At 39.3% G+C, this 72089-nt stretch overlaps 1 protein-coding gene and 1 pseudogene across 1 annotated transcript; both read left to right on the forward strand.

Moving 5' to 3' along the window:
• The first annotated feature begins 27509 nt into the window (after nt 1–27509).
• Nucleotides 27510–27665, forward strand: LOC145135169 (5.8S ribosomal RNA; annotated as a pseudogene).
• A 7752-nt stretch (nt 27666–35417) lies between these two features.
• Nucleotides 35418–38262, forward strand: LOC145134573 (protein NRT1/ PTR FAMILY 1.1-like). The gene is made up of 5 exons (XM_079069409.1): nt 35418–35722; nt 35812–35908; nt 36006–36223; nt 36308–36858; nt 37220–38262. The coding sequence occupies exons 2-5, from the start codon at nt 35821–35823 to the stop codon at nt 38142–38144; spliced, it is 1782 nt and encodes a 593-aa protein (XP_078925535.1). The 5' UTR covers nt 35418–35722; nt 35812–35820; the 3' UTR covers nt 38145–38262.
• The last annotated feature ends 33827 nt before the right edge of the window (nt 38263–72089 follow it).

Genomic DNA, 72089 nt, shown 5'->3' on the forward strand with positions numbered 1-72089 from the left:
CATCCTCCATTCAATCACAATTACACTGTCATCCCTATGACCCAGGAAGAATATAACAGAGAACCATATCTTGTGTATGGCAAACCTGATGTACCAGTGACGGAGAGTAGTGCTAGGGAAAAGGATAATAACATTTCTACTTCCTATGAAGATCTACCTTTAAGTCAAGGTAAGCAAGCTTCAGACGAGAATGTGTCTGATAATAAAATTGTTTCAGAATCCGGTGTTTTTGTTTCAAACGATGCTTCTTTTTTTTTCTGACTCTAAAAATAATGTTTTGTCTTGTGCTGATCCTATGTCAAAGTCTGATGACTCAAATTTTTTTGATATGTTTGATGATATCCTTGATAATTCTGTCGTGGTTGTGCTAGAAAGTGTTGAGCTGAACGATTTTAATGTTTCTACTTCTTGTGCAAGTAAAGTAGTGGAAGATGAGAACAAGGAGAACACTATTTAACAATCAAATGACTCCTTGAACTCTGAATTGGTTGCTTCTAACTCAGTTGCTACAAATCAACCTGTTGTTGGTAAATACAGGCCACCAAATCAAGCAAATCAGATTGTCTGCTGCAAGTGTGCTTGTGGAAATAATCAGGGACGAGGCAAGGGCGTGTTTCCAGGGACAAGCAGAAACAAATTCCAAGTGAAGAATAAGACATGTTTCCACTATAGAACACTTGGACATGTAACGCCCGTAGATCCGGGCTAGCCAATTTAGAGATAATAGGAGTCGAAAATTACTTTTCGACAAAAGATTATTTAGAATAAAAATCTTCACCAAGTTGTAGAATATGTCTCAAGGGTTTCGTACATATAAAGAACGCCGAAATCCGAGTTATAACGAAGAAGTTATGGCACGTCGAAGTTTTACGGCAAAACCGGCACGGCACAGGGAGACGTAAATAGTGAATTTACGATAGAGGGCTTTTTAGCCTTAGCAATCTAAACAAAAGTTGTATTATATGTTAAACCGAGAGCGTCCATAAAAAGAACGCGCAAATCTGAATTCGTATGAGGAAGTTATGAATTTTCTAAGATTTGGCATAGCTGTGCACGGCCCGAAACTCGAATTTTAGTTCGAGTGGTTTTTGGCTTACGCGACCTAAATGAGAGTTGAATATCTCATTAATAGGAACTCAACGGTAAAAATACAGACGAAAACAGAGTCCGTATGAAGGAGTTACGAATTCTTCGCGGTCATTTAACAGTCTAATCTCCTCCTACTGTTAAATTTAAGATCGGTCGATAATTAGCCGACAGAGTCTAACTAACAGTTGTAGATCTTGTTTTTACCTATGCGTGAAAAAAAAGAACGTCGAAAACGGAGCTCGTATGCGAAAGTTACGCGGTTTAGAAGTCGTCAGGGTGCTGTTGCAAAAGGGGTGACGTGGCTGAATATGGGCCAAGGCTTTCTCCCGAAGAAAACCCATCAGGTGATGACACATGGCACTGACTCGGTGAGTCAGTGACCCGACTCGGCGAGTCCATCCGGATTTCACCCTATAAATAGAAGAGTCGGGTCATGCCATTTCCTCACACCTTCAAACCCTTCTTTCTCCCTCTAGAACTTCTCTCTAGCCCCCCTTAAGCCCCCTAAAGTCTAGGTAAACCCCCTAGCACCTGATGGAAGACCCGAGGCTCCCAAAGCCCCGAGAAAAGAGCCTTTCGGCTCAGAAACTCTGCTCCGGTGGAGCCCGGTTTTTGAGAAAACCCGCTGTAAGTGAGCTACGCCTACGCTATTTTTAATATAGCTTCTAATTAATTATAGTAACATTAATAGGACCTTAAAATAATTATTTGGGCTATTATTATGAGTTATATAAGAGTGTTTCTTAACGCTTATATAATAGTAATAATAGCTAGACTATTAATTAGTCGCGGTTAACGTTAGAGTAAACCCTAGTGGTATTGATACTAGGTTTTGTCAAGAGAAAATTGTTTTGAGATAACGAAGTGCTGTCCGAGTACCGAGTCACCACCTAATCAAGTGAGTGCTTAGTTACTTTCATCTTACACATAGATATATGTATTTTATATAAATTACGTGCTATGTGTGCATATTATCTGAATACTTGTTGTCTATGTTGGATGAATGATTTTATACATGTTTTAAATGATTCAAACTGTATATTTATTTTATATCTACAAATATGTTGGGATAAAACATGGGTAGATGAAATAGTTGGTGTGTGTTGAAATAAAATGATGAGAGATGGGTGATGATAGGAAGGTGATGATAATTAGGTGAGAATAGATATGTGATGATGAATCGGTGATGTAGGATGAAAGATACCATAACCTTGTCCGGCAATGTGGAGATGTAGTCATCTAGCAGAGTATAGATGGCGACCATGGACTATATTAGACAACCCCGTGGAAACACCAACAGGCTCATAACCTGTAGGTGATGAATTACAAGTTCAGGTGATATTCTAACTATGTATTCATGTGATGATACTCTGACCCTTACTATGAATTATGAGTTCAGGCGATGTTGTAACTACGTATTCATGCTATGATACTCTAACCCTTACTAAGCGCGTATTGAGGGGGTAATCCCCGAATCATTACTGTCTATGCGTTGTAGGTAATGATCCTTAGGAAAATTCCTCAGGAACGAACATATAAGGAAATGTGATGTAAAGAGATGAGAGGTAAATACGATATAGGAGATGACCCTTAAGATAATTCTCTAGGGAATATTAAATGAAGAAAATGGGGATGGGCAATCGGGTTAATTGTTTGACATGTATTATGTGAAGAAACAAATTAACTATATTATTATGGGTTAAAAACCCTATGTACTCACAAGGTTTCCCAACCTGACCCACTCAAGCTTATTTGTGTCACAGGTGTCGATACGAAGCCACTTTACACTGAGAGATTTAAAAGAGATGTGGATCACTAGAGTAAATGAATGTAAGTTCTGTTTATGCTTATGTTTCTGTATTGACAATGACATCCCAAGGTTTTAAAAGGAATAGAAATATATTTTTTCGGAAATGCTTTGATAACACATTTATCATGTTTTTTTTCTGGGAACAAATTCCGCAACATTTTTATTAAAAGAAGTACTCCGGTTTTTATAAAGCATAAACAAAATCGGTCTTTTCTGGCCGTGAAAATGCGGATGTCACAGTTGGTATCAGAGCATTAGTTTAAGCGAACTAGGAATAAGGATTTATTTCTAGACTTAAACTTAGAATGCTAAGCGATGATTGTGAGGAGTGTGTCTAATATATTTTAGGTAGTACACCTAAATAGACACAAGCTCTAGCTAATTTAGGGAAAATGCCTAACATTCTTTTATGTGCCAAATGATTTATGATGCTTTATGATGCCAAATGTATGATCGGATCTATGGCCTGTTGCCGACCGGATCTGGAACTTTTATGTGTTCAGATTTCTAAACGTTTAAATACGGTATGAGAACTGGCATGTAACTTTTCGGAGTAATAAGGAGGATTACGTGTCTAAACCCTCTCTATCTATATTCTTGTCTCGATGCACTAAACGCATGTTTCTGTGAACAAAGCATCATGGTGAAGGCTCGTAGAGAATTGAGTAAATGGAGGAAATTCAATGGCTTATGACAGTGAATGACACCTATCAGGAGGTATCATAAGAGTGGTATCTTGCCTTTAGAATGTGTCTGATAAAATAACAGTATGTTTAGAGGAGTACGACACGTCTAAAGTACACCTTCGATTGGTGGGATGATGGAACAATTGGTGTAATTTATGAAGTTGTCCCATCATGTGGCGTTTCCACCACCAACCGAGTTGAAATAGAATTGATGATTGAAGATACACATGGAACAAGTCCTAGTAGAGTCTAGGGAACATTTTATGATTATTTGGACACATTTGTATGTGTTAAAATTGTTTTTGTGATAGTAACTTGGAAAACTGTGAGACAATACTTGGGACGAGTATGAGTAGGTGTGAATGGTAGTAGAGGCGTATACTACCGGAAGCACATGACTCACACTTGGATCAGGGAAAGTCACAAGGTTACCAAGAAGCTAGTAATTGATTCCATTTTGTTCAAGTAAGTCGTTACCATCGTTTCGGTAATGACTAAAAAGATGATTGTTATTCCGACCCTAGTGGTCATATCAAATTGAGTCCGATTACGATGAGTATATTACGTGGTTCAGAGAACCAAGTTTGATGTGGCATCTGACTTAAGCTAAAAGATTGAAATAAAAGATAATCAAAGCGATCAGTAGAGGTATCACGATAGTTGCTTGTAGCTAGAAATGCTACTCTTTAAGTCATGATTATATTACATTAGAGCATGAAGGAAGGTATAGTTTGTTCTGGAATTTAACTCTAAAAGACCTGAATCCAAGCAATGCATCATACGATGAGAGGTCATTAGAACATGACCCATCGGTCTATTATGATAATCGAAGGAAGAAACTTATCTCAAGTTTGTTAAAGAAGGAGTCTCCAATAACGATCGAGGTCGTGACATGAAGATCATGATTGGAAGTCTAACATGAGATAGAGAGCGGGTCCAAGATCGGGCACCGCCTGCAGTCAGGAAGTCTTAGAGTTAGATACTCGTTCGAAGAAACATAAAAGTTACGGTCACTACTTAGGATGAAGAGATAACGTATGGAGTCATCATGTGAGCCCTGTTTCGTTGATGATTCCGGGAAGTAATCATCCTAAGGGGGAGATAATTGTAACGCCCGTAGATCCGGCCAAGTCAATTTAGAAATAATAGGGGTCGAAAACGACTTTTCGACAAAAGATTATTTAGAATAAATAATCTTAACCAAGTTGTAGAATATGTCTCAAGGGTTTCGTACATATAAAGAACGCCGAAATCCGAGTTATAACGAAGAAGTTATGGCTCGTCGAAGTTTTACGGCAAAACCGGCACAGCACCGGGAGACGTAAATAGTGAATTTACGATAGAGAGCTTTTTAGCCTTAGCAAACTAAACAAAATTTGTAGAATATGTTAAACCGAGAGCGTCCATAAAAAGAACACCCAAATCTGACTTCGTATGAGGAAGTTATGAATTTTCTAAGATTTGGCATAGCAGTGCACGACCCGAAACTCGAATTTTAGTTCGAGCGGGTTTTGGCTTATGCGTCCTAAATGAGAGTTGAAGATCTCATTAATAGGAACTCAACGGTAAAAAGACAGACGAAAACGGAGTCCGTATGAAGGAGTTACGAATTCTTCGCGGTCATTTAACAGTCTAATCTCCTCCTACTGTTAAATTTAAGATCAGTCAAGAATTAACCGACAGAGTCTAAATTAAAGCTGTAGATCTTATTTTTACCTACGCGTGAAAAAAATAACGTCGAAAACGGAGCTCGTATGCGAAAGTTACGCGTTTTAGAAGTCGGCAGGGTGCTGCTGCAAAAGGGGTGATGTGGCTGAATATGGGCCAAGGTTTTCTCCCCAAGAAAAGCCATCAGGTGATGACACATGGCACTGACTCAGCGAGTCAGTGACCCGACTCGGCATGTCCATCCGGATTTCACCCTATAAATAGAAGTGTCGGGTCATGCCATTTCCTCACACCTTCAAACCCTTCTTTCTCTCTCTAGAACTTCTCTCTAGCCCCCCATAAGCCCCCTAAAGTCTAGGTAAACCCCCTATCACCTGATGGAAGCCCCAAGGCTCTGGAAGCCCCGAGAAAAGAGCCTTTCGGCTCAAAAACTCTGCTCCGGCGGAGCCCGGTTTTCGAGAAAACCCGCTGTAAGTGAGCTACGCCTACGCTATTTTTAATATAGCTTCTAATTAATTATAGTAACATTAATAGGACCTTAAAATAATTATTTGGGCTGTTATTATGAGTTATATAAGAGTGTTTCTTAACGCTTATATAATAGTAATAATAGCTAGACTATTAATTAGTCGCGGTTAACGTTAGACTAAACCCTAGTGGTATTGATACTAGGTTTTGTCAAGAGAAAATTGTTTTGAGAAAACGAAGTGTTGTCCGAGTACCGAGTCACCACCTAATCAAGTGAGTGCATAGTTACTTTCATCTTACACATAGATATGAAGTATTTTATATAAATTACGTGCTATGTGTGCATATTATCTGAATACTTGTTGTCTATGTTGGATGAATGATTTTATACATGTTTTAAATGATTCAAATTGTATATTTATTTTATATCTACAAATATGTTGGGATAAAACATGGGTAGATGAAATAGTTGGTGTGTGATGAAATAAAATGATGAGAGATAGGTGATGATAGGAAGGTGATGATAATTAGGTGAGGATAGATATGTGATGATGAATCGGTGATGTAGGATGAAAGATACCATAACCTTGTCCGGCAATGTGGAGATGTAGTCATCTACCAAAGTATAGATGGCGACCACAGACTATTCTAGACAACCCCGTGGAAACACCAACAGGCTCATAACCTGTAGGTGATGAATTACGAGTTCAGGTGATGTTGTAACTATGTATTCATGTGATGATACTCTAACCCTTACTATGAATTATGAGTTCAGGTGATGTTGTAACTACGTATTCATGCTATGATACTCCAACCCTTACTAAGCGCGTATTGAGGGGGTAATCCCCGAATCATTATTTTCTATGCGTTGTAGGTAATGATCCTTAGGAAAATTCCTTAGGAACGACCATATAAGGAAATGTGATGTAAAGAGATGAGAGGTAAATACGATATAGGAGATGACCCTTAAGATAATTCTCTAGGGAATATTAAATGAAGAAAATGGGGATGGGCAATCGGGTTAATTGTTTGACATGTATTATGTGAAGAAACAAATTAACTATATTATTGTGGGTTGAAAACCCTATGTACTCACCAGGTTTCCCAACCTGACCCACTCAAGCTTATTTGTGTCACATGTGTCGATACGAAGCCACTTTACACTGAGAGATTTAAAAGATATGTAGATCACTAGAGTAAATGAATGTAAGTTTTGTTTATGCTTATGTTTCTGTATTGACAATGACATCCCAAGGTTTTAAAAGGAATAAAAATACATTTCTTCGGAAATGCTTTGATAACACATTTATCATGTTTTTTTTTCTGGGAACAAATTTCGCAACATTTTTGTTAAAAGAAGTACTCCGGTTTTTATAAAGCATAAACAAAATCGGTCTTTTCTGGCCGTGAAAATGCGGATGTCACAGTTGGTATGAGAGCATTAGTTTAAGCGAACTAGGAATAAGGATTTATTTCTAAACTTAAACTTAGAATGCTAAGCAATGATTGTGAGGAGTGTGTCTAATATATTTTAGGTAGTACACCTAAATAGACACAAGCACTAGCTACTTTAGGGAAAATGCCTAACATGCTTTTATGTACTAAATGATTTATGATGCTTTATGATGCTAAATGTATGATCGGATCTATGGTCTGTTGCCGACCGGATCTGGAAATTTTATGTGTTCAGATTTCTAAACGTTTAAATATGGTATTAGAACTGGCATGTAACTTTTCGAAGTAATAAAGAGGATTACGTGTCCAAACTTTCTCTATCTATATTCTTGTCTCGATGCACTAAACGCATGTTTCCGTGAACAAAGCATCATGGTGAAGGCTCGTAGAGAATTGAGTAAATGGAGGAAATTAAATGGCTTATGACAGTGAAGGACACCTATCAGGAGGTATCATAAGAGTGGTATCTTGCCTTTAGAATGTGTCTGATAAAATAACAGTATGTTTAGAGGAGTACGGTACCTCTAAAGTACACCTTCGATTGGTGGGATGATGGAACAATTGGTGTAATTTATGAAGTTGTCCCATCGTGTGGCGTTTCCACCACCAACCGAGTTGAAATAGAATTGATGATTGAAGATACACATGGAACAAGTCCTAGTAGAGTCTAGGGGAAATTTTATGATTATTTGGACACATTTGTATGTGTTAAAATTGTTTTGTGATAGTAACTTGGAAAACTGTGAGACAATACTTGGGACGAGTATGAGTAGGTGTGAATGGTGGTAGAGGCGTATACAATCGGAAGCACATGACTCACACTTGGATCAGGGAAAGTCACAAGGTTACCAAGAAGCTAGTAATTGATTTCATTTTGTTCAAGTAAGTCGTTACCATCGTTTCGGTAATGACTAAAAAGATGATTGTTATTCTGACCCTAGTGGTCATATAAAATTGAGTCGACTACGATGAGTATGTTACGTGGTTCAGAGAACCAAGTTTGATGTGACATCTGACTTAAGCCGAAAGATTGAAATAAAAGATAATCAAAGCGATCAGTAGAGTTATTGCGATAGTTGCTTGTACCTAGAAATGCTACCTTTTAAGACATGATTATATCACATTAGAACATGAAGGAAGGTATAGTTTGTTCTGGAATTTAACTCTAAAAGACCTTAATCCAAGCAATGCATCATACGATGAGAGGTCATTAGAACATGACCCATCGGTCTATTATGATAATCGAAGGAAGAAACTTATCTCAAGTTTGTTAAAGAAGGAGTCTCCAATAAAGATCGAGGTCGTGACATGAAGATCATGATTGGAAGTCTAACATGAGATAGAGAGCGGGCCAAAGATCGGGCACCGCCTGCAGTCAGGAAGTCTTAGAGTTAGATACTCGTTCGAAGAAACATAAAAGTTACGGTCACTACTTAGGATGAAGAGATAACGTATGGAGTCATCATGTGAGCCTTGTTTCATTGATGATTCCAGGAAGTAATCATCCTAAGGGGGAGATAATTGTAATGCCCGTAGATCCGGCCTAGTCAATTTAGAAATAATAGGGGTCGAAAACGACTTTTCGACGAAAGATTATTTAGAATAATAATCTTAATCAAGTTGTAGAATATGTCTCAAGGGTTTCGTACATATAAAGAACGCCGAAATCCGAGTTATAACGAAGAAGTTATGGCTCGTCGAAGTTTTACGGCAAAACCGGCACAGCACCGGGAGACATAAATAGTGCATTTACGATAGAGGGCTTTTTAGCCTTAGCAATCTAAACAAAAGTTGTAGAATATGTTAAACCGAGAGCGTCCATAAAAAGAACGCATAAATCTGACTTCGTATGAGGAAGTTATGAATTTTCTAAGATTTGGCATAGCAGTGCACGACCCGAAACTCGAATTTTAATTCGAGCGGGTTTTGGCTTACGCGACCTAAATGAGAGTTGAAGATCTTATTAATAGGAACTCAACGGTAAAAAGACCGACGAAAACGGAGTCCGTATGAAGGAGTTACGAATTCTTCGCGGTCATTTAACAGTCTAATCTCCTCCTACTGTTAAATTTAAGATCAGTCAAGAATTAGCCGACAGAGTCTAAATTAAAGCTGTAGATCTTATTTTTACCTACGCGTGGAAAAAAATAATGTCGAAAACGGAGCTCGTATGCGAAAGTTACGCGGTTTAGAAGTCGGCAGGGTGCTGCTGCAAAAGGGGTGATGTGGCTGAATATGGGCCAAGGCTTTCTCCCCAAGAAAAGCCATCAGGTGATGAAACATGGCACTGACTCGGCGAGTCAGTGACCCGACTCGGCAAGTCCATCCGGATTTCACCCTATAAATAGAAGTGTCGGGTCATGCCATTTCCTCACACCTTCAAACCCTTCTTGCTCTCTCTAGAACTTCTCTCTAGCCCCCGTTAAGCCCCCTAAAGTCTAGGTAAACCCCCTAGCACCTGATGGAAGCCCCGAGGCTCCCGAAGCCCCGAGAAAACAGCCTTTCGGCTCAGAAACTCTGCTCCGGCGGAGCCCGGTTTTCGAGAAAACCCGCTGTAAGTGAGCTACGCCTACGCTATTTTTAATATAGCTTCTAATTAATTATAGTAACATTAATAGGACCTTAAAATAATTATTTGGGCTATTATTATGAGTTATATAAGAGTGTTTCTTAACGCTTATATAATAGTAATAATACCTAGACTATTAATTAGTCGCGGTTAACGTTAGACTAAACCCTAGTGGTATTGGTACTAGGTTTTGTCAAGAGAAAATTGTTTTGAGATAACGAAGTGTTGTCCGAGTACCGAGTCACCACCTAATCAAGTGAGTGCATAGTTACTTTCATCTTACACATAGATATGAAGTATTTTATATAAATTACGTGCTATGTGTGCATATTATCTGAATACTTGTTGTCTATGTTGGATGAATGATTTTATACATGTTTTAAATGATTCAAACTGTATATTTATTTTATATCTACAAATATGTTGGGATAAAACATGGGTAGATGAAATAATTGGTGTGTGATGAAATAAAATGATGAGAGATAGGTGATGATAGGAAGGTGATGATAATTAGGTGAGGATAGATATGTGATGATGAATCGGTGTAGGATGAAAGATACCATAACCTTGTCCTGCAATGTGGAGATGTAGTCATCTACCAGAGTATAGATGGCGACCACGGACTATTCTAGACAACCCCGTGGAAACACCAGCAGGCTCATAACCTGTAGGTGATGAATTACGAGTTCAGGTGATGTTGGAACTATGTATTAATGTGATGATACTCTAACCCTTACTATGAATTACGAGTTCAGGCGATGTTGTAACTACGTATTCATACTATGATACTCTAGCCCTTACTAAGCGTGTATTGAGGGGGTAATCCCCGAATCATTACTGTCTATGCGTTGTAGGTAATGATCCTTAGGAAAATTCCTTAGGAATGAACATATAAGGAAATGTGATGTAAAGAGATGAGAGGTAAATACGATATAGGAGATGACCCTTAAGATAATTCTCTAGGGAATATTAAATGAAGAAAATGGGGATGGGCAATCGGGTTAATTGTTTGACATGTATTATGTGAAGAAACAAATTAACTATATTATTGTGGGTTGAAAACCCTATGTACTCACCAGGTTTCCCAACCTGACCCACTCAAGCTTATTTGTCTCACAGGTGTCGATACGAAGCCACTTTACACTGAGAGATTTAAAAGATATGTAGATCACTAGAGTAAATGAATGTAAGTTCTGTTTATGCTTATGTTTCTGTATTGACAATGACATCCCAAGGTTTTAAAAGGAATAAAAATACATTTCTTCAGAAATGCTTTGATAACACATTTATCATTTTTTTTTCTGGGAATAAATTCCGCAACATTTTTATTAAAAGAAGTACTTCGGTTTTTATAAAGCATAAACAAAATCGGTTTTTTCTGGCCGTGAAAAAAGGGATGTCACGGGACACATTGCCAGAAACTGTCCAAGTCACGCATATGTTCCCTACTACGCACAAGGATGGCAGAATGCGCCAAGAGGGTGATACCCCAAAAGAAACCCTTCGAGGCCACGTTCAAACAATGGTGACTGAAACGCCCAGAAGGCCAAGAATCAAAATTGCAAGAACAAGAAAGGAATGCACAAGAGATGCTCCAATGAAACCAAGATCAGTTAAATCAAAGTCATCACGAAGAACGGCTTCAAGTTCAAAATCAAGTGCCGAGGCACCCATCCGATCGAACAAGAAATGGGTTAAAGCCAACTACAGATGTGTACCAAAGGTTCAATCTCCCAAATCTTCTAATGATTCTAATATTTCTTCATCTTCTGTTTGTGATAAGTAGGATATGTCTTGGGAGAGAGTATCGTGTGTAGATGACAAAGGTCAAACCAGTTTCAAAATGGACTGGCTTCGAAAGACTAACTGATCCCGCACTCTGTGCTGGAGCAGCTATGGAGGAATATTATCAGACTTCGGTTTGTTGATAGTGGTTGTTCCAAGCACATGATAGAGGACATCTCTCAACTGTACAACACTCAGAACTTTAAGTGAGAGTATGTGTCCTCTGCGGGAAAGGAAAGAAAGGAAGAAAGGAGAGGATCACACATGGGGTTTGTGCTTAACGATGTGAAGAATTTTTCGGATATGTTCTGAGATCGAAATATGTGTGCTGTTCTCAGACCTTCTGGATACAAATTCAATCGATGACTTACGGTTTGAGTTTTCTTCTCGATACTCCTGAGTTTTCTCTTACATTGATTTGTTTCAAAGATAAACTTTTATTTTCTTATAGTCTTTCGTTAGTAGGTATTGTTTGGGAAGTGATATGAAGTATAGTGCTAAAGGGCAATTTATGATGCGTGTAATGCACTAAAGCCGAATTGTCTAGACTCTGTGTTCAATGTGCTGGTTGGCACAAAGGATTTAAATGGACTAGACTAGGCATAGATTGAATGTGAAAAGACTTGACAAATATTGACTTAGATAGTTCTGTTTAGTCTGACAATACGACGCTTGGGTAGATTGAGCAGTGAGATAAACATGGGAACCTGCGAGATACACTAAAAGTTAATTATCTAGAATTGTGGTTTAACATTTCCTCGATGTACAAACTCATGTCCTTAATTCCGGTACTGATAGGGCGACTCGGGGGTTCTGATAAAATAGGTATGTAGGAAATTATTTTCTTGCTTTCTATCTGTTAGTCATATGTTGCCTCCTCTGCGTGATTGGAACATATCTGACCTGGAATGCAACATATGCAACTTTATTTCTATGCATCTCCTTATCTATGCAATTCTTTCTATCTGTTAGTCATATGTTGTCTCCTCTACGTGATTGGAAGAGATCCGACCTGGAACACAGCATATGCAACATTCTACTTCTCAGTCCCTCTATATCAGTTAGCCATATGTTGTCCCCTCTGTGTGATTGTAAGACATCCGACCTGGGACACAACATATGCACCTATCTCTAAATCTGACTTCCCTCTTAATGATTGTCTACTCACCTAAAGTAAAGGGTTATTTGGAAGTTCTTGATTACCAGGGTATATGGGGAAGTGGGGAACACGTTCTAGTATATCTAAAATTGAACTATTTTATAGGTTGTCTGTAGATCTCGCTGCTGAATTTAATTGGACAACAATATCCTTGGTCGTCGTTAGCTAAATGTCTATTTAAGTATATAGGTACAACTGTCTTGTCACTTATAAGCTGACCAATTTGTCAACATACTTTGTGTTTAAGTGGACCACAATACCGATGATTGACCAGATCTAAACATGCAAGTGTGTGCAGATAAACGATATTGAATTGTTTGACAACTTTGATCCCAAATTAGTTTTGGAATTTAGTTATTATTTTTGTTTTTATTAAATATGTCCATAGTTTTCCTCTATGCACAAGTTTAGGGGGAGAATTAAAAATTCAAAAATCAAACAAAAATCAGAAAATTCAAAAATCGAACAAAAATTCAAAAATCAAACAAAAATCTGAAAATTAAAAAAAATCAAACAAAAATCAGAAAATTCAAAAATCAAACAAAAATCAGAAATTCAAAAATCCAAAAATATTTTTGTTTCTGTTTTTATTTCTTTTTCAAAAAAATATGAAAAATCCAAAAAAAAAATACTTTGAGTATTTTACTTTTTATTTCTTAGTTCCTTTTATCCTATGCTAAGTTTGGTTTTAGTTTTGTTTCTATTTTTAGCTTTGTTTGTCTTGAAAAGTGAATTCAGATGTAGATGAGACTCATGGAGACTGTATCGAGATTTTCGAGCCAAGGACTCATCTGTGATCATCGAAGAATATTCATTCGAAGAAACAAGAAATGAAGATTATTCTTTCAACATTAAATCTTTCAACCCCAGAAGCAAGGTGAAACTGTTTTTGAAGATTATGTGACAGATTGCATTGAAGCCTCCTCAATCAATTTGCTGCTATTTGTGAACCTGCTAAAGTGATGCAAAAGATTCGTTCTCTCTGATTTTCTCTCTGGAGATTCTCAAGCTAAAAGCGCTAATTTTCAAGAATCTCTACAAGATGCCTCCACACCCAACGTGCGTTCAAAGTCAAATCTTGAAGAAATGCCCAACTGCTCAAGATTAAGTCGTTTATTGAAGATTCATCAAGTTCATCTTGAAGCTGTGAAGAAATCGAAGATTAATGTTGAAGCCAAGCTCCAAATGAAGATTGACAAGAATAGCCAGCTGCATTTTTAGGGGGAGTTTGTTGGGTCAAAGAAAAGAAAGCTATAAACCAAGGGGGAGATTGTTGGGTCAAAAATATAGTTTATACTTTACTTTTCTAAGCTTTAATATTTTTCGGTCCATGTGGTGTGTGTGGTTAGGAGGGTTCACGGACCAAGTGGGTGTTTACGGCCGTGAACTGGTTCACGGCCGTGAACCTGTTCATGGCCCATGTTCCCTATAAATAGATGCTAAGTGAGTAAGAGAATGTAAACGGTCAGAGTGTCAGGTGGGTGTGTTTATAGAGAGAAAGTAGAGAGAATAAGAGTGTGTGTGTGTGTGTGTGTGTATGTATGTGAATCTTGTGTAAGGAACATCATTCTAATCATCAATACATCATAGATTCTTCTTCTTCTTCTACTCCTTCTTCCATATTTGATCTTGCATCATCCAATTGATTGGGATTCCACACCATTAATTGGATCTGATTGATATATCAAGCAAATTTGGGACTTACACATTCCTTAGATCTCTTCTTATGTTAGTTTATGGGCTTTTTGGTGCAAAATGAGGGCCATTCTCGAGTTAAGCTTGCCCAGAGGGTATGAGTTTTAGATCTGGACTTGTCTAGGTCCCGTGTACATAAAGCTTCAAGCTTTACGAAGCTTTGACCCGTCTTCATGTCCTAAACCCCTTCTTGATCTTAGTTTTGGGTGATTTAGCCTTGTGAGGCCTTGCATGATCGTAAAGTTATAAACTTTACATGGTAACTTCATCTTAGGAGGTTGGATCTGGATTTTGGAGCATTGGAATCGACTGGAATGAGTTTAATGAGAAAGGGCTGAAGAACTCGACGAGTTGGGCATCCAAATCGACGAGTTGGGCATCCAACTCGACGAGTTGGGCATCCAACTCGACGAGTTGGGTTGGGTTTTCCATGTTTCTAGATTCAGAGTGAACTCGACGAGTTGATGGGACAACTCGACGAGTGGTTAGGGTTTTTTCCCGGTCTTCTAGACTCTGCATGGACTTGACGAGTTGGCTAGCAACTCGGCGAGTTGAATCGGGTTTTCGTGATTTCTGAGTACTAAGGACTCGACGAGTTCATGAGCTGCACTCGACGAGTTGAGTCAACATGGAATATTAACTTGAGTGTTGACTTCCGTTGACTTTTAGGGTTGGGTCAAGTTGTAGACTTTGGAGAACATGGAGGGGTAAAATGGTCTTTCACCCTTTTTGGAGATTTAATAGAGGAGTTAGCTTAACATTTTTTATAATTGTTAAGTAAAGATGATTGTGATATGCGTAGGTGGAGTCTAGACCAGCAACTCGAGTGTGGGATACATTGCTTTACTCTGCGAGGTAAGTCTTCTCACTATACCTACCTGAGTCGTAATATTGTGTGACCGAAGGGTCTTATATGCTTATACTGAGTTATTTGTTATCCTGCATTTGTCTTTGTGATATATGTTGTATATTATTCTGTGCCTTGATGAGTTAGGACCGGACGGTCCAAACATAGTTGTGAGACTGGAGGGTCTTCACTGAGACACATTGACCGGAGGGTCCTTATCGAGATATAGCCATGAGAGGCTAATTATTTGTGTGCGGTATCTTGGGGAACTCACTAAGCTTCGTGCTTACAGTGTTGTGTGAAATGTGTTTCAGGTACCTCTTAGGATCGCGGGAAGGCGTCGGCTTGATTGTATACACCAGTTTGAGATTTTGCTTTTGAGGATTCTGGGATATTATCAAACATTTTGTGGTCTTGTGTTTTGAACAATTTATACATTGTGTTTTCAGAAATATGATATTGGGTTTTATGTGGTTTTAAAAAAAATGAAAAAAAAATTGTTTGAAAATTTAGAGTGTTACACGCTAAGCGTACCAAATTTATGCCCAGTGTACGGAAAGGTCCTTTTTGCCAAAAAAAGAAAATACAAGAAGGTGGACAATGGAATACCTGGATTGGGGTGTTACAACTCTCCCCCACTTGAACTATACTTCGTCCTCGAAGTCCGTAGTCATAAATAGATTCGGGTAATGCTCCCGTATCTCGTCCTCCGGCTCCCAAGTCCATTCGGAGCCCTTCCGGTGCTGCCACTGCACCTCACTAACTTCACCACCTTGTTACGAAGAGCGTTAGTTTTTCTATCAAAAACTTCAATGTGCTTCTCCACATAATTCAGGCTCCTATCCACCTGAATAGCATCTAGAGAAATAACAGCGGCCTCATCTGCAACACACTTCCGAAGCTGAGCACGTGGAAGATGTTATGGATCTGACTGAGCTCGTCCGAAAGATCCAACAGATAAGCAACCCTGCCAACTCTGGCAGAAATCCTGAATGGACCAATGAATCGGGGCCCCAGCTTGCACCTCTTCCGAAACCGAATGAGACCCTTCCAAGGTGACACTTTTAGCAACACAAAATCACCCACTTGGAAATCGAGATTTGATCGACGTCGGTCAGCATAGCTCTTCTGACGGCTCTACACAACCCTCAGTTTGTCACACACTTGCTGAATCAACTCAGTGGTCTTAAGCACCACTTCGGTGCTTCCCATGAATCGATTCCCAACCTCACCCCTGCAAACTGGAGTCCTACACCTCCGACCATACAACATCTCAAACGGGGGTTGGTCAATACTAGCATGATAACTATTGTTGTATGATAATTTTGCTAGTGGAAGGTAAGTATCCCAACTCCCTCTAAAATCCAATACACATAACTAAAGCATATCCTCGAGCGTCTGAATCATCCGCTCGCTTTGACCATCGGTTTGGGGGTGGTAAGCAGTGCTGAAATGCAATTGGGTACCCAACTCCTCATGAAACTTCCTCCATAATCTGGAGGTGAAACGAACATCGCGGTCTGAGACCACAGATATCGGCACCCCGTGCCTGACCACTACCTCCCCCCCCCCCCACACACACACACACACACACATATATATATATATATATATATATATATATATATATATATATATATATATATATATATATATATATATATATATGCTAATTTCTCGGCGAAGATACTCTTGGAAATCGGAATAAAATGCGCACTCTTAGTCAACCTGTCCACAATAACCCAAATGGAATCCACACCCCGCTTCGTCCTAGGTAACTTCATGATAAAATACATTTTGGTATCTTCCCATTTCCACATGGGAATAGGTAGCGGCTGAACCTTGCCTTGAGGACTCTCATGTTCGACTTTAACCTTCCTACGGGTCAAACACCGCTCAACAAACCACGCCACCTCCCGCTTCATGCAGGTCCACCAATAGCTCAATCTCAGGTCTCAATACATCTTTGTGGCCCCCGGGATGAATAGAAAACTTGGACTTTTGTGCCTCCTCTAAGATTCTTTGCCTCACTCCCTCGAATGCCGAAACCCAAACTTTGCCAAACAGAGTTAATAACCCTCGGCTATCTCGAACAAACAAAGGAATTTGCCCCCAAATCCGCCCAATCTTCCAGTTCTCCCTTTTCAAACCCTCTACCTGTGCCTCCTTGATCATATCCAATAAAGGTGAAATCACTGTCATCCTCAAGCAAACATCTCGAATCGGAGCACTTGCTGTCTTACGGCTCAAAGCATCGGCCACCACATTGGCCTTCCCGGGATGGTACAAAATCTCTCAATCATAATCTTTTACCACATCTAACCATCTCCTCTATCTCATATTCAAATTCTGCTAATCCATCAAATATTTCAAACTCTTGTGATCGGTGAAAATGGTGCATCGGACCCATATAAATAATGCCTCCAAATCTTGAGGGCAAATACCACTACCTCCATTTCCAAATCATAAGTGGGGTAATTCGCCTCATGAGGCTTCAGCTGCCTCGAAGCATAAGCAATCACATGCCCCCTCTGCATCAGAACAGCTCCCAAACCCGAATTAGAAGTGTCACAATATACCACAAAACCATCCGATCCATCGGGTAGTGCTAGAATCAGGGCCTCACATAATTTCTGCCTCAAGGTCTCGAAAGCCGATTGCTGATCTGGAACCCACCGAAAGATTAAACTTTTCTTGGTCAAACGGTTCAAAGGTATGACAATCTTGGAGAAATCTTGGATGAATCTTCGATAGTACCCTGCTAGTCCCAAGAAACTCCGGATCTTGGATGCATTCTTCGGATGCTCCCAACGCATTACCGTCTCAATCTTGGCCGGATCTACTAAAATACCCTCTTGGTTGATGATGTTCCCCAGAAACTACACCTCACGCAACCAAAACTCACATTTAGAGAATTTGGCATAAAGCCTATCCCTCCTCAAGGTCTCCATCACCTCCCTCAAATGCTGCTCGTGCTGCTCATTGGTCTTAGAATGGACCAAAATATCATCAATGAAAACGATCATAGACCGATCCAGCATCGGTCTGCAAACCCGGTTCATGAGATCCATGAACGCTGCTGGAGCATTGGTGAGCCCAAATGGCATCACCATAAACTCGTAATGACCATAACGAGTTTTGAACGCCGTCTTCGGTATGTCTTCATCCCTGATTCTCATCTGATGATACTCTGACCGAAGATCAATCTTGGAAAACCAAGATGCACCCTGAAGATGATCGAATAAATCATCAATCCTTGGAAGTGGATAACGGTTCTTCACCGTTAGCTTGTTCAACTCCCAGTAATTAATACACATCTTGTGTGACCCATCCTTCTTTTTCACGAACAAGATCGGTGCTCCCCACGGGGAACTGCTTAGATGAATGAATCCCCGGTCTAGCAGTTCCTGAAGTTATATAGACATCTCCTGCATCTCAGGCGGAGCTAGACGATACGACGACTTGGCTATCGGAGCTTCACCAGGCACCAAATCAATACGAAACTCCACTTGCCTCTCGGGAGGCACTCCAGGCAACTCCTCTGGAAATACATCCGGAAAATCCTGCGCAATAGGTAGACTGCTCATCTCTGACGTAGCCTCCACCCTCGTATCCGAGACATAAGCCAAGAACCCAGAACAACCATGCTGATGGAGTCTCCTAGCCCTCGCAGCCGAACAGAGAGTTGGCCCATGTGAGGCTCTCTCCCCATGGATAATCAGTTCTCCCCCACTTATGGTTCGAACCCTCACCAGTTAACGCTCGCAATCTATCATGGACCCATTGGGCCCCAACCAATCCATCCCGATGATCACCATCAATCCTCTCAAAGGAATCGAAACCAGATCAATAAGAAAGCTCTCCCCGAAAATATTCAGGACACTCCTCCAAAATACCCTTGCAGCGCTCACGGTACGATCATCCGCAATCTCCACCTCAAGTCGGGAATCCAAAGTCCCCGGAGCATCTCAAAACTTCTTGCTGAGTGCAAGAGATACAAATGATCGGGTAGCCCTCGAATCAAAAAGAATATGAGCCGACAAACCATTGACCAAAAAGGTCCCTATCAAGATCATAATCATATAAGCATAAACAATAAAATAAATAAAACATAAGTAGATCACATACCGGTCACGATCTCCTCATCTGCAGTGTACAGCGGAACCAAAAGTGCTCTCTCCCGAAACTTGGCGGTGATCTCTGTCACAGTCTCTCTAGTCTGTTATAGATCCTGAAACTCTCTCACCAAATGTTGCACCTCGATGGATGGTGCAAACTCCTGATCAAACCTCCTCACAAACTCCTCCCAAGTCATCTCAGCTATAGCCGCTGATCCCACCTTGCGGGTAACCTCCTCCCACCAGTCTCATGATCGATCCCTCAACCTACAAGTTGTGAACCCCACCTTTTCCGCCTCGGGGAAAAAGCTCGTGCGTTGGGCATTCTCCATGACTGCCACCCAACGTCGACTAGTGATGGGATCCCTGATCCCAAAGAACTTAGGTGCTCCACACGCCTTAAATTCCCTGAACGAGGGAGCTCGGGCCCCAATCTGGCCTACAGCAATCTCAGCTCGGAAAGACCTAGTTCGCTCCTCCATCATCTCCATGATGCCCTCCTTGATGGTACCGAAGATCACTGGGGTAACGTCAAGTATGCAATGAGTAACCTCGGCCGTCATAGGATCACGCAGTCTCTCATCAATGGCTCTGCACCAGAGCCTGAACCTGATCATGATCCTGATCCTGAACCCGAACCTCGCATGATCATCACCATCCTCAACTGAAAAAAAATACCACATGATAAAAATGATAAGGAATTCAAAAGAGATTCCTCCTCACTGGACTCTTTAGAGCTTCCAGGTCTAACATTGTTTTGGGTACAGGTCTTGTGCTTTCAGTAGTACGAGCCCAATACTACTTTCTATACATACCTGTACCTTCCCCAAAGCCATACCTGATACCCCTAATTCATCTGACCACACATCATGACGCGCAATGTACTCTACCGTACGCCCAATGTACATTCCAACCAACTTCTTCTTCTACTAAGAGCTTAATCCCTTTATCCTTATAATATCTATAAGTTTCAGGTATTTACATTTAACCCTTGGGTTGTGTTTTCTTTGCAAAAAGAGTCCTTAATGGCATTTTTGTTATTTCCGGATGCAGCTTAGTACATTGGGCGTACACCTTTGTACGATGGGCGTACTCGGTTCCGTGCTAGTACGCTAACTGTAAACTGGTACGTAGGGCGTACGCAAACAAGGTACAAACCCTAATTTTTAGGATTTGGACCCTATTTAAGCACCTTTATAGACACATGCACCCTCTTATCTTCAACCCCCTTCCTCATTTCGAAACCCTAAAGTGTGTGAGTGCATTATGAAGCTTGAAGAGCCGTTTTTGGTGTCATTTTGGAGCCTTGGAGTAGAAGGATGAAGCCTGAGGTTGTGATGTTGCACAGAAGGCCTTGGATCCAACATCTACTTCCCGTGGTACATCCTTTGGAGGTAAAAAGCTTCAACCTTGGTGTATGTTTCTTATGGATCTAGTTTTAGCTCATAGTTGTCACCTTTTTGTCCCAAAATTCATCCTTGTTAGTAGGAGGTACTCCAAGACGTTTGAGTTTTCCTTTCATAGGTTTTAGGGTGTGCTAAGTCATAAAAATGTGTTCTTGGTCACTAGTTTCTCTCCATGTATGAGCTAGAGTGTGTAAATGGGTAAAAAGTTAGGGTTTTTGGATCTAAGGTCTTAATAGCCATGCTAAACCATAAAGTTGGAAAATTTATGGTTAAGGACATCCTTTTGAGCCCAGATCTGAATTTTGGACATAAATTCTTAAGGAATAAGCACTTAATGGCTTAAGTGGAGAGCAGTCGTGTATGCTGGGGGTACCAAGGGGTACGTTGCACATACGTGGTCAACTCCCCGATCCCTGGTCAAACACGTAGTACACCCGACATACGTAAGGCGTACGCCGCGCGTACTCACTGAGTCAACTCGGTTTACTCAGTTGACTTTGACCTAGATTTTACTACGGTTTGACCTAGGGGTATTTTAGGTATTTTGACCTATATGCTGAGATTATGTCCTTGAATTTATTAAGGTGATTAGTAGCATTGATTTCGGAGCGACGTGCTATTCAGTTTGCTTATCTGTCTGTGAGTTGAGTTTTCTCACTATATCCATGGGTCGAAGGCACCAATGTTGACCCATTACTTGTTATGTGGAATGATAGTTGTCTCTGTGATGCTTGCATGAAAGACCAGGATCTGGCCCCTAGCAATTGTATGAAATACCAGGATTTGGCCCCTCACACTTGTATGTAAGACTGTGATATGGCCCTTGGCATTGCAAGAAAAGACCATCGGGGTAGCCCATGGCACTTGTGTGTAAGACTGGGAGTTGGCCCTCGGCATTGCAAGGAAAGACCATGGGGTAGCCCATGGCACTTGTATGTTTTGTATATGTGGTATTTTGGGGAAATCACTAAGTTTTGTGCTTAAAGTTTATGTTTATGGTTTCAGGTACTTTCGATTCGAAAGGGAAGGGCCCGACGTGATGACACAACATCATCCCCTCATGATTTTCGCATTTGAAATAATTGTACTCTGATGATTTGAATATTATGACTTGATGTTTGTTTTGAACAATTAATGGATGATTTGATGGACCTTTAAATGAAAATTTTTATTACCATTTTCGAGATGTTACAAGCTCTTTCGTCCATTATCCAGATCTAGTCCCAAAATAATGTCTTAAGTCATAAAGTTTCCAAATTTATGACTTAGCGTGACTAGAAAGTGCTCAATACTAAAAAATCTAACTTCTTTACTCATTAAGACATTATAACACATGCATGGAAGAAAACTAATGACCAAGACTGCATTTTTATGACCTTAGACACTCCAAAATGTCTAGAAGGGAAATCCATTTGTGTCTAGAGCATGCCGTACACAATAACATCAATGATTAGGGACAAAAGCACATAATAACATGATACAAGCTAGATCTAACCAAATAAGGATCAAGGTATAAACTTTATACCTTATGGAGATGTAGGAGGGTGCAAAACTTCTAAATCCAAGGTTGCTCCAAGCTTCCAATATATTCTCCTTTCTTTCTCCTTCCTCTATGAACACCAAAACACACACTAATGGCTCAAGGATGCTCAAAAATGGATTAGGGTTAGCTAGGGTCGAATATGGAAGTCGAGGCTAAAGAATGTAGAGGTTTCAAAGAGTTAAGGATGTTTATATAGGGTCAAAACCCTAAAAATTAGGGTTTGACCATAGTCCACGTACTCCCAGTGTACCCAACATACTCCCAGTGTACATATGTAGCCTCCATTTTTTATTTAAATACCAATTGGGACCAAATTTGCAAACCATACTCATACCAAGGGTCAAAATATAAAATACCTGGAAATCGAAATGTTACATATATATATATATATATATATATATATATATATATATATATATATATATATATATATATATATATATATATATATATATATATATATATATATATATATATATATATATATATATATACACATACGCACACATGTATTCACATAAGGTATGGTGTTTACACCTTTCATCTTTAAATTGTTGCTGTGAATCCTCAAGATAGTGTATTTGGACGTGATAATTTGTTTGCAAAAAGTCAATTATCCTTGTTACTCTTTTGGGTAAAGAGTACTCCACTATTTACTCTCTCAAAAAGACAACAACCATGTGACATTGTCCTTTCCCATCACCTTTTGTCCCTTAAAACCCACCTGCACACTCTTTTTTTTGCCTTCCCAAGACCAACTTTTGACTTAAAATGCGTTATAAAAGATTCACTTATTAAAATATGAATAAATGGCCTTTGCGGTACCATTTTTCATGGAAAAATAGCATTTTTCGTCATATATTCAGCCCTTCTCAGAGCCCCGAACCGCAGCCAAAAACTGCCTACCGGAGCCTCCTAAGAAGCCTCCCCGCAGCCCTTCTTAGCCTTGATCCGAAGTCCTCTCAGGCCCCTACCCACTGCCAAGACCCCACCGCAACTTACCCTTCCCTTCCTGCTAATCTGCTGACCGAAACCTCCCTCTTGTGGACTCCTCTCGGACCGCAGCCTTGGACCGAAGTCCTCATCCGCAAGCTCTCGCTCTCTATCTCGCCACTACCGCAGGCTTCATCACTTCGGTTCTACCGCAGCTCGCATCCGCAGCTGCCTAGCCTTCGCATATGCAGGCTTCGCCCATCAGCAGTCGACCAACCCGCAGCCACACCTCCGCACCCACCATCCGCACCCTCCTCTCGACCGCAACCATCCCCCCTTCAGATCTTCCCTTCTCAGCTCCGCCTCCACCCTTCTTTAGCCTTTCTCCTGCTCCTCCTTCAGCCCCTCCCTCCTCCTCCCTTCTCCTTCCTTTCCTTCCTTCTTTCTTCCTCCTCCCCTCCCCTCCTTTTTCCTTCCTTTTTTTTTAAAAACCCTCTTATTTTTTTAAACTTCATTTTTTTTACTCAACCATTTTTTTGTATTATTTTTTTTCTCAATTATTTTTTTTTAACGCCAATTTTTTTTTCAGCCAATATTTTTTTTAACACCAAATTTTTATTTTAGCCAATTTTTTTTTATTAAAACCAATTATTTTTTTTAACACCAATTTTTGCCACAACCGAACCTTGGATTGTCACATTGGTTCATTTCATGCCGGTTATTTTTGGAAGATTACTCCATACCGCAGTCGGACTTTCTATTATTCCTTGTGATGCTTGCACCGCAACGGCGATTGATCAACAAAGTTGTTTCGCATTCTTCACTTTATGGGATATTATGACTTGGCGCTCTTGATCTTTGGGTGACGAATCATGTATCTTGAGCATGTGGACTTTATTTTCTATTGAAGACCACTACGAGAGTTCCGGCACCGCAGTTTGGATATTTTTGGTATTTTCGGCACAACAAAGATATTTCTTCATGAAGTGATTCTTCGTACTTTGGTATTTGTTCGAGCGCTCTTCAGCAACTATATCACCCATCCTCTCATGACCGCAGAGTATCTCTTTTACTCTATTTCTCGTGTCTTATCGAGACCCTTCATACATCTAGGGAGAGCTCTTTTAGCTCTTGGTATCCGACACTCTCCATCCGATGATTTGTTGATTTTTGATATCCGGTCATTGGTTATCAAAAACAGGGAGAGAATATCATCCGTATTTGGTTATTATGATTGTTTGAGTTTGGATTTTGAAGACTTCTGAAGACGATTATTTATTTAGTGATGCGATGTGGCACTTATTTTTGGTTTTCACAGATCAAATTTTTGGCATTACTCGATGTTTTCCGATTCAGATTATTTATTATTCGGACTCTACCACAAGATGATTTTGTGTTCGCATCCGGTTCAGATCTTATGGTTTCACGAGTTTGGATTTGTGACATGTTGAAGACGAAGATTATTTTGGCGATGTGACGTGACACTTATTTTTGGTCCTTGGATCAAATTTTTGGCATTGCTGGACCATGTCTTTGGACTCACATTATTTTTATCCAGACTTCATTTTATGGATGCTTCACATTTTTAGCAGGTTATTCTTTGAAGAATTTCGGTATATTATGATTCGAGAACTCGAGATGTTTTTCAGACTTTTTGAAGCCGAAGTGTTTCTTTTATTGGATCTTCTACTTGTTCATGGTGATCTTCTTCTTCCGATGATTATGACTAGTTTGAAGAATTGGATCTTATTTTTCTGCTTCATTAGTGGTGCTTTGAAGCCGAAGACCTTCATTGTTTAGAGATTCATGGCCAGTTTCAGACTTCACAGACACTTCAGAGTTTCAGAGACATTCCAACACTTGGTTCTCATTATGTTTCATTTTATTACCACACTTGCTAGTCGGATTACTGTATTATAGCCTTGTATCACTTATTGTATCTCTCATCAGTTGTAAGCATTTAGGGAGAGATTGTTGGAGCATGGAAATGCTCTACAAATAATGAGTGATAGTTAGGTTGTATTTTTCCATTTATTGTATTGTTGGTGTATTTTATCTCTCCCTCGTATATAAAAGGAGAGGTGGTCACTTTCTTAAGTGTACACTTTTCTTACCATGTAATCCTAGAGAGAGAGAATTGATGGGATCTCTCCCACCAAGGGAGAGTTTCTCTCTCCCACCATGATCTTCATGAATAATATTTTTATCTCTCTTTCTTTTCTTATCTTTTCTTATCTAAGAATTACTCATCATGTTCTTCATATTTTCATATATTCCTACACGATAAATCTCGAGATATTATTTCTTCCGCATCCACCGTTCATTCAAAATGGGTTCTCAACAAGTTGTAAACACAAATATGCAGAAGCCTGGCTTGTTGGTTAAGGCGTTGGGGGATTATGCAATACGTCCTAGGTTCAGAAATTGTGTACTCCACTTTGTTCCTTTTCTTTTGCTAACTATGTCAAACTTCCCTATTTTTTTACATGTATCTAAACTCATCCAATCTCCTTCCCATCCGCCTTTATTTAGCTCTCAGCTTGGAGTCCCACATCGTTTGAGAGACCAAAAAAGCAGCCATCTTCTACTTTATATAAGTGGTCACTTTAGGTGTTTTGAGAAATTGTGTGATGTTTGGTTTAAATAATAAAACCAAACCGAACCTTGAAACCCATGTGAAAAAACCAAAAATTGATCAATCGGATCCATCGGTTTGGGTTTCAGTTTTGGTTCAAACTCTTAGAAACCAATTTTCTTCGATTTAAGTTTAGTTTTAAGTAAAAGACGACCCAAACCGACCCATACACAACCCTAATACTTAGGTTCGTGTTAATAATAAGAGAAATGAAAGAATGATTGCAACATTTAGTAATTTCCATTTTATGTTGAAAATGAATCACCAACACCATTATTTCATTCTTAAGCAACCTCCAATACTTTTTTACGAACTTAAAAGTAAATCCACCGGGACTTGGAGCTTTATCTAACTTGTAATCCCACCAGCTTTTTTCACTTCCTTCCTAGAAAAAGGTGTGTTTGAATAGTCAAGATGATCAAAAGATAGCTCTAAACTCATAGAAGGTTGTAAACAGGTTGGATTTAGACAAATATAATCAAAAAAATAAGTTTTGCCCCCAAAAACCTTGTCAATCATAACAACACAAATATCCACTTGACGCATTCTCGTGTTCAAGATACCATGGAAATACTTATAACTATCGTCCCTTTGATACTTGAGTGGATATTAGGTTTTTCAGATAAATCCATCTTTTCAACATACTCAATGTCACCTAAGTGGTTGATGTTGAACATTTCTCGATCGAACATATGCAAAAACATGTCGAACTAGACCTATTTTAGAGGCAGAAACTGTGAATCCATGTGGATTTGGCCCTATTTTGGAAGTTACAAGTCTAAAACTAGATGGATAAAACGGATTTGGTTGTATTTTTTCAAGATATTTGATGTTAGATTGTTCTTGTTCAACTATTATGGTGTCATCAAATTTATCACCTACATAAAATTTCACTAATTCTTGTAGAACCGGAAAACTGACATCATTTCACTAATTCATGAACCACATTATTGGTGGAGAGATTTTTCTGGTTAATTTTGTTAACAAATGAGACCTCAGCCTGCTAACTAGCAATGTAGAGGTATACCTGAATGTCCAACTTCTTAGAAGGAATATGGCCTTTCAGGTCATGGAAGTTTGAGGCAATAATAGGTATGTGATGCCGTTAGATGTTCTGGACCACATGTGATTGGGATAGACCATTGTAATTGTTGGTCTTCAACAAGGAATTCCTGGTAAATGTGAGCCATTAACTTGCGTTGACTATGTTCTTGTCATTTATATACATCACCCTATAGATTGAATGGTCTGCCGAAGTGTCAGGATCATTGCAAAGTAGGCATTTCGCTGTCGGTAGTCGTGAGAATTCCACTAACCTTAACATCTAGAGGAAGGAGAATTCATAACTAGGTTTTCGTAAGTGAACCTACGGAAGGATCATTATCAAAACCTGCAAGGAAGAACAACCTATGAACATGTAACCACAATGGGGGTGACAGAGAAATAGGACTTGATCCTGATCCCCCAACCCCTCCTAACATGCATTTGTGGTGCCTTCTTTTGGGGAAACATGGATGTCCTGTTGGACCATAACAAACCTTAACATGACATGTGCTAAGGAAAACAAAAAATGAGAAGGATACCCCCTGTATTGCCTCATTCACATTGTGCGTGTGGAGCGTTTCCTCCTTAGAATCACAAATGACACTCACAAACAAATATCTCGTTTTACACATCGATAAATAACGTAGCAAAATGAGATACTTGGTGTGAACTGCAAAATCTCGTGTACCGTCGAGTTTTTTAGTGCAAGTTGCACCCAAACCCATTTGGTTGAGGGCACGCTTGCATGGGTGTCACACGTCCTGTTGCTCCTTACCATACTTCCCCCCACGAGTATTGATGGTATTTGGGGCAGATAACACCCTCTCGTTCTTGTGTTTCAATTGGCCTAAATAGGAGTTCTGATATACAATAAATATAGCCATCAACTTTTAAAATTGTAAACCTAACTACGTATCTACTAATGCACCGATATGTAGTGTACCTAGTCAGTTTATAGTATAGTAAATTAAGTTGAGTATCGAAAACAAGGAACATGATTTAGTTAATAATATAATTACTAAAAGTTAACCTGAAAAAAATAACTAGAATTGGGGTTTTATCTGATATTGCAAGTTCAGATTAACTTAAACTAATTACTTAGCTAAAAAGTAATCAAACACTTAATTAAGAATGACTGTAATCAAGATTATGAGAACACTTCCTTTTAGCTTTGAATCCCCATTTTTCCTATGGATAGTTTCTAAACATGAATTTATTCAGTTGGTTATCAAATTTTATATAATTAGCAGCCTTAATCCAATCTCCTAATATTTTCACCAATTCATGAACTGCTACGTAATGATCATACACAAGCAAACACATAATTGATTATTAAGGATAAATAGGCTATGTAAGATATATCTAAGATAATTATCTATGATCAAGACAAATTACCAAACACAATTATGATCAAATTATGTTCTCTAACACAGCTATAGTTGTTACCTTTATTACTTAATCTAAGATTTAGTCAATTCTAGCTCTAGCAATTTAATGATCATACACTACTAGGTAAAAAAGTTCATGCAATTCAAATGGTCATTAAACTAAACTTAACTTGAATCAAAGCAACACAGATTGAAACTTTAGCATGCTAGGTAATGATAATCGAACACAAGCTTAAACCAACTTCATAAATCCAATTAAAAGTAAGAAATTAACACATATTATAAGGGTTCATCTACACTAAACAAAAACCTAACGACTAGCTAATCATGGCAGAGAATAAACACAAAAAGTCATAAGATTTACAAATGTTTAAGCTAATGCAAACCGAATGGAATGTCTAATCTTCAAAACTCTTAATCTTTAGTCGAGTTCTTCTTTTAATTGGTCGATGATTTTCGTAGGTTTCTGGCTTCTGAAATCGACTATAACTTCCAGACTATCAATCCAACCTCCTTAAAGTCAATATGTTAAGGAGATTTATAGTTTCCATAAAACGTATCACACGTCGTGAGAGTTAGGGTCTCACGTAGTGAGATCAGTATAATTCGTGTCTGACAAGGAAACTTGCATTCCGCATAATTATCTTTTGGAACTTCTATGCTCACGATGAGAGATTATAATGCTCACATCGTTAGCATATATGTTGTGTATTTAATCGAGATTTTTCCACTCTCCATGCCATGGTACTCGTATTTTCATGATTTTTCTTCCTTTTAAGCTCCATTAAGCTCCCAACTTCAGCTCAAGTCCTTCCAGGTTCCAACTTTTTTCGGTTTTGGTCTTCTTTCCTCAAGAATCTCCTATTTGGCTGCAAAATGTAATTTAACTCAATAAGTAACAAATATCTTTGCAATTAACCAAATATTAGTTTAAAATGTATTAAAATAATGCATAAATATATGTATAAATATAGAAATATCAAGTTCCCTTCAGCGGATAAATGACTATTGGTGGTTGAATAGACCCTATTCATGTATTGTGTCATGATATGTAAGGGAAGCCCGTAGCTAGTATACCCCATTGTATCATATTTGGATGGTGCTTCGACCACGTCCCCAGATTAGGCAGGACTACCTAATATGTTTAAGAATATCAATACGTGATGTAAAGGAAACTTAGAACGATTTCCCTAGTAATGGTGAGCAAAGTGGGATCATCCCAGCTTGAAAATTGGACGGCCTCGTTGTCTGAAATTGTCGTTTGGAGAAGCATCATCAGCAGCAGACTGGGCCTAAGTCCTCTGCAGGGGCGCCATAGAGGGTCAGAACCCTATCATGACCGGACCTTGTCACACCACATGGTGCTATCTGGAAGCTAGTTTGTTTAGGAATGCAACCCCAATAAGGCGGTAAATTCTGTCTAATGCTAAATAACTTTGTGAGACTAGTAGTACACAAGTACTGCAATGTAAAAATGAAAAGGACTTTGAAAAGAGATTCAAAGAGTGCTTAAATTTTCAGGAGGGAAGAAAATGAGGATCAATGATGCGTCCCGGTCAGATGTGGAATGACGTAATTCGGTCTGTTGTCGACTTGGGGCATGGACCGATACAGATTGGTGCAGAGATCAAAACTTGGACAGTTGATAGGCTTGTTGGCCATCACGACTTATCTCGGCACCTATATGTTCCCGGTACTATCCTACCGGCACCCCGTTTGGCCTTTCTTGAAACACGAACCAAGAATTCTAACATACATGTGAATCAAAGGGTGAGAAAACCTACAAGGCGTAAGGAAGCTAATTGGAAGGATCCCCTTAGTGGGGTGCATCACCAACTGGCCTTAATATTCTAAAAAGGGTTCGAGTGTGAGCATGCATTTTTGGACCTGAAAGATGGTGAACTATGCCTGAGCGGGGCGAATCCAGAGGAAACTCTGGTGTGGGCCCATAGCGATACTGGCATGTAAATTGTTTGTCTGACTTGGGTACATGGTGAAAGACTAATTGAACTATCTATTTGGTGGTTCCCTTTGAATTTTTCCTCATGACAGATGGAGCATGGGTGCAAGTTCTATCGAGTAAAGTGAATGATTAGAGGCATCGTGGGCGTAACACCCTGCACTTATTCTCAAACTTTAGATGGTTAGGATTGTACATATTCTATGTTGAGTCGTACTACAAGCATCGTCATCAGATCAAAATATCCATCCAACAATTCAGTAGCACCATCTCGTGAAGGATCTTCAAATAAACCCAATGATATGGTTCATCTTCATTCTCAGATTTCTCTTCATCACCATATTCAAAATATGGCATACACCTTTTTACCTCTTTAATGTAACATCATAAAATTTAAGACTGAATTTTTATAATAATAAAGTAACTAAATCAAATATGATCTATATAGCTAAATAATTAAGGAATAATTATATCATTAGTGATATGAAGTTTAGAAGGTTAGAAGTGAAAATAATAACATTTTAAAAGTTAAAGGGCCAAAAGTGTTGGCAAAGTGAGTTGACCAAAGGGTTGACTCAATTAATGGAAGGGACTACCAAAGTTATAAAATGGATGAGGAAGGACTTATTATGTCAAAACTTTAGTTAAAATCACAACTATTGAGGTTTAGTGGGTTTTGGCCAAAACATGTAAACTTGGGGGACCAAATGGTAAACTATTGGGAAATAAGGATGCATCTACTTCCCCCAGGTGGAAAAGAATGTGAATTGAGGCATACCACCTCCTCTAATGGCAATTGTGTTGTCAATATCTTCTAGGGTTTGATTCAAGTGGACATTGGAACGCCCAAGCAAAGAAAGGAAGGAACAAAGGATTACAAGGTATAATTTCTTCCCCTCTTAGCCTAGAAATCGATTTCATGATGTGGGGAAAACCCAAATGGTGATTCTCATTTGATTATTTTATTAGGTTTTAGTTTTCTAATCACCCTAGAGTGGTTTACATGGTTCTAATTTCAGTGTAATCATCTCATTAACAGATTGAATGATTTGGGTAAAATCTCCATGGACCCTAGAAATCTAATTTGGGATATTGTAATATAAGCTTTTATGGAATGAATTCAATGACCTAGATGATCTTTGATGTCAATGAATCCAATTATTATGCTCAAACGCATCCATGATGGTAGAATATTGCATAAACATGGATTTTAGGTGGTTTTGGGGAAATTAAGATGAAAACAATGGAATCCTTTGTATGTGAGAATTTGATGAGTATATGATACTCATAATTTGATACTAATAATATGATTTAAATGCAAAAACATGAAGACTTGAATGACTTTTAGTTGAATTTATGAAATGTTTGGCCATAAGGGCATTTTGGAGATTTGCTATAAAATTGGACAGTCCCTTTATTGTTAAGAGCTTGATATTGGATTGGATTGAGTACAACATGTTTTATACACTTAACCACACCCAATGATATATTAAATGATTTGTGAATAAGTCATATCGGTTGAAGAATGTTATTGAGCAACTTGAGCTCTTAACCCTTTCAATTAAGTGTTTATAAGAATTTAGAGTGTAATAGGGAAATTAAGGATTCCATAGTTAAATTAAACACCTAAAATGGGTTTGGTTATGGTTTTACGTACTCACAAACATTCATATGAGTGTTCAATAAGTTGGGAAAAACTATGTGAGTTTTAGAATGTAAAATTGCAAAATAGACTAGTTAACCCCCTTCTTATAAAACTTGAAGATAATCATGTTCTTAATGGTTTCAATGAGAATTTAATGGATTAAGTGGAGTGTTTTTGGATGATAAAACACATCCTAATCATGTGTAAGAACCTATAAAAATGGTGTAAAGTGAATTGGAAAAGGCCTTCAACAACTATGCAAAGTAGAGTGCCATTTTGAGAAAACGAGATGTGTGTTTGCAAACATGAAAACACGGTCGTGTTTTCTCAAGAAAATGAAAAACACGACCGTGTTTCCTTCTCAGATAATTTATATTTTCTACACACTTTTCTAATTTGTTATTGGTTCATCCGTTTGACCCTATTCCAATTGCAATGGTTATTAATGGTTGAAAAATGATGTTTATAAGAGTTTACAAGTTTTATAACCCTCAAGGGTAATTTAATAATTTTTTTGACTTTCACCTATATGTTATATAAGTGGTGTTTAAGAATGTTACTCTAAGGAAAGGAACTAGAAGAAGCGTATCTAATCTTCTTGTGATTGAGGTGGGTACATGTTGAGATTTTATGACTTTGGAGTAGATGGCTAAATGATTTCATGATAATGAAATACCAATATTTTTATATATGAAACATTTTGAAATGAAAGTGTTAAATACTTTTGAAAGGAATGTTTTGAAAGAAAGAACGTTTTGAAAGCAAATAATGTTTTGGAAGAGAGAATGTTTTGATAACGTGTTTTAAATGTTTTGAGATATAGATGTTTTACTCTTGAAATTAGTATTTTGATACTAATCTATGGAATGTGTAAATCATGGAAAGTAATGAAAAGAGTATATTGCTCGACCCAGATATCCCCCCAATGGGATATAGAGGAATCTATTGGTGTGACGCTACCAATTCGCGAGATAGATTACGTAACGAATATGATTCTACGGTGAACTGATTATGTTCTTTTCACTATGGTATAGACTTGGGTGTATTGCTAGATCCTAAGTATAAAAATGGCAACAGTTTAATACCGGAACTAACCCTTAATGCTAGAAGGGAATGAAACGTGGAAAATGTCTATTTTAAATATGTTTTGCATAATGAAATGTTTTTGATAAAAGTGTGATACATTTTTTGGGCCACAAACTCGCGTATCTCATGAGACATTATTGTCTTACGTATATCTTTTTAATGTCATGTATCTCAGGATGTACTTCATGAGAAATGATGATTGATATAAGTTAGAAGTTAAGAGATAGTTGATGGAGTGGAGATTGTCAAGTTCCTTGTTAATGGTATTGATGTAATTTGTATTTAATTGCTATGATTTGTATGATGTTTATTGGTAACATCCAATATTTTAGTTGCGAATATTTTTATGGGACCGAGTTTTAACTAAATGCGGGTTAATTCCCGAAATAATTTTATAACCATAACATTTAAAACTCTGAAAAATTTGGGGTGTTACATTTACCCGAATGTTATATCTTCGTTCTTCGACAACAACAATGGAATTTTCATAAATTATGTATGAGATACCTATTATTATATTGATATGTTTTCAAAAAAAATTATCTTCATCATCATCGTCCAACTAGATTTTCGATCCTCGTTTACTTGCAATTTTAGAAAAATATTATGGGCACCAAGATTTAGGTTGTTCACTATTTGGATAAAACTAAATTATTCAATTGGATAATTTGGATTAGACTATTTGGTTTGGATACTCGGATTTTCGGATTGGTATTCAACAAAACCAAATAATTATTTTGGATTTCAGATTGATTTTGGTTTATAAAATAAAAACCAAATAGTCCAAAAAACAAATAACAATTTATTATTTATTTATTTTTAATATATCTATAATTATTTATTAATTTTGTAATTTATTTTTTTCAAATAGGTTTAAAATGTTTCACCTAATAAAAAACATTAATATGTATTTTCTCTCGAAAAAATTTATCTATAAAATATTAAACTATAATATACATTCTTAGTAGTTATTTATAAATTTTAAATTGCAACTAAATAATTTGTTTTTGCTTCTTCTATAAAATTGAATAATATTATAATTATTTATCGTTTTAAAATGTTTTGATTTTTTAAAATCGAATTATAAAAACCGATCCAACCGAATTGTAATTGAATCAGATCTAATTGGATTTGAATTTAATTTGGACTATTTGAATCCATGTTTTAAAAACCAAAATTAATTTGGATTCACTTGATTGGATCGGATCAAACCGATCCATCTAAACGAACACCTCTAGTAAGCTTTAATCGGGAAAACCCTTAGAATGTTTTTAAAATTGTTTTACAATCGACAAAAGAAATAGATCGAACCCATAGACCCAACTTTATTATTTAATATATTTTCAAACTTAATATGGAAAGAGAAATTACATAGATTGAATAACAAAATTAGTTTTATGAATTTCGTTTTATTTTTTGTTTTGATTGTAAAACAATTTTCAAAATGCTCTAAAAAAAGTTTGAAAAGGTTCTAAAATAGTAGAAAAAGTTAAAAATATTGCAATTTTTTTATAAATGCAAAAGAAATATTTAAAACGTTTGTACAAAAGGTTTTAAAAAAGTCTTACAAATGTTAATTTGTTAAGAAAAACTAATTTTAGAATGATTTTATAAAAAAATGTTTGGAAACAAAATCGTAAAAAATTTATGATTTAGGTCAAAAATATAAATTATAAAATAATAGATGAAAAAAATTGACAACTTAACAATATTACTACAAACAAAAGGTTTTGTAAAAATAGTTTTAACCCTTTAATTTAATTTCTAACACCCACAAACAAGACTATGTAGATATTGCTTCAAAACAGTATTACGTACCCACAAAAAGGAATCCCACAATCATAAAAGAGAATCCTCCAAAGATATTCTCTTTTGTTGCATCTTAGAGGATGCGGTATGGGCCAAAAACGAAAAGCAACCGGGTGATGTGGCAACCTCAATGACGTCATGACGGGGGAACACCGCCCCCACTACTTGTTTTTGCTCGTTATGTTGCATCTTGTGGTAATGAGGACGAGATAAAACAAGAAAGATGATTGGCTATCTTCTTTATCAACCAATCAAATAATTTTCTTTATTTTCTCTCTCTACCTCTTAACATGATATAACATGTGGAACACAGTTTCCCCCTTGGTGTCATGGTGGTGTTATGGATGAGGTGGCACCAATTTGGTGTTACATCCAGTTGCCCACACCCAATGCTGTTATGCATAGTACATGTATAGATGGACAAGGTACAAGCAGCAAAACATAAACATTGTGATTTTATATACAAAGTGTTCATGCATGAGGTACAAGTAACAAAGCACACATGCATGATGTCATTTGAACGTAAATAGCAACAAAATATTCTGTCAGACGTTATTTACCATATACTATATAGTACCTGTAAATCCCTAACACATGTGACGTCTTTTTTAATGTCATTTGGCTAGTAGCTCTTGTAGTTGTATACAGAGTAACATCAATATATAGACACTTCCGAATATAAATATCGAAATATATAATCTTACAGGCACTACAGCGGCAATGGCTTTGATCAATTCATGGCGTTTTGTTAATTAAGCTGTCAAAGTAACATCATCAAGGATGTTTATTTACGCTAGATAATAGAAGACCTTTTCCTCACGAAACATATTTGTCTGCCAATACCATGCCTAACAAATGATCCAGAAAAAAGCACAAGTTGATAAACAGAGAGAGATATATCTGCGGTTTTGTTAATTTGTTTTCGTTAGTTTTCAACTCGATCCTAGCTACTATTTATTTCTTGCTTTGTTGATTGTGGAAAAGTTACAAGATTTTCCCTGCGATTTTCGTAGGTGGAGAACATGGAGATGTCTTCGATTGAGTCAGAAAGCGTCTCCAAACAAGGATCAGTTCAAAAAGGCGGTCTTCGAACTATGCCGTTTATCATAGGTACATGAATCAACACCACTTGCTTCTTGTGGTAAAAAGCAAATGATCATATAACAAAACTTTAATTTGCTTAGTTTTTCTTGTTAAATGTTTGTAGTAAATGAGGGGTTTGAAAGGGTTGCGAGTGTTGGACTTCGAGCAAATATGATCTTGTACCTGAAAAACGAGTATCACTTAAGCAGCGCAACTGGAGCAAGCATCTTGTTCTTATGGGGAGCCATCTCAAATTTCATGCCTACTTTGGGAGCTTTTCTATCTGATTCATATTTGGGACGTTTTCGCGTGATTGGAATAGGATCAATCGTTTCTTTGATTGTAAGATCAAGTCTCATCCTAATATCATCATAATTTCACACTTATATTGAATATCTAATCAATGATGTAATATGTGTTCTTTAGGGAATGACTATGGTGTGGTTAACGACGTTATTTCCAGCAGCAAGACCACGTAGTTGTGATCCAACGGTTGAGAGCTGTACAAAACCAAATCATGTCCAGCTTGCCCTCCTGTTCATGTCTTTTGCAGTGATGTCGATAGGCTCAGGTGGGATTAGGCCATGTTCATTAGCCTTTGGTGCAGACCAGTTTGATCAGCCTGAAAATCCAGAAAACCCAAAAATCCTACAGCGTTTTTTTAACTGGTACTATGCTTCAGTTGGGATTTCTGTGATGATATCAGTCACAGTTATAGTTTATATTCAAACGGAGAAAGGATGGATTTTAGGTTTTGGAATTCCTGCAGCGTTGATGTTATGCTCAACTATCATGTTTTTCATCGGTTCTCCTCTTTATATCAAAGTGAAGGCAAATAAGAGCTTGTTCACTGGCTTTTTTCAAGTTGTTGCCACATCTTTCAAGAATAAAGATCTTGCTTTTCCATCAAAAAGTTCGAACCCTTGGTTTCATCACAACAAGGGTACCAAGATTATCGTACCCACGAACAAAATACGGTATTTTTCATCATCTAATGTCATCAATATTTACACTATTTGATTACCAAACTAGCTAGTATACTCCCACAAGCTCAGGATAGCTAGCTATACGTGGAATTAGGTAACGACAACATGCAAGAAGCATGACCAAGTTAGGCATAGATTCTTGATAATAGCATTTACTAAAAATTGCTTTGGAAACTCCTAAAACAATACATAAGAATATGGTTAGATTCGTAGTATATACTCTTGATTTATAAAATCTAGTCTTTTATCTTTGTTAATAACGCAAAGTGATATAAGCGATATATATTATTAAAAAAAAGACTAGCTAAATCGGATATATTCTTTCTTGTTTCTTTCTCTTATGTTTATGTAGATTCTTGAACAAAGCCTGCATACTGAAGAACCCCGAGAAGGATGTGACTCCTACAGGAGAAGCTGTAGATCCATGGAGCATGTGCACCGTGAAGCAAGTCGAAGAATTCAAAGCACTAATCAAGGTGCTCCCGATATGGTCTACAGGCATAGTGATCGCAGTCACTGTAAACCAACATTCTTTCCCTGTGCTCCAAGCCTACTCCATGGATCGACATGTGATAGGGAGTTTCAAAATTCCACCAGGATCCTTCGATGTTTTTGCATTACTAACTTTAACCATATGGGTCGCTCTTTATGACCAGCTTCTAGTACGCCAGATTGCAAAACTCACAAAAAGACCACAAGGTTTTAGCCTAAAACAAAGAATGGGAATCGGGATTTTTCTTTCATGTATAGCCATGGTTGTGTCAGCAACTGTGGAAAGAAAGAGGCGCGATGCAGCCATTACCCAAGGGCTTTCGAGGAACCCTTATGGAGTAGTAAATATGTCTGCATTCTGGCTAGTACCACAGTATTCCTTGATAGGTTTAGCTGAGGCTTTCAATGCAATAGGGCAAATAGAGTTCTACTACTCTCAGTTTCCAAAGAGTATGACTAGCATTGGAGTGGCTCTATTTGCACTTGGGAATGCTGTTGGAAACCTAGTCGGGAGTCTAATTGTTGGGGTCGTGAATGGGTACTCAAAACAAGGTGGAAGAGTGAGTTGGGTTTCAAACAATTTGAACCAAGGTCACTATGATTATTACTATTGGATTCTTGCCATTTTGAGTTTGGCAAATTTTTTCTACTTTTTAGGTTGTAGTTGGGCTTATGGTCCTTGTGATGATCCAAAACAATGGGATGATGAAGTAGAAGAAGTTGAGGAGGTTCAAGAGATGAAATTTGTGAAGGGATCTTCATCTCCCATGCATCATAGGATCTAGATGATCTCCATTGGTACGTGTATTTGGATCTGTAATTTCACTAGATCTTGCTTATCAAATAGTATGTTGTGAAATTGATTTATTTTGATCGGAGTTCGTAGTTGTTTGGTTTAAGCAATTGATGTAGCTATGAATTGTTTTATTTCGTCTTTGGAGGCATGACTATATATATATATATATATATATATATATATATATATATATATATATATATATATATATATATATATATATATATATATATATATATTAGTTTATAACCCGTAGAAATCATGGTTATAAAATTAATTAAACTTTTATAATAAAAATTTATAATTATTAATCAGTTATTTTAAATAAGTCATTTTAAATAAATTATTAATTAAGAAATATATCAAATTTTTAAAGTTATTATAACTTCAAATTTAACATATAATTAGAAAATGTAAATTTGAATTTTGAATATAGTTGTCTAGTATATCTACATGACACATGACATAATATTAATGATAAGTTGTATTAGAGTGACACTTGACAAAAGAAAATTAAAATTATTCACTTATTAAAATAGGGATATACCGTATAAAACTTAATTTTGTAATTGTTGGTTGTCTAAAATGAATATATATATATATATATATATATATATATATATATATATATATATATATATATATATATATATATAAGTATAAGAGTATCTATAATACATTGAACTTTTTACGGTTCTAATGGATTATCACATCATCATTATGCTTTTTATACAATTTCAACAAAAAATTTCTATAATGTATTGAACTCTATAAAGTTCAATAAAAGATATACTTAAAAACTAAAAAAGTTTCACTTTTCAAATGAAGAATTCAACTATTATTGAATTTCATATTAATTGAATACCAAAATAATATCCAACAATAATAAAATATAAGCTTTTAAAATCTTTTAAATGTCAATTAAACATATCATTTCATTCAAATCTCTCAACGGTCTATCTAATATAGTTTACACCAAAAAAAATCTATGATGATAATATATACACATTAATGGGTTGTATTCACTATTTATGCCTATATAGAAAAGGTTGGTAATTAAGGAAAAATTCCCAAGTTGATTTCATCTAATGATGATTGCTTCTTTTATGAATTTCATGATAATAAGCAAATATTTTAATTACTTTATCAGTAACGATATATATATATATATATATATATATATATATATATATATATATATATATATATATATATATATATATATATATATATATATATATATATATATATATATATAGTTCAATAGAGAACCATTATTAATAAATGAACCAAGGAACCAATCCAAAAGTGTCGAAATTTAAAACGATCAACGGCAAAAGAAAGAGGTGTAGACTTTTACAATGGACGCACATGTACCGGATTATAACAAAACTCACTTCATTTTTTTAGTTTAATTTTTTTTCACGCCATGTTTTTTATCAAAAAAAAACCGAATATAATATTGTTTATGATTTTTCGTCCTGTTTCCATAGAGATCCATATTTACATGATATTCTTATTAAAAATGTGAAAATCCTTTTTTTCACTTTTTGATACAAAAAGGGTAAAATTGTAATTTTTGCAGTATAATATTTTTATTCTTATATGCTCTCATATTTGAACACAGAACTCATATAAGTTACAAGTTTATACAGTCCATTTATAGTTTAATTCACAATATTCACAACTCGATACAAACCATTTTACAATAATTCGCAAACTCAAAGAAATCAAAAATTCAAACTCTACTACTACCACCACCATACATTGCCACCAACCACATGTATTAGTATCACAACCATCATTTTCTTATAAATCAGATCTGTAAATAAAGTCATGCGTTAATAACTTAAATACTACATTCACAGTCTAATAAAACCATTTATTTCACTCATTTTGAATTTAATGCAAAATTATTATTAAAACTAATGTATTCTTACATACTTATACAACACAAAAAGTAAATATATTCAGAAGAAAATTAACAAAAAAAATCTATATATAAATCATTCATATTTTAAATTGTGAATTTAATATATTAAGCCGTGAATAAAATTTACATTATTTCAAAAGCAACCAAAAAAATTATATAATAATCACAGCTTAATGTCAATTCATTCACAACTTAATAAAATCAATTCATAATTTAGTACACAAAAATCACAGCTTAATATAGTCAATTCATAGTCTAAAAAGAAATTTCACAGTTTAATGCAGTCAATTCACAGTTTAAAGCACAAAAATCACAGTTTAATACACAAAATTCAAAGTTTAATACACAAAAAGTATGCATCCACAACCATATTTTCAACTTAACACTCTTTATATAGTCAATTCAAAGTTTATACACAAAATTCATAGGTTAATACAAGTAACTTCATACTTTCATACGCATAATTCACAGTTTAATCTAGTCGATTTACAGTTCAAACAGAAAATTCACAGCTTAATGCAGTCAATTCATAATTCAAAAAGAAAATTCAAAGCTTAATGCAATCAATTCACAGTTTAAAACACAAAAATCACAGCTTAGTACACTAAATTCACATTTTAATACACAAAAAGTAGTATTAACATCCATATTATCAACTTAAAACACTTATTACAATTAATACACAATTTAATATAGAAAATTCACAAACTAGTATAATAAATTCAAAGTTTAATTCAAAAAAAACTTATACATTCATAACTTAATAGGAGTTAAAACTAAGATTAACAAAATTATACGACAAAAGAGAGATTAAAACATCAAATTCAAACTTTAACAGAAAAAACATACAAAAAAATAGTTTAGGACTCTCTTTCATAGTATTGACTACTTAAAACATATCAATTCACTCATTCACAGTTAAAACGAACTTTAACATAACTGAACAATAGTTGAAACATTAAAAATCATAATTCACAGCTTAAAAAATAAATTTACATTATTCGAGAAAACATTAACATAATAACGCATTTTCTAAGTTTTAATTCATAATATAACAATTATCAAACATAAACTATGAATAGCAATTTGATGCATATGTTATAACTAATAAGAAAAAAAAAAGCATGGATCCACAACTTAACAACAAAAAAAAACTATGATTAACAAAAATAAACAATAAATGAGATATTAAAACATTAAATTCACAGCTTAACAGAAGGAAACAAAATAAAAATAAAAAATTGACATACCTGATGTGTTTCACTGGAGGTCAGAGAGAAAGAGATGGAGAAGGTGATGGTGTTGGAACGTATCTAAGGTGGTGGAACTACCATCAGCTACCGGTACCACTATTAAATCTTCAAATATATGTATGAAATAGCACAACATAAACCAGATCTAGAAAAATTGAACCATACACACCAGATCTGACTAGATATGAACATGATGTCGACGGTAGGACGTTGTAGTGTGACATTAGTGGTGGTAGCGATGGAGGAAACGAAGTTGACGGTGATGACGGTGGTATCAGCTCTGACCAAATCGCACCAGAACTAAGATGTTTTGCGTTTTAGAGAGGGAAAGTGAAGCTGAAACAATTTCGTCACTCTAGATCTTAGACCAGGTGGTGATCGACGGTGGATACGGAAGTATTTTCATCAGATCTTGTTAGATACGTGTTTCTATTGGCAGTGACAGTGATAGACGAAGGTGGTGGTTATCACCGCTCGACGGAGCTCATAAATCTGGAGGAGAAAATGGTATATCTGAAGACGAAAATGGTAGATCTGAAGACGAAAGTCATAGATCTGAATACGAAAACCGTAGATCTGAAGATGAAAGTCGTAGATCGGAAGATGAAAATTATAGATCTGAAAACTAAAGTCGTAGATCTAAAGCTGAAAATTGCAGATCTGAAGCTGAAAATTGTAGATCTGGAGCCAACCGGAGCTTGTGGATCTGAAGGTGGCGGTTCGTCGGTGGTTGGAGGCGGCGACGGTACGCCGGCGGTAGGAGGCGGTGACAGCAGGGGGTGGTGGCTGGTGGCAATGTTTATGTGTTCTTCAAGTTTGAGATGAGAGAGAAGATAAAGTTTGTATAATGTGTAAATATGATATAATAAAAGATGAAACTGTTGTTGGGAGAGTTTGAGTGGGTTTGGAAAAGTTTTCTTGCAAAATAAGTTTGAAAGAATAGACCAAAATAAGTGGTTCCTACGGTTCTTAATCTTTTTTGGTTCTTATTTGAACTTTTACCTATCTTACTATATTATTATACAAACCTTACTATTTCTAAAAATAGATTTAAGACGTCCAAAGCTTTAAGCTGAATGTACAATATACCAATGCATATATTTGCCTCTCACTTATCCGTTTCCCTAATTATCTATTTTCTTCTCCTTGACTGACTTGTTCTCTCCCTATTCGACTTGGAGATGACCGATTCAAAGCACAAATCAAGGAACTATAGTTACCATTATTTTGAATTCCAAAATTCCCTAATATCTCGCCCCCGTCTCTTAAATGATCACCACCGCACACACTCTCTCTCATCTTTTCTCTCAAAATCGAACGCAATTTGCAAGTGAACAACACAGAAGCCTCTTTCTATGAAAACCCTAGATATCGTCAGTTTTTCATCAACTGTCGTCTCCACCACCACGAAATTCTTTGCTATTATCGGTCTTCTCTCTCATATTCTGGTTATAAATCACATATTTGCTCTTAACTTGGTTTTTATTGTATTGTTTAGGTCAAATGAATCAAAAATATTATCAAATGAGAGCTCTTAACACGGTTTTTCTGGTCCCCTCCTCTCTCTCTGTATATATTTCTCTTTCGCTTTTGTTTTTTTTATCATTTTTTGGTTGTTTTAAAATTATTGTGAAGTATACATAACAAATGGAGTGTTGTTATTGTTAGATAATGCGGAAAATCATAAATTGTTGATAGATACTTTTTGAACAGATACTTTCTAAGTGAGTGTTGATAGTATGTTTCGTGGACGTTGGGGACACTTGGTGCAAACCCAAAAGATGAAGGTGCAACGATTTTAGAACTTGCCACGATTTTAAGACCTTGTCATTACTGACGATCCTGATTTCAAGGTAGGCAATAGTTGTTTTTTTTTTGTTTTCACCGTAAATATTTTGTTCAAATAATCAACAATCCAAAAACCCATTGAGATGATATCGTGTTAATGACATTTTGTTCAAAACAAATTGTATTGTATAGGAGTTGATTATCTATTGATTATTTGTTATTTCTTTTTACAGTATCACATATACCAAATGGAACACTTTCTTTTGCTGAAAACAAGTTTGATAATAAAATATAAAGTGTATTTTTATTACTATGAACAACTGCTACATCAACAAAATAAGTTGCAGGGTTATGCGAGAAGATGTAAACATACAACCTGTTCCCCTTTTCTCGACTAGCATTGGCATCCATCTATCACTCCAACATTGATCTTTATAATAAAGATCAATTTCAACTAATCAGACATATTATTTAAGGTAAGAGAGGTGAAAGGAATCTTATTCCTACACCAGGTTTGATTTTGGAATTACATCCAAAATAGATTTTTGATTTCAACATGACTTTATCAATGTATACATATGTAACGCCCCGTTTAATTAAATAAATTGATAAATGTAAGTCCCGGACTAATTTGTGAAGAATTTTAAAAGTCGGGGGGTTAAAAGTGCAAGTTCTGGACTTAATTTGAAAAGGATTTCAGAAGCCAGGGTCCGTTTGGTAATAAATGGGTTTAAATTGAAAAGATTTGAAGGCTTAGGGGCTTATTGGTATTATGGGGATCTATTATGAAAAGAATTATGGAACCAGGGGCAAGAGAGTAAATAACTGATTAAAGTTGAAAAGTTTTAATGAATGAGGGGTTGATCCTGTCAATATGGAAATAATTTTAATGGCACGGGGTATATATGTATTTCGGGAACCCTAACCCTAGAAGACTATTCCAACCGCCACCTTCACACCTTGTGACTCCTCAGTCGCCACCTCCCTTCCACTCACATTTCCGATGCGGACCAAGTTGCTATCCACTGCCGGCGACGCTGTGAGCGACAAGGACCACCGAGACAAGGTTTCTGCGCTGTGAACGGCAAAGGGTGAGCTATGAAGTCGATGTCTAGTTACGAGCTATGGAGGTCCGAGATACCCTAGTCGTTGTTGTGTTTGGATGTCGTACGACCATCTCCCTATTGTATTCTTCCTCTCTTCTCCGCTTCTTCCCGGTGCTGCGACGCTGTGGGATCCCGATGAATATTTCGTTATTTTCTGCTCGTCTGCTTCACGCCACCACAGGGGTGGCCGGGGCTGGTGCGTATTCGAAGGTGGATGTGCGAGTTTTGGTGCTATGGGCGTGTGTTTCTTGGCTGAGAATCAACAGAACCGTCGTCACCACCGTGAGGTGGTGGCTGTTATCGCAAGGGTTGTTGATGCCGCCGCCATACACCGCCAGGCGGGTGGTTGGCTTCTCTTTCCGAGCAAAAGACGTGAAGATGGGTGTGTTGCAGTTGGTGAGTGTATGTGTGTATGGCTAGAATTCCCGGAAAAGACATCACCACCACCATAGGGTGGTGGCTGCCGCCAATCGCCACCGCCGGCCACCATGGTGTGGCTGTGTGTGTGTGTTAGTTAGTGTTTCTATTAGTTAGTGTGTGTTAGTGAGTGTGTGTGTGTGTGTGTTATTTTGGATAAAAGCCTTGTAACTGTAATTAGCATTGAATAATAAAAATAATAATAACCACCACCGTAAGGTGGTGGCCACCGCCGTAAGCCGCCATGGACCACCACTACCCGAGGTGGTAGTGGGTGGTGCCCCACAAGCAAACCCTAATTGACTCAGGAAAACCCTGATGGGCTTAAGGATTAGTTTTGGGCCTATTGGGTCATGTTTGGGTGAAAAACCCTAATTAGGGTTTAGAAAACCCTAATTGTGAGAAAATTGGGCCTTAGACTTATTGGACCCACTTTTGGGCCATTGGGATTGGATTGTGTATTAAGCCCAAATTGTTCCATATCATTTATCTAGTAGAGTAAAGGACTTAATGGATTAAACCCTTAATGGGTTAAGTGAGAAACACTTAACCCTAATCATCATTTTATGTAAAACCCTAATTTGACTTCGGCTTTGTGTTGGGCTATCCAAGAATAATCAAATGGACTAGAGTAATTAGTTGGGCTTTAGGGTAAGGCCCATATGAAGGATTGGGCCCAATTTGGAAAATTGGGCCATAGATGGGCCATAGTTTGGGCCTAGAAGGTTGTATGATATTGGGCCCTTAGAATGAGACATGTTGGACTGGACTGAACAATTGGGCCTTAAGGGAAGTCCATGTAGAGGTTTGGGCCCAATTTGGAAAGTTGGGCCATATGTTGGGCTTTGATCCCTAGTTGACTTTGGGCCTATGGATTGGGCCTTGGGCTTGGGTAATCCAAGCTAGGGGTAATGTAGTAATTATCCAAAGTATGTATTATATAGTTATGTGTTAGAACCCAATTATTAATTAGGTGCTGTTTTGGTGTTGATAGTTCGGGAATCTGTCATCCAACAGCTAGGGTTGAGTCTGCGGGACTTCAGCAGTGTGGGATTGTGTCTACGAGACTTCAGCAGTGTGAGGTGAGTTTCCTTTCAGTAGGAACGGGTCTACGGCCACAATGCTGGCCCGTTTAAGTTAGCAGTAGTTCCGGACTTCAGTCTGATGCAGTAGTTCAGTATGCTTGGTGTCTTTGTGATACAGGCATGGTATGTGTTATGTGTTCCAGACTATGGTCCGATGCAGTATGCAGTATATGTGTTCATATTATATGTCATGATCATGTTATGCTATGTTCAGTCAGTTCCAGACTTCGGTCTGATGCAGTAGTTCAGTGTGCTTGATGTCTTTGTGATTCAAGTATGACTTTGTGTTATGTGTTTCAGACTTCGGTCCGATGCAGTATGCAGTATCTGTGTTTATGCTAGTAGTTATGATTATGCTATGATATGTTCAGTCAATTCCGGACTTCGGTCCGATGCAGAGGGCAAGGCCCTGGTTAGTTCCAGACTTCGGTCCGATGCAGTTTCCGGACTTCGGTCCGATGCAGAGGGCAAGGCCCTGGTTAGTTCCGGACTTCGGTCCGATGCAATTTCCGGACTTCGGTCCAATGCAATGGGCTAGGCCCAGTATGTGCTTTATATGTTATTGTATGGTATGTGGTAGTTGGGGAGACTCACTAAGCTTCGTGCTTACAGTTTTCAGTTTTGGTTTCAGGTACTCAGTTCTCAAAAGAGGAGCTCGGAAAGATTGCAGTGCACACACCATTTGTTCAGCCTGGGATGTTTATACTCTGATATATTTGACAGCTGTTATGATATTTTGAGATACATAGTTTATGATTCTTATATGACATTTGATGAATATGGTTTTATTACTGATTTAAAACGAAATTTTCAGACTGTGTTTTTGGGCTGTTACAAGTTGGTATGAGAACCTTGGTTTGAGGGATTCGAGCGCACTCCCGAGTGTGTCTGAACTCAAACTAAGGAAGTGGTATAAAGTTTTCAAAAGAAAAGACTTTTAGAAAATCAAAAAGAAACTTAAAAAGAAAAGAGTTTTAGAAAAGCAAAAAGAATTTTTAGAAAGAAAAGAACCTTGAAAAGAGAAAAAGGGTGTGGTGCATGCAATCAGCCGAGCTCAAGTAAGTACTCCCAAATTACCCATACAAGTTTATGTTATGATTATCAGTTTCAGTTTCAGTAGAACAGCATGCTAGAATAGGCCTAAGGATCTAGGAGGATGCCTTATGTTCCTGCTATATGTGTTTCTGCTTTATTAGAATTGCATGCTAGTATTGAGTAGACAATAGTAGGATAGCCTGTTTAGGTTATGCCTGATAGTATGATCCTAACATTGTATGCTAGTACAGTTTCTTGTTATGAGGATAGAATTGCTTGAGTAGTTTCCTGTGTCTGAATGCTGCTTGCTTTGTGCTTTGTGGGACTCTGAGTGATTGGAGTTAGCCATTAGGTGAATACGTCACGTCACATGTGATCAGGGTTGAATAATCTCAGAGTGCTGGATTTCGCCCTATTGCGCAGCTCTCGTTTGAGTCTAACCGTTGTAGGGACGAGTCTTTTACTCGAAGGATTATCTGAGCCTCGTCACATGTGATGGTATTCAGGTGATGACTAATTGGCATTACAAGGAGGCCTTCAGCAGCTGAGGACTGGTTTGGGTAGAGTCAGAGATTTCCCTAGGACAAGCCTAGGATGAGATTAGCAGGAGATCAGCAGTAGTAGTAGAAGGGACTTGGTGGAATCGAGGTAGTACTTGAGAAAAGTACGGATAGATGTGGAAGGTAGTATGGGCCCGTACTACTGAAAGCAGAGGATCCGTACTCGAATCAAGGAAGGTTGAGATAAGACCAGGGAACTTGTAGTGTGTGAGATCCTTCGAGTTTGGATGATTATTGTGCGGTTAGTGATCGTATGTTGCCGAGTATAGTGGCGCTACGTGGTAGACCAGATGGTAGCTTTGGTGTCGACGAGGGATCAGGCTTGGACTCTGGAGTCGGGCAGATTGATGATCAGATGAGAGAGTTCATTCCATCTGAGAATTACGCACAGTATCATTGACCAGACTCCTGTGATCCTCAGTGTGATCAAGGAGGGCATTATAGAGATTTGTGATGAGAGGCCCAGTGCATTCTGCACGGAGATAGCAGTCATGATAGAGACCCGTACGTTGATGTTTCGGGAATTTAGAGTTTGTGAGGCTTCAGATTGTCATGGGGGTTAGGAACCCCATTGTTAGTAGTAGATGGTTGGTAGATGTCACCAACACTTTTCGTACCAGACGTTGTCTTGAAAGGAGATAAGATCTGACTTACTTCCTGTCTCCTGAGGGATAGAGCACGAGATTGATAGGAAGAAGTTGGTAGTGAGTTGAGTGATGATGCGGTTAATGCTATGTCATGGGATGACTTTTAGACCAGATTCTGGGCAGAGTGTGCCCAGGCGATTGGGGCGCAGCAGTTGGCGCAAGAGTTGTTAGATCTCCACCAGACGACTGAGACTGTAGCAGAGATCACTGCCAAGTCTCGGGAAAGAGCTTATATGGTACCACAGTATGCAGCAGATGAGGAAATGAAGAAGGTAAGTTATCAGAACATACTGTAGAATGATAGCATGGAGATCATGAGTATCTCGGGGTGCAAGACCCTGAATGATATGACTTCTTGAGCTTGAGAACGAGATATGGACTTGGAGCACATTGGTAAGAGGGGACCAGATCAGTTGCTTATAGTGAGGGGTCTCGGGAGGAGACTATAGATTTCAGATCAGCTTCTAAGAGGCCAGCAGGGTCAGATTCGGTGCAGCACTTGCGGGAAACTGAACAAGGGAGCCTTTTGTTCCGAGGGTTGACTAAGTGTAACCCTAAGTTATCCTCGGTTCGTGTCTGAATTATATTTAAAGAAATGTCATATGCCAATTGCATGCCGAGAAGCATTAGCGAATTCTGATAGAGCAATTCCCCAGATTACGAGATTGGGAAAGTACAGCGTCATCTTGGTTTATTCCAAGACTGAGGAGCAGCACGAGAAGCACCTGAGGGAGGTGCTAGAGACTTTGAGGAGGGAGAGAATTTTCGCAAGGTTCTCCAGATGTGAGTTCTGGTTGCGCGAGGTGCAACTTCTTGGGCACCTTGTCAATCAGAAGGGTATTCTAGTCGTTCCGGCCAAGATAGAGGTCGTGATGCAGTGGGAGATTCTGAGGTCTCCAATTGAGATTCGGAGCTTCCTGGGTCTAGCGCGTTATTACCGGAGATTTATTCGGATTTTTAGAAGTTGTGTGATCTTTTGGATTAGCTGGTGTTGAAACCCTAGCAATGGTAAGCGTGGTTTCTAGCAGATTGGTCATGGGTGATAAGAAGGATTGATAATCCTTCCAGAATTGTGTGTTGAAAGACGTTAGTTGAATCAAAGTGGGGGAGAATCATCTAAGGATTCAGAAGTAGGAGCAGTTTTGAAACTGGGATAAGTTTCACATCTTTGTTTGGAAGGAAGACAGCTTAAGCGGCTGTATGGTTTGATGATAGTGTGAGATGGAAGTTCGGAAAAAACTTGCCAATAAGGAGATCGCGTTCCCGTAATGTTTGCTATTAAGCCTTAGGGAATCAGGTTGGGGATTCCAGACAGGACATGAGTTCAGCTGAGTGCGGGTCAAGCGCGTGTTCGATCCAGTATATATAGTGTTAGAGTGTTGTAAGTCTGCGGGTGTAGCCGTAGCATTCACTAGCAGCCAGATCGTGTTAGAGTGTTGTAAGTCAGCGGGTGTAGCCGTAGCATTCACTAGTAGCCAGATAGTGTTAGAGTGTTGTAAGTCTGCGGGTGTAGCCGTAGCATTCACTAGCAGTCAGATAGTGTTAGAGTGTTGTAAGTCTGTGGACATAGCCGTAGCATTCACTAGCAGCCAGATAGTATTAGAGTGTTGTAAATCTGCGGGTGTAGCCATAGCATTCACTAGGTTGGTAGATAGTGTGAGTGCGTTGTTAGGACGCGGAAAGAACAGTAGTACCCACCAGTTCGGGTGTAGCAGTGAGGAAATGGAAATCCACGGATTGGATTTCGGAATTTCCCAGACGGATTAGACCTAGTTAAGCCAGTGATAAGATTGTAGAAGCGCCACTACAGATATGAGAGCAAGGAAGCAGTGGACTGCTTAAGGTCACTTATGACATGAGGCTACCAATGGTCATGTAGCAATCACTTTTAACCTTGGGTTTGGTGACGTCAGGATTCGATGCATGGAACCAATCAGTTAGATCAGAAGGACGTTAGGGCCACACTGATAAGATAACTAGTAGCAGCTAGATCCATAGAGGGATTTCGTTCAGAAGTCGTGCGAGGCGGCTAAGCAGGGAGTCCTTTGACTCCGTAGTTGGTCTGTTGCGAGGAACTCATTCACCTACGATTATTAGGGCTTTTGCGAAGATTGGTCACGACTACCCTAGGAGGGCTAGAGTGTGCCCAGGATGGTGACCATGTTACTAGAAGTGGTTGGGCATGTAAGGAATGGTAAGAAGTGATTTCGAGGACGAAATCTAATTTAAGTGGGGGAGAGTTGTAACGCCTCGTTTATTTAAATAAATTGATAAATGTAAGTCCCGCACTAATTTGTGAAGAATTTTAAAAGTCGGGGGTTAAAAGTGCAAGTTCTGGACTTAATTTGAAAAGGATTTCAGAAGCCAGGGTCCGTTTGGTAATAAATGGGTTTAAATTGAAAAGATTTGAAGGCTTAGGGGGCTTATTGGTATTATGGGGATCTATTATGAAAAGAATTATGGAACCAGGGGAAAGAGAGTAAATAAATGATTAAAGTTGAAAATTTTTAATGAAGGAGGGGCTGATCCTGTCAATATGGAAATAAGTTTAATGGCACGGGGTATATATGTATTTCGGGAACCCTAACCCTAGAAGACTATTCCAGCCGCCACCTTCACACCTTGTGACTCCTCAGTCGCCACCTCCCTTCCACTCATATTTCCGATGCGGACCAAGTTGCTATCCACTGCCGGCGACGATGTGAGCGACAAGGACCACCGAGACCAGGTTTCTGCATTGTGAACGGTAAAGGGTGAGCTATGAAGTCGATGTCTAGTTACGAGCGGTGGAGGTCCGAGATAGCCTAGTCGTTTGTAACATCCCAAGTTCGGAAGCAAGAAGTTGAAGGGTGCTAAGTGAAAATAAAGGAAGGGACTCGGCGAGTAGGTCTCTTGACTCGCCGAGTCGAAGCGGGTGCCTGGCATGGGGTTAAGTGGCCTGACTCGGCGAGTCGGCAGCTGGACTCGACGAGTCAGTGCTGGACGAGGAAAAACCCTAATCTTCGGGGTTGCACCCTATTTAAAGGACTTAATGTCCTCCCCTCAGCTCCCTTAGCCCCCTTTGTGACCCAGAAACCCTAGAATCGTGAGTGAGAGCCATTGGAAGCAAATTGGAGCATTGTTAAGTGTTTTGTGAAGAGATCTTGAAGATCAAGAAGCTTGGATCAAGGAGATTTGTGGAGATTCAGATTACTCTTCAGCAGGAGGTCGTTTTGGAGGTAATGAATCGTTATCCTTGGCTTTCCCCTTTCTAGATCCATTTTCATGGAAGTTTAGGGCTTGTTTGGAGATGATATGATGAGATGTTGGTGTATAAGTTAGATCTGGAGTTGAAACTCCAGATCTGAGCTCTATTTGGATCAAAGATGCAGAAAGCCCTTTTGGTTGCTATGTAAAAGCCTTTCCCCAAGAGTTAAGTCCCTTTCTAGCTTGGTTTTTGGTATTATGGGGCAAGAAGCACGTAAAGGTAGCAACTTTATGTTGCTAATGGACTCTAGAGACCCCGATCTATTGTTTGGAGCAAAGGAGCAGCTCTGTGTCTCGAGATTTTGGGAATGCACGTATGGACTCGACGAGTCTGGGAGATGACTCGGCGAGTCGGGCTAGAGATCAGACTTTGAGTCACGTAGTAACTCGGCGAGTCGCATGGGTGACTCGGCGAGTCTTATGATGATGAGCTTGGACTCGACGAGTTGGAAGAACACCTCGGCGAGTCTATTGAACATTGTCGTGGACTCGGCGAGTCTGTTCTTGGACTCGGCGAGTCTGGTCGCAGAACCCCTAACCCCTTTTGGTTAAGACGTAGATCAGTGAGTCGAGGGGTGACTCGGTGAGTTGGACAGGATGGGACTCGGAGATCGTTGGACTCGACGAGTCTTGGGGTGACTCGGCGAGTAGACTCGGGTTATGGGAATTTCTGAGTATAGGGACTCGACGAGTCGACGGGTCGACTCGGCGAGTAGAGTCAGTCAGGGAGGTTGACTTTGACTGAGGTCTTTGACTTTGACCAAGAGTCGACCAGTTTGACTTCCAAGGGTATTTTGGTGATTTTGGTATTTATGGAATTGGTTCTTTGGTAGTGTTCGGTGGTGGAGTTCATGTCGGTGATCGGAGCAGCTGATCTTATCCTTTCAGTCGGCAATTGCGAGGTGAGTTATCCTCTCTATATCGACAGGGTCTACGGCACCAAGGCTGGCCCTTTATCGGATGGAAATCCGGGTATTGTTTGTTATGTTATTGTTTTGCTAGATCTGCATCCTGGTATTTAGGATGGTGTTATGTTAGTGACCTGGTTAAGGTCGGTACCCGGGATATAGGGTAATGTTATGCTAGTGAGCGGTTAAGTCGGAATCCTGGTTAGGATGTTGATATGCTATGTGATCTGTTAGACTGTTTGTCTGGTTGAGGATTGTTATGTGATTGATTGTTTTATGTGCACATGGTTGTTTCACGAGGGTTGGGTTGAGGCGGGTCCTGCTTTGTGCTGAAGGCCAACATACCCAGGGCGGACCGGATATTCCGAAGGCCCAGCGAGCGGTCCGGATAGGCTGAAGGCCCCAAGAGGGCGGACCCGACGTGCCGAGGCTCGGGGAGTGGACCAGGCCGACTGAAGGCCCGGTGCGGGCGGACCAGTCATACTGTAGACTCAGAGAGTGGACCAGGTGGATTGAAGGCCCGGTGCGGGTGGACCAATCACACTGTAGACTCGACGTACATGGCTAGACTCGGAGGGTGGACCAGGTGGACTGAAGGGCCGGTGTGGGCGGACCAGTCACACAGTAGACCCGATGTGCATGGTTGTTCTATTTATGATATGTTATGAGTGTGATATGTGTGGTTGGTATTTTGGGGGTAACTCACTAAGCTTTCGGGCTTACAGTTTCAGTGTATTGTTTCAGGTACTTCAGGAGATCGTGGCAAGGTGAAGGCGTGATCGTACCGCTCCTCATGTTTTATGATTTATATGATATGGTTCTGGGGGATACTCTGATGTTTAAACTATTTTGAAAACGAGTTGCATGAACGTAATGGTTTTTGAATGATTAAAATGTTTTAACTTGACTCAAATTTTATGGGTGTTACAAGTTGGTATCAGAGCCTTGGTTTGAGTGAATTGGAGGAAACACTCATGTGTCTCCAGTCTCAAATTGAGGACAAGGTTATAAAACGATTTTCTTAAAATGTTTTCAAAAATAATAAAAGGAGGATGCAAGTGTACGATCAGCCGGAGCTCGCGGATAGACCCCAAAATACCTTACGGATTATTTGAGTTATGATATATGATTAGAACAGCATGCTAGTACTAGGCTAGGGATCTTCAGGAATTGCATGATAGAGTTGCCTGATTACATGATGCCTGCTAGCCTAGGGTTTCCTTTATATGAGATTGACATCATTACCGTAGTTGCTTAGTGTATGCATCACGGTTATACATAATTAAGATCTTATAGCCTGAGAATGTTTGATTTGGCCTTATGTTCTGTTCTTGTTTGATTGGGAGCTTAGGGTAGGATTGGATATTCGAAAGTCTATAGGGTCCAGCGTTATGTATGGAGAGCATACACTAGTGCTGCAGGGTTGATGGAAGTTTCATTGATGGTTGGGTTGTGTGAGGCCGGGAGGCCAGTTATGAGATATTTAGCATTCCTCTAGGAGTGAGGATTGAGCGCTCACTATGTTTATGTACATTCTTAGGGTGTTGTGGTGATACTTGAGACAAATATGGGTAGGTGTGGAAGGTAGTATGGGCCCGTACTACTAAAAGCACAGGACCCATACGCGTAGCAAGGAAATCACAACCCCTGTGGTTTAGTTGGGAGTTTGTTCTAGGTTATTATATGGACTATACGAGATCTTTCTGGTGTATTATCAGAATGATGGTTACGAGATGTTTTGAGACCGGATCCGGGTCACGATCGGGAGCTGGCAACCAGGATAGGCCAGTATTGTCAGAGGATCGTATCAGGGAGATCATCCGGGAGGAGGTGATCGAAATTGTTCGGGGACAGATTCTGAAGATGATTAGGTCTATCAGGACCGCCATGGTTGAGTATTCTGACGAGCGCTATGCAGCCATTGCTGAGACGGCTGCCGCAACAACTTTAGCAGCTGTAGCAGTGGCAGGGGGAGGAACCGGTCGAGGTTTTCAGTATCGGGACTTCGATAATACGAAGCCCCCTACTTTCGATGGAGTTCAGGATCCGATCGTTGCTATGAGGTGGTTGTCAGACATGGAGGGATGTTTCTTCACGTGTTCATGCCCTGCTGATCAGAGGGTGAGATGTGCTCTGAACCTTTTGAGGCTCGGAGCAAAGGATTGGTGGAGGTTGACTACGAGATCTTATTCTGATGCGTAGCGGGCTGCGGTTACGTGGGATCAGTTCCGGGAAATGTCCAGTACCTGTTATGTTCCACGGGTTGAGAGAGAGAGGTTGGCTCAAGAGTTCCTGGAGCTGAAGCAGGATTCAGAGTCGGTGACGGAGATCACCAGGATGTTTACTGAGAGGGCGATGTTTTGCCCAGAGTTTGCTTCAGAGCAGGCTCAGATGTCCCGATATCTGAGTATGCTCAAGAGGGACATCAGGCAGTTTGTGTCCACGCAAAGGTGTGATACCTTGTTAGAGCTGCAGGAGGCCGCCGGGCGGCGGGAGTTAGAGATTGAGTTGTAGTTGCGAGAGCAGAGGCAGGCCCCAGTGCAGTCGCAGCCGGCACCGAAACGGTTCAAAACCGTTGACTCCAGGATTGGGAGTCAGAGCAGCCACACTTGCGAAAAGTGTGGGAAGGGTCATACCGGAGTTTGTAGGTCCGGTGGTGTGTGCCGCAAGTGCGGAAGAGAGGGGCATTATGCGAGGGATTGCCGTCAGTCAGCCCCGGTGCAGGATATGAGGATATGTTATCATTGCCATCAGGTTGGACACTTGAGGGCCAAATGCCCACAATTTGCTGCAGGAACGGTGCAGGCTCCAGCACCGGCCACTTTGAGGATTACTGGCAGGGGTCAGGGTGGAGCGGAGCCTCCGAGGGCTCAGGGACGCGCTTTTCAACTTACAGCAGAGGAGGTCAGGGTAGAGCCGGAAGCAGCTGCGGGTATGTTTCCTTTTTGATATCTTGTTATCTTGTTGATTGTGTAGTATTGTAAATCTGTCTTCATTGTTCCGCATGTTTCATAGTATGATTGAGGATCTTAGTAGTTTGGAGTGGTAGTTAGTGTTCAGGAGGATTCTTGGTCGAAAGATAAGGTATGTGATCTCGTTGCTTGGAATAGTGACTGCGTTGCGAGGAGTGTTCAGTTAAGATTCGAACTTCCTTGGAGTTCAGGTGTGCGATGGCGGTGTTGGATATAGTGTCTAAGTCCATAACTTTATTTGGTATGTACTTGACCCGACCCGGCATGGTCCATTTGGGTTGCATGGCATTGCAATACTTGGATAGACTAGATGAGAGAATAAGGCACTTATGATTATTAATATATTATAAGTTCTAATATATTAATAATAGTATTATTTAATTAGTATTGATCAAGTATTAATCTAGTATTAATTTGGTGATCAAAGTGAGACTAATTAAATATATAGGGTTGATTATGACAATCATCAATTCTTTTATGGTGGATTAATGATCCATGGTTTATGGGTTTGGTTATAACCATATGGAGCTCCATGGATAGTCCATGGGAGTTACAAACCCATGGGTCATGAGAAATCAAGAGTCATGACAATTAAGGGCATTCATATGTAAACCCTAATTGTGACAACACTATAAAAGGAACCCTATGGCTAGCAAAATCGTGACCTAGTTTTTCTAGTGAGGGCATAACCGATTTTCAAGTGTAAGAAGTATTCTCTCAAGTTATTCCAAGTCTTGTGGTGTTGTGTGAAGCATTTGAGGCACAACATTTGGGGTGCTAGGCTCACAAAGTCTTGAAGGAATCCAAGCAACAACAAGGTATGTATTTCTACTAGTTTTATGTTCTATGTAATCCCCATGCCATGCTAGTTAGGAAATAACCTTGAAAAGAAATTTGCATGTATATAGAGAAAACATAGATTCAAGGTTATTAGGGTTGCATGTACACTTAGGAAGTGTTAGAATGCTCAAAACCCATCAGTGGTAATAGAGCCTAGGATTGTTTTCTGTATACTTGATGCAAAACTGCTTAAAAATCGAAAATTCTGCACTCTGACGACTGGACTCGCCGAGTCCATGGGGAGGACTCGCCGAGTCCATGAACAAATTCATCCTACTCGACGAGTAGAATAATGCACTCGACGAGTAGGAGCGTGCTGGGCAGTTTTTTCGAGTTTTGTTGCTGAAAATGGATTAAGATCATTATCCCAATCTGTTTTGGACTTGTAAAATCTGTTTTTCAAAATGATAATGATTATGTTAACCCATTTTACATGACTTTTATCAATTTTCAAGTATTATATATGTTTATATGATTTTCTTGAAATTGTTTGACATGAATTTGTGTTCATATGAGTTTAGAATATCATAGGAATTATGTGTAACCTCCATGTGTGTTTAATTCATGATCTTAATGGCTATGATGGCGTCCATAACTTGTCCTCAAGTTATGGATAACCAAAAGTCACTTCTTTTAATTATGATTAAAGAACTAAAGAGGTTTCATAAAATGAAGAGTCTTCATTTTTTATGAACCATTAAAACTCATAAGTTACAAATTGAAGAGATTGAAGAGACTTGGAATAGTTTCAAATCTTGCCCTCAAGTTTTGGAATTTGAAAAGTCTTACACTTTAACACTTTAATTCCAAATTAAACCTTAGATTTTTAAAAAGTTTAAAAATCAACACTTATACTATTATTATAATTTTATTATATAGATATGTATAAGAATATGTCATTCTTACCGTTAGTAGGCCTCATTCACGAAGCCGGTCTATAAGGGGGTATAAGGTTGTTGCCTATAAAATGGTGACTTAATGGGTGTCCACTCTCACCCACCGCTTCCTTGATCGGTGGAGGGTCGTTAGCCGAAAGGGTAGGATACGACTTTAAATACTCGTTAAAAGTATAATGAATTATAAAGTAACTATACATTATAAATTCCCAATCTTAGTTACTTTAGGAAAATGTGAAATTGGTGCTAGCCCATAAAATTACACTTTGTACCTTACCAAGTCGTTAGTGGAGCGTGTGTGGTTAACCGGCACACTAACATGGACTAGTAAGAGTGGCAAAGGGTAACTTGACCTTATTATAGATCGGTAGAGCGTGTGTGGTTAACCGGCACATCGATTGGGTAATATTGTTGAGGGTACCAAGTCAATTTGTATGGTTATTCACACCTTGTTTGTGATCCTCGGCATCCCAGTCACAAACTTGAGAGGGCACAATCGAGATTCAAACATGCCATTGAAAAGTTTAATGTATCTCAAAAGATCTTGGAGTTTCAAAACCAATAAAACCTAATAATAAAATATTTCGTTCTTATGGTGGAAATTGGTAAATCGTCATTTACCTACCTTCAAATATTTTATAGTATGGATTACGGCATCCCTCTTCCAACTATAAATAGTTTGTTGGATCCTAGCCTTAATATTTCATTTGGGTGAATTATTAAGGATTCCTAATCTAATGAAACTTGTCTTTCTTTCCTTTCAGATGTCTTCCAACAATGTTTCTGGCTCAAACCCAACAGGCTCCTTTTCCCTTATGAACTTGTGTGGTAAGGTCATCTTTGATGGATCCAATTTCAATGAGTGGATCAGAAACATCAGAATGATTACCCGCTATGAGGACAAAGAATATGTCCTCGATAAGGAGCTTAAGGTTGTGAATGAAGCCACTGCTACTCCTGAAGAGTTTGCGGAGTTTGTTGCACATGAAAAGGATGCTACTAAAGTAGCATGCATCATGATGGCCACCATGACTCCTGAACTTCAAAAATCCTATGAAGATTTCTACCCCTATGAGATGCACCTGGATCTAATGGAAAGGTACCATCAGAGCGCGTGTCAGGAGAGGTATGAAATCATCTCCTCCATGATAACCACAAGGATGAAGGATGGTGAACCCATCACCGGTCACTTGCAGAAGATGCAAAGGTTCGTTGACCGGTTGCTGAAGCTAAATGTTGACTTTCCTGAGGAAATGGCGATTGACATCATTCTCCATTCCTTACCTCCAAGTTATGATCAGTTTCGTATGACTTATCATATGAACAAGGAGGAAGTCACACTTAGCAAACTTCAAGGACTCTTAAGGACAGCTGAAAATGGCCTTAAGGGTAAAGCGGTTGCTATTTCTACTCCTTCAACAGCCCCTGTTCTGGCTATTGGGCAGGGAAAGGGTAAGAAGAGGAAAAGCCCTTTGAAGGGTACCAAGGGTAAGACTCTTGATGGTTCCTCTTCAAGTGGGACAAAGAAAGGTCCCATTACTCCTTCTTCAAACCCAAAGGAAGCACAGTGCTTCTATTGCGAGGATAAGGGACACTTCAAGCGAAGCTGCCCTAAATATCTGCAAGATGTAAAGGATGGGAAGGTTAAACCCACCCATGCAGGTATTTACACAATATTGTCTAATAACTCATCTAATGCTAATTCTTGGGTGCTTGATACAGGTTGTGGTATTCACATTTGTACTGATTTGCAGGCACTAAGAAGAAGTGAGCAAGTGGAGTACGGGAAGATAAACTTAGTCATGGGCAACAGGAAAGCATCACCTGTTACCAAGATAGGAGTTTATTCTTTATTGCTTAATAATGGGTTAATGTTAGATTTGAATAAGTGTTGTTACTCGCCCGAAATGGCGAGAAATATTATTTCTTTTCATGGCTTGTACAAACAAGGTTTTTCATTTTCATTTGATAATAAAAATGGTGCTATTAATGTTTATTACAATGATGTATTTTACTTTAAAGCATTACCTTGTGATGGTGTATATGAAGCCGTGAATGTTGTAGACAATCTAGGAAATAATGTGTTGTATATTGATTCTTCAGATAGCTTGGATAAAGCATCCTTGTGGCATTGTCGTCTTGGACATGTTAACAAGAAGCGCATAGGCCAACTCCAAAAGGCTGGAGTCTTGGAATCATTTGACCTCAAGTCAGATGATAGTTGCGAGTCTTGTTTACTTGGAAAAATGAAAAAGTCACCCTTCACAGGTACTTGTGATAGGGGTGAAGGTTTGTTGGACCTTGTACACACGGATGTGTGTGGGCCCTTCAGAGTTGCTACAAGGGATGCTAATCGCTATTATGTGACTTTTACTGATGATTACAGTAGATATGGATATATTTACTTAATCAAGCATAAGTCAGAAACCTTTGAAAAGTTCAAAGAATTTAAGCAGGAAGTGGAGAATCAATTGGGCAGGAACATCAAGATGCTCCGTTCCGATCGGGGAGGAGAGTATCTTAGCATTGAGTTCCTTGACTATCTTAAGGAATGTGGGATTGTCTCACAATTGACACCTCCCAGAACACCACAGTTGAATGGTGTAGCTGAGAGGCGCAATCGAACCTTGTTGGATATGGTTCGTTCCATGATGAGTCGAGCTTCGTTACCAATCTCTTTCTGGGGGTATGCCTTAGAGACTGTCGCCCATATCCTTAATCTAGTCCCTACTAAAAAGGTTTCCAAAACACCTCACGAGATGTGGACTGGGAAAGTTCCTAATTTGGACCACATCAAGATTTGGGGTTGTGAAGCTTTCGTGAGGCGTGAGACTCATGATAAGCTTGAACCTCGAAGTGAGAGGTGTATTTTCATCGGCTACCCACAGAGATCCTTTGGTTACCTCTTCTACAGACCCAGTGATAATGTGGTTTTTGTAGCAAGAAGAGGATTCTTTCGTGAGAGAGAATTCATAAGCCAATGGGACAGTGGGAGGCAAATTGACCTTGAAGAGCTTCAAGAGTCAAGTGGTGAAGGAACCTCAAATGCTATCGACCAACCTGAGGAGGAAACTCCTGTTGATCCGATAGATGAGTCTGTACCTCCAAGACGTTCCACTAGGGTGAGGAACACACCTGATTTTTATTATGGTTATCACATCACCACTGAAGGTGATACATTTATTAGTGATAGTACACTAATAGATTTGGATGAACCTAATAATTACAGGGAAGCCATGGCAGGCCCTGAGTCTGCTAAATGGAAGGAGGCTATGGACAGCGAGATTCAGTCCATGTATGACAATCAAGTTTGGAACTTGGTTGACAATGTACCAGGTCGTAAGACAGTTGGGTGCAAATGGATCTTCAAGAAGAAGACCGACATGGATGGGAAGGTACATACTTACAAAGCGCGACTGGTTGCGAAGGGCTTTACTCAAACTCTGGGAGTTGACTATGATGAGACCTTCTCACCAGTAGCTAAGATTAAGTCTATTAGAGTATTGTTAGCCATAGCTGCATTTCATGATTATGAAATATGGCAAATGGATGTCAAAACCGCTTTCCTTAATGGAAAGTTGGCTGAGGATGTTTACATGGCTCAACCAGAGGGTTTTGTCGATACAAGATACCCTAATAGAGTGTGTAAGCTTGATAAATCCATTTATGGATTGAAACAAGCATCTCGCATATGGAATCTTTGCTTTGATGAGAAAGTCAAAGAGTTTGGCTTTTCTAGGAGTGAGGATGAGTCTTGTGTGTATGTCAGGGCTAGTGGGAGCATAGTTAGCTTCTTGGTGTTGTATGTGGATGACATACTTCTCATAGGAAACGACGTCCCAACCTTGCAGGAGGTTAAGTCCTAGCTTGGGAAGTGTTTCGCTATGAAGGACCTTGGGGAAGCTGCCTATATCCTAGGGATAAGGATATTGAGAGATAGGAGTAAGAGACTAATTGGACTTAGTCAAAGTACTTACTTGGATAAGGTGCTGAAGAGGTTCAGCATGCAAGAATCCAAGAAAGGGGAATTACCCATCCAGGGTAATGCCAAGCTGAGTAAGACTCAGAGTCCGAGTATAGAGGCTGAGATAGCTGAGATGAGTCATATACCATATGCTTCCGCTGTGGGTTCGATCATGTATGTTATGACTTGTACTCGCCCTGATGTGGCCTTTGCTTTGAGCATGGTCAGTAGATATCAAGGGAACCCTCGCAAGGCACACTGGACAGCGGTAAATAACATTCTCAAGTATCTGCGGAGGACTAAGGATTGGGTCCTTACCCTCGGAGGCAGTGATGACTTGAGAGTGGAAGGATATAGCGATGCTAGCTTCCAGACTGATAGGGATAATTTCCGCTCTCAGTCAGGCTGGGTCTTTATCCTAAATGGAGGGGCAATTACTTGGAAAAGTTCCAAGCAGGAGACAGTAGCTAATTCTACTTGTGAATCAGAGTACATAGCAGCAAGTGAAGCAGCTAAGGAGGCGATATGGCTAAAGAACTTCATCGAAGACCTTGGAGTTGTACCAGCTATAAAGGAGCCAATGGAAATTTTCTGTGACAGCGAAAGTGCGGTTGCTTTGGCTAAGGAACCGAGAGATCACGGGAGATCTAGGCACATTGACAGAAAATACCATTTCATCAGACATCGAATAGAAGAAGGACTCCTCGTGGCTAAGAGGGTATCATCAGATGAGAACCCGGCAGATCCCCTCACGAAGGGACTGACAGGGTTAAGCTTTTACAGCATGCGAGGCGCATTGGGCTGAAGGATGATATTAGTTTCAATAATTAGATTCCTGAAACTTGTAAAATGTAATTGACATTTGATGATAAATAAAAGTTGTTATTTATTTATGAGTAAGGTGTTACTATCTTGTGTTGATTGTTTACTATGTTTCAATTTTGCATGTTTTTACTTCCAGAATAATTATGTTATTATTCAAACCATCCACAGTCAGTCAAACTTTGGAAGTAAGTATTGATTTAAGACTGTCATGAATTTCGCTTGTATGATTTGTCTAAAAGTGCTTTGGACAATGCAATGGTTGCTACAACATTCATGAGTACTCATAAGGGCTGAGTATTGGATCCAACCCACGCTCACTTGCATCACTTCATGGAATTTATCTCGAGTGATCGTGAGACGGTAATATCATATAAATCTTCAAACCTAGAGATATGAGTTGTTGACTATGAGTTGGTTATTCATTGATTGCACGAAAACGCATTGGTAACTCGATGTCATAAAACGTGCCTTTGTGAATAATTCAACAAGTAGTTAGTACAAGCATATCAGTCGAAGTTTATATGTTCCTTCTAGAAATAGAAGCGATATCTGGGCCCCTCGATGATTTGGTTTTGACCTATGTACCAGGCCCGGTCAGAACCTAATTGATGTGTTCAATTTAGTTCTATGTCGAAACAAATCAGAGATCGAGAAACAAATGCTGGATAATAAGTAAGACCATGTTCCATGTGTTTGTCCGGCTGATGTCATGAGAACAGAGGATTATATGATCACTTATCTTAAATGGTGTATCATCATCATCTCAGTTCCGAGAGACTTTAAAAGAGCTACGATTGCTAGTCGGATTATGAAGTCATATTTGCAAATATAGTTATTAGACTTATTTAAGTGGGAGACTGTTGGATATAGTGTCTAAGTCCATAACTTTATTTGGTATGTACTTGACCCGACCCGGCATGGTCCATTTGGGTTGCATGGCATTGCAATACTTGGATAGACTAGATGAGAGAATAAGGCACTTATGATTATTAATATATTATAAGTTCTAATATATTAATAATAGTATTATTTAATTAGTATTGATCAAGTATTAATCTAGTATTAATTTGGTGATCAAAGTGAGACTAATTAAATATATAGGGTTGATTATGACAATCATCAATTCTTTTATGGTGGATTAATGATCCATGGTTTATGGGTTTGGTTATAACCATATGGAGCTCCATGGATAGTCCATGGGAGTTACAAACCCATGGGTCATGAGAAATCAAGAGTCATGACAATTAAGGGCATTCATATGTAAACCCTAATTGTGACAACACTATAAAAGGAACCCTATGGCTAGCAAAATCGTGACCTAGTTTTTCTAGTGAGGGCATAACCGATTTTCAAGTGTAAGAAGTATTCTCTCAAGTTATTCCAAGTCTTGTGGTGTTGTGTGAAGCATTTGAGGCACAACATTTGGGGTGCTAGGCTCACAAAGTCTTGAAGGAATCCAAGCAACAACAAGGTATGTATTTCTACTAGTTTTATGTTCTATGTAATCCCCATGCCATGCTAGTTAGGAAATAACCTTGAAAAGAAATTTGCATGTATATAGAGAAAACATAGATTCAAGGTTATTAGGGTTGCATGTACACTTAGGAAGTGTTAGAATGCTCAAAACCCATCAGGCGGAAGGGTTATACGGTGAAGGTTACTCACTCCCGAGGGAGTCAGTTCATTGATAAGAGGGAATATATGGAGTAAGGGCGTTTGAGCCATGCCGGTTTTGGGAACGGTGGTTAGTAGTCGATGCACTAAGTGGGGGAGAATTGGAAAATTCTCCGGTGGAACAACATGCATCCAGGGATGGTTAGCTGTTGGATTTCAGCGTTGTGCTAGCCGAGAATGTTGAGATAGACACGTGGGGCAGGGAACAGACCATGGTTTTCAGAGAAAGTGATTGATTGTTGAGAGGCCTGGGATCAGGACGGGGTAAAAGATTCATAGAACGGATGTGGAGTTCGGAACCCCTAGAGGGCTAGAACAGACTGCATGGGATGGATTCCCGGAAGGAATGGTTCAGGGTGATGTGCGACGGAATTTGAGCGGTCCGGATAGACTGAAGGCCGGGAGGCGTACCAGTCAGGCTGAAGGCTCGGGGAACGGTCCAGACAGGCTGAAGGCCCAGGAGGGCGGTCCAGACATACTAAAGGTTCTGAGAGTGGTCCAGATAGGTTGAAGGCATGGGAAGGCGGTCCAGTCATGCTGAAGACTATGTATGTGTTCATGGATCGATAGGAGGAGGATGAGTGAATAAGTCACCATGCAATAGTAATCGATATGGTCTGGCCCCAAGTATTGATCATGATGATGGAGTCGGCCGGAGGTTCAAGGAACGGTCCAGACAGGCTGAAGGCCCAGGAGGGCGGTCCAGACATGCTGAAGGCTCTGAGAGTGGTCCAGATAGGCTGAAGGCCTGGAAGGGCGGTCTAGTCATGCTGAAGACTCTGTATGTGTTAGTGGATCGGTAAAGTGGAGTTTAGCTCAGTGGCACTTATAAGTGCGGTTATGGTTGTGGAGTAGACTTCCTGGAAAGGAAAGGTATGTAACTCCGGAAGGAGTGTGGGTCCTCTGAAAGGGAGGCAGTGGAGTAAATGGATGATCGAAAGTGCTTCAGTTATTGGTAGTAAGCACTAGCAGTGTACCAGATATATGGAAGCACATACGGGTTGGATGCCCATTGAGGTTGTGGCAATGTTGGATGATGTGCAGGCATGTTTTCGGTCTCCTTGGAAGAGGAGGAGGATAGTGGTTCCAGATCGGGGAATGGGACAGAGGAAGGTGATTTAGCAGGATAACAGACTCGGGAGCAGTCTAGACCGGTGCTGAGGACTGCATAAGGATGTTACAGTCGGAGGTCAAGGACCTAGAGATCGCGATAGGGAAGTGTGGGTGGATTGCACTCCGTTGTGTCGAACCGAAGGGTTCGAGGGTGACGCAAGGACAAGGTCCTTAGTTCCGAGTATGGTTGTAGGCTTGGGTTATGTATGTGAAGGTATTCCAACCTGGGGTATTCCATCATGAGGATTCGTTCCAGGTTGCTAGTTGTCAGGGTTATCGCCAATCTTGGGCGAAGGAATATGAATTAGTGTCTTGGCGGAGCTCAGTCGGTGTTGTGGTATCCAGTTTTCGCAGGTTGCGAATGAATGCGTAAGATGGAAGTAAGGTAGTGTCTTCAGGTGGCACTTAGTTGATGAGTGTTGTCGTCAGAGAAAAGAAGCCTATGGCCGGTTTGAAGCAGTTGATCAGGACCCTGCAAGGGAAGAGATGGATTTTAGGGATTCGATAGTAGTGATTGAAGGAATCTGGGCCGGTTTGAGATCAGTGGATGCATTGTGGGAGTATCATCCGGAAGTTCGTGTTGTCGCAAGCTTCGAGGACGAAGCCTAATTTAAGTGGGGGAGAATTGTAACATCCCAAGTTCGGAAGCAAGAAGTTGAAGGGTGCTAAGTGAAAATAAAGAAAGGGACTCGGCGAGTAGGTCTCTTGACTCGCCGAGTCGAAGCGGGTGCGTGGCACAGGGTTAAGTGGCCTGACTCGGCGAGTCGGCGGCTGGACTCGACGAGTCAGTGTTGGACGAGGAAAAACCCTAATCTTCGGGGTTGCACCCTATTTAAAGGACTTAATGTCCTCCCCTCAGCTCCCTTAGCCCCCTTTGAGACCCAGAAACCCTAGAATCGTGAGTGAGAGCCATTGGAAGCAAATTGGAGCATTGTTAAGTGTTTTGTGAAGAGATCTTGAAGATCAAGAAGCTTGGATCAAGGAGATTTGTGGAGATTCAGATTACTCTTCGGCAGGAGGTCGTTTTGGAGGTAATGAATCGTTATCCTTGGCTTTCCCCTTTCTAGATCCATTTTCATGGAAGTTTAGGGCTTGTTTGGAGATGATATGATGAGATCTTGGTGTATAAGTTAGATCTGGAGTTGAAACTCCAGATCTAAGCTCTATTTGGATCAAAGATGCAGAAAGCCCTTTTGGTTGCTATGCAAAAGCCTTTCCCCAAGAGTTAAGTCCCTTTCTAGCTTGGTTTTTGGTATTATGGGGCAAGAAGCACGTAAAGGTAGCAACTTTATGTTGCTAATGGACTCTAGAGACCCCGATCTATTGTTTGGAGCAAAGGAGCAGCTCTGTGTCTCGAGATTTTGGGAATGCACGTATGGACTCGACGAGTCTGGGAGATGACTCGGTGAGTCGGGCTAGAGATCAGACTTTGAGTCACGTAGTAACTCGGCGAGTCGCATGGGTGACTCGGCGAGTCTTATGATGATGAGCTTGGACTCGACGAGTTGGAAGAACAACTCGGCGAGTCTATTGAAGATTGTCGTGGACTCGGCGAGTCTGTTCTTGGACTCGGCGAGTCTGGTCGCAGAACCCCTAACCCCTTTTGGTTAAGACGCAGATCAGTGAGTCGAGGGGTGACTCAGTGAGTTGGACAGGATGGGACTCGGAGATCGTTGGACTCGACGAGTCTTGGGGTGACTCGGCGAGTAGACTCAGGTTATAGGAATTTCTGAGTATAGGGACTCGACGAGTCGACGGGTCGACTCGGCGAGTAGAGTCAGTCAGGGAGGTTGACTTTGACTGAGGACTTTGACTTTGACCAAGAGTCGACCAGTTTGACTTCCAAGGGTATTTTGGTGATTTTGGTATTTATGGAATTGGTTCTTTGGTAGTGTTCGGTGGTGGAGTTCGTGTCGGTGATCGGAGCAACTGATCTTATCCTTTCAGTCGGTAATTGCGAGGTGAGTTATCCTCTCTATATCGACAGGGTCTACGGCACCAAGGGCGGCCCTTTATCAGATGTAAATCCGGGTATTGTTTGTTATGTTATTGTTTTGCTAGATCTGCATCCTGGTATTTAGGATGGTGTTATGTTAGTGACCTGGTTAAGGTCGGTACCCGGGATATAGGGTAATGTTATGCTAGTGACCGGTTAGGTCGAAATCCTGGTTAGGATGTTGATATGCTATGTGATCTGTTAGACTGTTTGTCTGGTTGAGGATTGTTATGTGATTGATTGTTTTATGTGCACATGGTTGTGTGACGGGGGTTGGGTTGAGGCGGGTCCTGCTTTGTGCTGAAGGCCAACATACCCAGGGCGGACCGGATATTCTGAAGGCCCAGGGAGCGGTCCGGATAGGCTGAAGGCCCCAAGAGGGCGGACCAGACGTGTCGAGGCTCGGGGAGTGGACCAGGCCGACTGAAGGCCCGGTGCGGGCGGACCAGTCATACTGTAGACTCAGAGAGTGGACCAGGTGGATTGAAGGCCCGGTGCGGGCGGACCAATCACACTGTAGACTCGACGTACATGGCTAGACTCGGAGGGTGGACCAGGTGGACTGAAGGCCCGGTGCGGGCGGACCAGTCACATAGTAGACCCGATGTTCATGGTTGTTCTATTTATGATATGTTATAAGTGTGATATGTGTGGTTGGTACTTTGGGGGTAACTCACTAAGCTTTCGGGCTTACAGTTTCAGTGTATTGTTTCAGGTACTTCAGGAGATCGTGGCAAGGCGAAGGCGTGATCGTACCGCTCCTCATGTTTTATGATTTATATGATATGGTTCTGGGGGATACTCTGATGTTTAAACTATTTTGAAAACGAGTTGTATGAACGTAATGGTTTTTGAATGATTAAAATGTTTTAATTTGACTCAAATTTTATGGGTGTTACATCGTTGCTGTGTTTGGATGTCGTACGACCATCTCACTACTGTATTCTTCCTTTCTTCTCCGCTTCTGCCCGGTGCTGCGACGCTGTGGGATCCCGATGAATATTCCGTCGTTTTCTGCTCGTCTGCTTCACGCCACCACAGGGGTAGCCGGGGCTGGTGCGTATTCGAAGGTGGATGTGCGACTTTTGGTGCTATGGGCGTGTGTTTCTTGGCTGAGAATCAACAGAACCGCCGCCACCACCGTGAGGTGGTGGCTGTTATCGCAAGGGTTGTTGCTGCCACCGCCATACACCGCCAGGCGGGTGGTTGGCTTCTCTTTCCGAGCAAAAGACGTGAAGATGGGTGTGTTGTAGTTGGTGAGTATATGTGTGTATGGCTAGAATTCCCGGAAAAGACATCACCACCACCATGGGGTGGTGGATGCCGCCAATCGTCACCGCCGGCCACCATGGTGTGGTTGTGTGTGTGTGTGTGTTAGTTCGTGTGTGTATTAGTTAGTGTGTGTTAGTGAGTGTGTGTGTGTTGTTTTGGATAAAAGCCTTGTAACTGTAATTAGCATCGAATAATAAAAATAATAATAACCACCACCGTAAGGTGGTAGCCACCGCCGTGAGCCGCCATGGACCACCACTACCCGAGGTGGTCGTGGGCGTGGTGCCCCACAAGCAAACCCTAATTGACCTAGCAAAACCCTGATGGGCTTAAGGATTAGTTTTGGGCCTATTGGGCCATGTTTGGGTGAAAAACCCTAATTAGGGTTTAGAAAACTTTAATTGTGAGAAAATTGGGCCTTAAACTTATTGGACCCACTTTTGGGCCATTGGGATTGGATTGTGTATTAAGCCCAAATTATTCCATATCATTTATCTAGTAGAGTAAAGGACTTAATGGATTAAACCCTTAATGGGTTAAGTGAGAAACACTTAACCGTAATCATCATTTTATGTGAAACCCTAATTTCACTTGGGTTTTGTGTTGGGCCATCCAAGAATAATCAAACGGACTAGAGTAATTATTTGGGCTTTAGGGTAAGGCCCATATGAAGGATTGGGCCCAATTTGGAAAATTGGACCATAGATGGGCCATAGTTTGGGCCTAAAAGGTTGTATGATATTAGGCCCTTAGAATGAGACATGTTGGACTGGACTGAACAATTGGGCCTTAAGGGAAGTCCATGTAGAGGTTTGGGCCCAATTTGGAAAGTTGGGCCATATGTTGGGCTTTGATCCCTAGTTGACTTTGGGCCTATGGATTGGGCCTTGTTCTTGGGTAAGCCAAGCTAGGGGTAATGTAGTAATTATCCAAAGTATGTATTATATAGTTATGTGTTAGAACCCAATTATTAATTGGGTGTTGTTTTGGTGTTGACAGTTCGAGAATCTGTCATCCAGCAGCTAGGGTTGAGTCTGCGGGACTTCAGCAGTGTGGGATTGTGTCTACGAGACTTCAGCAGTGTGAGGTGAGTTTCCTTTCAGTAGGAACGGGTCTACGGCCACAATGCTGGCCCGTTTAAGTTAGCAGTAGTTCCGGACTTCAGTCTGATGCAGTAGTTCAGTATGCTTGGTGTCTTTGTGATACAGGCATGGTATGTGTTATGTGTTCCGGACTATGGTCCGATGCAGTATGCAGTATATGTGTTCATATTATATGTCATGATCATGTTATGCTATGTTCAGTCAGTTCCAGACTTCGGTCTGATGCAGTAGTTCAGTGTGCTTGATGTCTTTGTGATTCAAGTATGACTTTGTGTTATGTGTTTCAGACTTCGGTCCGATGCAGTATGCAGTATCTGTGTTTATGCTAGTAGTTATGATTATGCTATGATATGTTCAGTCAATTCCGGACTTCGGTCCGATGCAGAGGGCAAGGCCCTGGTTAGTTCCGGACTTCGGTCCGATGCAGTTTCCGGACTTCGGTCCGATGCAGAGGGCAAGGCCCTGGTTAGTTCCGGACTTCGGTCCGATGCAATTTCCGGACTTCGGTCCGATGCAGAGGGCAAAGCCCTAGTTAGTTCCGGACTTCGGTCCGATGCAGTGGGCGAGGCCCAGTATGTGCTTTATATGTTATTGTATGGTATGTGGTAGCTGGGGAGACTCACTAAGCTTCGTGCTTACAGTTTTCAGTTTTGGTTTCAGGTACTCAGTTCTCAAAAGAGGAGCTCGGAAAGATTGCAGTGCACACACCATTTGTTCAGCCTGGGATGTTTATACTCTGATATATTTGACAGTTGTTATGATATTTTGAGATACATAGTTTATGATTCTTATATGACGTTTGATGAATATGGTTTTATTACTGATTTAAAACGAAATTCTCAGACTGTGTTTTTGGGTTGTTACAACATACACCAGATCATGTGCAACTTTTCTAATTTTGCAGCTGCTGGAGATATTGCTTCTGGAAAAGACCTCAAGAAATTTCTATACGTAAGCTTCTTTTTTGCTTCAATCTTTTATAGTCACTTAAATATAGACATGTGTTTTCTTAATCTCATTATTGATCAGGTTATTGCTATTTTTCTGGGTTGTCTCATACATCAATCACTGCTACACCTTTTTGACATTTGTCCATCAAGGTGAGGTGTTTCACGGTAGGGTAGAGCTAAGAAAGAAATTTGTGGTTCAAGATAATGAAATCGAGTGATGTTTGTTCAAACAAATGGAGGTTATGGTGGTCCTTAGCTGTAACAGGTGACAACGAGTGATGGTTAGCATAGATTGAAACTAGTGGTTTATGTCTGGTGGTGTTAGATGGTGGTCCGACTAAGTGGCTTACTGTGATGGTGGGTGTAGGTTGATGATCGGATATGATGTGGATAGTTTATGTCTTGAAAGAGCACAATAATTATATAGTTGTTTATGAGATAGTGAGATCATCTATTTCTTATTGTTAGGATCAGTTGATAATATAGATTTTTGATTGTAGATGATATTTTTTTACAGAGCAAGAAAATGAAGGAATTGGAGTGGAAGAAGGCAATGAGATTCATGTAAATGGTTGAATTATTCACCAAACATAGGAAATCAACAACCTGATTAGATCCTTAATCATTTTAGTTTAACCTTTATATTCCGATATAATAACCTTTTACAAAATTGCTCTCATTTTTTGTTGATTTTTCCAATTGGTTCTTGTTATATAGGAGATGTTGTGTTAGAATAGTTTTCCTTAGAGTACTGCACATTATTGGCAGGTTATAATTACAGGAAATGGTCTTGTGGGTCTTCATCATATAGTTTGCACAAGCATAATCAATGGGTCTAATTGGCGCAATTATGGAACCTTATGTTTTACCGGGTGTTTTGCTCGATTATGCCCCTGAGGTTTAGTAGCTGTTTTGATTCTCCTGTTGACATTTCTGGGAACCTTGTGTTTTAGTGGGTGTTTTGGCCGATTATGCCCCTGAGGTTGGATAGTTGTTTTGATTCTCCTTTTGATAATTACATATATTGTTCGGTAGGTCATCGACATGTAATTACATAATCAGTAGTAACTGGCGCAATTCTAGAACCTTATTTTTATTGGTGGGTGTTTTGAACGATTACGCCCCATTGTTCGTTGTTTGATTGTGTTTTTTGGAATTTCGGGTCGACTTTACCCTTGGAACCTATTTTGCCTTAGTCATGTGGTAACATATTCTTGGTGTAGTGGTATTGATATGGATATTGGTTGTATAATTGATGTTGAATGAAATTATATTAAAGTTGTTTGTTTTGGGAAGTTCTAACGATTTAATTAAAAATACGTTTTAGTGGTATTATTAAAAAAAATAATAATAAGTTATCATTCTAAATAAATTTTCTAAATACACATAAATTTAAAACTTAAACAAAAGTCAGAAGCGGTCAACAACGCTCTACATTTTCAATTTTTAACTTTTTTAAATTTCAAAATTTTGAATATTACAACAAAAATTTTAAATTTTAAAAATTTAAAATATTTATTTTCTTAGGATATATAACTATTTGATTATTTTTTAATAAATTACTTATATTCTAACAAAGTACGTAAATAACAATAAATAACTGTCATATTTATCAAGTTTATTAGGAGATAAGTAATATTTAATTTTTATAAAATAAACTCTCATATAATTTAGGATCGCAGCTTAGGTGCAGGTTAATATTGTACAACCAATCATTAATAATTTTATGTACGTTTGTTGACTTTTTCCTTTTTATGTTATTATAGACTCAAAATTAAAAGTTCACAACTTGTTACTAAAATTCTTATTAAGTTTTTAGACAAAATTACATAAATGGCCCATGTGATTTCCTAGATTCTTCTTGGTTTTTGTCCCGAACGATTTTTTCGTTACATATATGATCCATAAGGTTTTTGTCCCGAAAAGAAACTAATTTACGAAACAAAGTATTCACCGTCCGTCGCATTGCGTGGGTAACGGCTAGTGTATGTATGTATATATATATATATATATATATATATATATATATATATATATATATATATATATATATAGGCATAAATAGTGAACATAACCCATTAATACTATTTTATATATATATATATATATATATATATATATATATATATAATAGTATTAATGGGTTGTGTTCACTATTTATGCCTATAGAAAATGGTGGTAATTAAGGAAAAATTCCCAAGTTGATTTCATTTAATAATGATTGCTTCATCTATGAATTTCATGAAAATAGGTTTAGGTTTATGTGAGACCATCATATTTTATGAGATATGGGGATGCAATCTAATCCATTTATTTCGGAGATAAAAAAAATATTTTTAAAATGCAAAATT

Source organism: Lactuca virosa, chromosome 8 (assembly GCF_052849685.1).
Source record: "Lactuca virosa cultivar CGN04683 chromosome 8, Lactuca_virosa_CGN04683_v6, whole genome shotgun sequence".
In the NCBI taxonomy this organism is placed as follows: domain Eukaryota; kingdom Viridiplantae; phylum Streptophyta; class Magnoliopsida; order Asterales; family Asteraceae; genus Lactuca; species Lactuca virosa.

Excerpts from the sequence above, each read along its gene's own strand:
- LOC145134573 (XM_079069409.1), top strand. The coding sequence starts at position 35,821 with ATGGAGATGTCTTCGATTGAGTCAGAAAGCGTCTCCAAACAAGGATCA. Across the intron at positions 35,909-36,005 it reads AACTATGCCGTTTATCATAG|TAAATGAGGGGTTTGAAAGG; the intron begins GTACATGAATCA and ends AAATGTTTGTAG. Across the intron at positions 36,859-37,219 it reads GTACCCACGAACAAAATACG|ATTCTTGAACAAAGCCTGCA; the intron begins GTATTTTTCATC and ends ATGTTTATGTAG.